The sequence below is a fragment of the Sturnira hondurensis genome, unplaced genomic scaffold (assembly GCF_014824575.4).
Source record: "Sturnira hondurensis isolate 20B ecotype Veracruz unplaced genomic scaffold, ASM1482457v3 Scaffold0021143, whole genome shotgun sequence".
NCBI classification, from domain to species: Eukaryota; Metazoa; Chordata; class Mammalia; order Chiroptera; family Phyllostomidae; genus Sturnira; species Sturnira hondurensis.
The window spans coordinates 30,427,770-30,499,858 of record NW_028093774.1 but is presented as its reverse complement, the minus strand read 5'-3'; the positions used below and the strand labels follow the sequence as shown (position 1 = coordinate 30,499,858).

At 38.2% G+C, this 72,089-nt stretch overlaps 1 protein-coding gene, 1 long non-coding RNA gene and 1 other non-coding gene across 4 annotated transcripts; 2 read left to right on the top strand and 1 right to left on the bottom strand.

Annotated features, from left to right (window-relative positions):
- Positions 1-12,778: 12,778 nt before the first annotated feature.
- On the top strand, positions 12,779-59,083 carry HIF1A (hypoxia inducible factor 1 subunit alpha). Its single transcript, XM_037031774.1, has 15 exons — positions 12,779-13,173; positions 34,511-34,701; positions 35,314-35,459; positions 35,543-35,627; positions 39,591-39,703; positions 40,781-40,983; positions 48,643-48,749; positions 49,813-49,960; positions 51,052-51,272; positions 51,934-52,220; positions 53,177-53,299; positions 53,414-53,838; positions 56,316-56,424; positions 56,989-57,115; positions 57,792-59,083. Exons 1-15 carry the CDS (start codon positions 13,139-13,141, stop codon positions 57,941-57,943), a joined length of 2,472 nt encoding a protein of 823 aa, XP_036887669.1. The 5' UTR covers positions 12,779-13,138; the 3' UTR covers positions 57,944-59,083.
- Positions 34,598-62,637, bottom strand: LOC118976967 (uncharacterized). 2 transcript variants are annotated; one of them, XR_005064393.1, is made up of 3 exons: positions 61,846-62,637; positions 35,031-35,180; positions 34,598-34,730 (listed from the first exon to the last, which is right to left on the bottom strand). It is a non-coding gene; the product is annotated as an uncharacterized LOC118976967 (long non-coding RNA). The 2 variants fall into 2 exon arrangements; XR_005064394.1 differs by lacking the exon at positions 35,031-35,180.
- On the top strand, positions 35,023-35,186 carry LOC118977015 (U1 spliceosomal RNA). The gene has a single exon (XR_005064423.1). It is a non-coding gene; the product is annotated as a U1 spliceosomal RNA (small nuclear RNA).
- Positions 62,638-72,089: the final 9,452 nt, after the last annotated feature.

The window sequence follows — 72,089 nt, the reverse complement described above, 5'->3', positions numbered from 1 at the left end:
AAAAAGAACATACAAGCAAATGACAATGGATTGATCAGGTCTTATAAAATTGCAGAAATCATTGCAAAATCTGGTAGTGCTCATACAGTTGCTAAGACTACTATGTGAACACAGAGAATGCAATTTCAATGATGTAGCAAGATCCAGTAAAAGAACTGCCATTGCGCAATAATTTATTTCAAAGATGTAACAAAGCATTGTCAGTTAACATTGAAAAACAGTTAACTGATATACTGAAACAAAGAAAAACTTCTATTCAGACTGATGACACTGAGTTACTAACAGTAAGGCCCTTCCAATGGCAACTATTTCTTATCTTTATGATGATTGTAATTATAAGAAGGGATGTTTGTAGCCCTGGCTGGTGTGGCCCAGTGGATTGAGCGTGGGCCTGTGAACTAGAGGATCAAGGTTCAATTCCCAGTCAGGGCACATGCCTGGGTCGCAGGCCAGTTCCCAGCGGGGGACCTGTGAGAGGCAACCGTGCATTGATGTTTCTCTCTCTCTCCTTCCCTTCCCCTCTAAAGATAAATAAATAAAGTCTTTAAAAAATACACTATTAAAAAAAAAGAAGGGATGTTTGTAAATTCTTCAGGAACTGACTATACTAGAGTGTCTATTTTTGATCCTGTAAAATTTTGGTTTCCTGAAACATAAGTAATACTGGAGAATTAGGTATCCTGTTCTTCTGACAGAGCAAAATGCACAGTTAGAAGACATAAAGACGTATAGACATGCCTTTGGGTGGGACACACTTGTCCTGAAGTTCTTGCAATAAACTGCATTGCACACCAACATCAAATGGTTGCAAAAAGAAAAAAAAAACACACGCAAGTGAGGGCAGTTCTTTATTTCACCATTATAATTAGAATCATGAATAAGACAAAGTCACATAGCAAATATGATGACCTTTTCAGAAAATTTCACATTGATAAGGGGCAATATGTGAGGCTTCTTCTACAAACAGAAGTGAGTTGGCTCTCTGAAGGAAACTGTTGAACAAAAATTGTAAACCTTTTGACATGAAAAATCATTTTTCAGAAGGTAAAGGAGACAGATTCAGTAAAGGAGATCAGCACACACAAAAAAAACAGCTTATATACTACGATTCATGTTTTTCAGACATAATGAAATATGATTTGAACTTCAAATAAAATTATAATAAATATATACATTTAGCAAATTTCACTGAAAAACTGAAGAAATTTCAAATGAATTTAATGAGAAAACAATTTCATGGCATGTGAGAGTTAAATAAGATGAATGGATTACTCACTGAGAATGAGCTTGACAATTTTCCATAGTTTATGAAGTCAAACTTCCAACCAGAAAGCAACCTAGAGCTGCATGGTTTGAGAGCCAAAATTCAGGGGAAAAATTTTTCTTGTCTTGAAATCCTGCACAACTTTTTTGTTAGCAGGAGATCCCACCCGTTTAGATAGAAATTCTAATTCCCCAAAGTATTTCTGAGAGTGGCAGAGGAGTATCTCATATGCATTAGCTAATTAATTCAGGTCATTCACGGCCTCTGCCCTGCTGGGGCTCTGCTGTGATTAAATGCCAGTTGGAGATCTGCTTAAACGCTGTGGCTCGCTTCCGCATGTTGGTGTTCTTTACGTGAGGTTCAGATCCTTGCCAAACACTGGCTACCAGTGCTCTCAACCCTTGCTGAGCATAATAGTACAGCAGCAGTGAGCTGCAACGTGAGGACAGAAACAACTGTCTCCCCCTGTCCTGGACTGTTAGAGGGTCTCACAGCAACACCTTAAATGCTAATGTGTTTTTCAAAAAATCCAGGACTACTCTCTTTGATCCCTTAGTTTATGTTGCTAAACCAAATCCACATCAGACTTTCTCCCTATGGGATGAAATGTCTGAGAGTCAGCTGCCCTTTTACTGTAGTTTGCCCCCCCTGGGTTTGTTGCAATCTGTAGGTGCTTATTATACATGCTTGAAATCCAGTCATTGACACTACCCCAATTATTACCCCCAAAGCCTTTATCAACACCTGTAGAAATCAAATCAAATAGAATAGGTGTGGGTAGAAAGGGAGTTGCCTGTCTCTGCCCGTGGCTGTATTAGAATCTCAGTTTTGGCCAAGCTAGGAAGGATGTCCTATTACATTCTTTTTAAAAAACAAAGTAAGATTTTGCTAGATAACTTAAATATATATATGCAAACTATTACAATGAGAATTTTGAAATTTTGGATTCTAGTCTTATGTCTGTTACTGACACAGACTCCACTGCCCATGGTGTCCACGGCATTATGTCTGAGACGAGACAAATTTACAAGGACTACTGAGTCCTGTGGAGGAAAAGGGATGGCACAGCTACTCTCTCAAGGGGAGAGCACCTCAGAGCCCTCAGTCACTTTCTCAAGAGAGAGCCCCAACCCGTGCCTTGACAAGCTTCTATTGGATTCAGTTTGCACGGGAATACAGGGTATATACGTAAAGCTCATCAATCATTGTCAAACAGTACCAATCAAACAATAGATAACATTGGAAGAACTACGGGGGCTTATTTAGAGTCAGGGTCAGATAGTTAAAGGGCCATAAAACTTTGGGAAAGCAAACTCATTTCATACTTGGACCCTTATCATTTAAATTGAGGGCATTCTTAGAAAAGTGAGTTTCACAGGATTTTATGCATTCTTCCTTAGGCCCGATCACCCTGGGGAACCTGCTGTTTCTAGCACAGGGCCCCACCCACCTCTGGCATTGTTTCAGGCTTAGGTAGAGCAGGGGAAGTAAGGCAGCCAAGAGATTAGGAGACTTCTTGCAGACAGAATGAGGACTCAGGCTATGTCAAAGCCAAGGAGTGAGCGTCCATCACTCGCTTTCTCCACAGCCCCCCAAGTCCTTCCCTGAGGGCCCCCTCATGACCAGGCCTGTTTTAAATCATTCCTCCCTTGAGGAATCTTAGATATCCTTGGCTAACCAGTCATCCACCTGGGGCCAAGCAGGGTGAAGTAAAGTAGGCAGAGGCGATGCTTCTGCCAGGGGGATAAGCTTTGTCTCTCTAGTGGCTTATGGTCCCAAAGTCCTTTACTCAGCCTTAGCCATGGGGGGACTACAGCTTCTGAAACCAGGCAGGGCGGTTCCCAACATGTTACTAGTTTTCTGTGTGAACTCATGCCATGAACCTATTTTTTAATACACTAGGTTAGTGTGTCACAAGGTGGCTTTGAATATCAAATGGGGTGGTAGATGTGAATGTGCTTTGAAAATATCAAGTGTACTGTTCAAATATGGAAGATTCTTATTTTATGTTTAATTAAAATTTTGGTCTTTGACTTTAATTGTTCCCCTACTAAGGTATGACATTCTTTCTGTTTCTCAGTCTTATTTCTTTTTTTTTTAAATTTTTTATTTATTTATCTTTAGAGGGGAAGGAGAGAGGGAGAGAAACATCAATGTATGGTTGCCTTTCCTGCGTCCCCTGCTGGAAGTTGGCCTGCAGGGAACCAGCCTGCAACCCAGGCATGTGCCCTGACTGGGAATCGAACTGCGATCGTCTGGTTCGCAGGCCTGTGCTCAATCCACTGAGCTACACCAGCCAGGGCAACTCAGTCTTATTTCTTTAAAGGCTATGTGAGATCATTATTTTGGAGATTGCCATATTTTTTTATAGCTGGAAGGGACTTTTTTAAAGACTATATAGCTCAAATCTCTCAGTTTTCAGATGAGGCCATTGCATCTCGAAGAAGGGTGGGTTATTGAGATTGTGGATGGTGTAAAAGGCCAGGAACCAAAGATCCTGATCCATACACAGTACTCATTTCACCACATTGTGGAAGAGTGATCTCAAGGACGTTACGTCTCCCTTCTTATAGATTATTCAACATGAACAGTTGTCCACTGTGCTTATTCACTGGGCCCCCAAGTAAGCTATGTGATATTTACTCACACCATTCCTTATTTCCAGAGCTTTCACAAACCTAGTGTTTATAGGGCCCAGTTTTTAGGAGATCAACAAAATTGAATTTATTGGGTTGCTTTTCTGTGCTGGGCACTATTCAAGGCACTGAAGATATAGCTTTTAATAAGACAGACCTATCATTGCCACAATAGAGCTTATATTCTACTGAAATACTAGACATAAAAGCAATACATGTGTTAAAAGGAAAGTAACCTGTTCTCTCAATCTTATAGGACAAACAGCTAATACTCTCTTTGGCAGTGTACTTCTTTAGTTGGAAGGCTTTTTTGGAACATTCCTTCTCCATATTGAACCAATATTTAAGTTTCAATCTTGTTTGCGGTGGTTTCCAAGTTCTTAGGCCATATAGGAATATATCTATGGAAGCCCACATGCAATATGAGAACCATTTTGTGTCTCATATATTTGCCTTGTTCTCAATGACACATGTATTTTGCTAGTACTCTGGGTTGCTTTCATCCCCTAAACATAGAGTAATTCTTCGCTGAGCAAGAAGGAGCAAAGAGCCAGCTTTTACATCTGTATTGAGCCATTTCATTTTCATTCCACATTTTGGAGCAGAGGGAATTCATTCAGCTATTTTGTCTTTCTGAATTTTTCTCCTGTACACCAGCTGACATTTAGCTGCTGCACATATTCTTCTAGTTGCTATAGTGAGAACAGGGTGTGTAAGGCTCTGAAAAATGAAGCTGGGAGTCAGGAGCCAAGGGGCCATAGACAGAGCCAATATGAGCAACCAAAGGCTGAGTTCTTAACAGCATAGACAGTTGAAATGTAGCCTGGTGGGAATGATACTAACAAAAAGGTTAGAAATTAGAAGGTGGTCAGCCTCTTTACAATAGTGTCATTTCTAATCAACTTCACTCAGGTATAATTTGCATACAATAAAACAAACCCGTTTCATGTGAATTCAATGTGTTTTAAAATATGTATATGCTTGTATACCTACCACCACACTGATATCATTGTATTTTGGATTGAACTACTGTTTTCCCACCACATAAACTTCTCAGCTATTCCTTTCTGCAGGTCCTAGGTTATCTAAGCTCTGGGATTTACCTTTGCTCCAGTGGAAATTATCAGTGAAGTACCAGTAGCAACAAGACCTTGAGATAAACGCCTCCCTCAATCTAATTGCTACAGATCTTGCTAACAGGGTCTGTGAAAGGCTTGGAGAACATCCACACAGCAAGAATCATGGATGTTCTGCTGCCTGGCCACATGGTGACTGTAGAGGGAGCAATTCATAGGTCCAGACACTTATCTGTTCACATACAAAAACTTTTAACAACTCACTAAAGTATCTTTCTTTTATCCCTCATAATCCCAAAAGAGAGGACAGGAAGTGGGGAGTGGAGGTGAGGGTCAAGACTAGAAGATGTTGGTTGAAGTAATGATAGGCAATGTCTGTAATTCCCAAGATTCACCCCAACCCTTGGCACACAGTGCACATTTAATATCACGAGCCCTGATAATAAGATAATGCTGTGAAGCTTTGGCTTGCTTGATATTGCCATGAAATCCACACTCACACAGGAGAGTCACTAACCTGTCTTTGCAAGTCCAGGTCTAAAATTAATCAGCTTCTGTGACTGCATCTGGTTCTTCATAGACAAGTTCCAACACACTTAACCAAAGGAGATTTTTTTACATTTTCCAATATAAGAGCCAAACAGCTAATGTTTCTGTACTCTCCACCAAAAAAATCAAAGGGAAAACATTACCTACCCTAAATTTGGAAAATATGAGTTGCCGGTTGCTTGGTGCACAAGGAAAGAAAACCAGGCTAGGATAAATATTAAGCGATGTCAGGAGCTTCTTTTCTTTCTGCTTTAAATTTTTTATCACAGTGTTTCATTTAAAAATTGTTATTTTAAAATTACTGAATAAAAAAGACACAACTTATAGTAGAAATTAACAGCTAGAGGAAACTACCTTTTGAATGCCACATTCACTGGAATTTTTAATGTTCTGGTGTTTTGTTTTGCTTTGTTTGTTTGTTTACTGATAGAAACCACAATTGTTTTGGAGAGAATGACTATTTCACACAAACAGTTTATAAAAGTAAACACTTCAGTTCTAAGATTTATTTTGAGATTCTCTCACCTACCCTCCATCATCTGACTGCCTGGATTGTAATATGAAAAAATATATTTTCCTTGTAGCATTGAAACACATTTGGATGGCGATGCACAGTGAGCTGCTGCACATATTCTTCTCGTTGGAAGAGCAAGAGCTTACCTTCTAGCAGGGTTTGGGCTGAGGTCCAGCAGACTGTAGATAGAACTTGAAGATGTGTCTCCTCTACAGACATACAAATGAATCTGAATTTTGGCTCTAAATAAAAAATAATTATATAATATTAATTCATATCATAGCCATAAATGCTCAAAATCTAGCAAGAAAAGTCTTAAAACTCCTACTATAGAATTCTTAGATTCATAGCGTACTTTTCACTCCTCACTTTCACAGAAATCAGACGAAGATAAGCTGGCTTGAACTGCATTTTGAAATTGTTATTTACCACAAAGATGTGTCCTTGTATCTGAAAAAATGATGCATGCTATGCAAAATTAGAAACATGCAAAATCATTCGTTCTAAAGGTAGTAAGGACAAAAGAAAGACAAAATAATGTTTAACTGGTTAGGATAGTGAATATAGGTAGAAAGCAATATTCTCTATTTGTAATACATTTAATGTTGGTAGATTTCACAAACATAAGAAAATTGACATGGTAGGGTTTTCCCAAAGCAAACTATTATATATTATTATTTTTTTTTTTAAATATTTTGTTTATTTATCTTTAGAGGGGAAGGGAAGGAGAGAGGAAGGAAACATCAATGTATGGTTGCTTCTGGTGCATCCCCTGCAGGGAACTGACCCCTGCCGGAAACTGGCCTGCAACCCAAGCATGTGCCCTGACTGGGAATCGAACCGCGATCGTCTGGTTCGCAGGCCTGCGCTCAATCCACTGAGCTACACCAGCCAGGGCAAACTATTATATATTATAAAAGTTTGTTTTTCTAGCTCTTGTCTCTGTGATAACCTGCCTACAGAAACACAATTTTATATACAATCAAATTGAAAAGATCTTTGTTCATAGATATTAATATTACATTAATCTTATTAAAATTATTTATGATTGTACATTTTACTTCACTGTATATCTGTTTATTATAAATATTGAAAATATTAGATACATATGAACTGATTAAGAGATAATCTCCAAACAACATTGTTATATGAAATAAATTCAACAAGTAGACAAAGCAAAGTGTATGATAATGTATCATTTGTACAAAACAAAAAGGTCTTTTGATTTTCTAATTGAATATCTCTGGACAGACAGACAAATAATTGGTCACAGTAGTTCCCTCTACAGCGAAGGAAGAAGCAAAGGAGGCCAAGGGCACTTCTCACATTTGCTCATTTGCTGTATTGAATTTATTGTAGTAAAATGCGTAACATACCCATAAACACACACATAGTTATACATTACTCAATTTTTCCTCATTCTAAAATGGATACTCTAGGGAAGATGAACTGTGTTTTTGTCCTCCCTACATACACCTTTTATATCCTTGAGCATTTCCTGACACACAGACATCCCAGTTTGAGTGAGATAATAGAGTGGCGTGGTTTATAATACTGCTCCCACTGATTCCTAGTTTTGTGACTTTTATTTTTACCTCTTTGACTTTTAACTTACTAATCCACAATAGGATCACCGCAGTTCTTACCTCACAGGGCTGTCATAGTGCTTAAATGAAAGCATATCTATAAATGCTTAGCATCATGTTTATAATGTGGCTGGTGCTCAAGAGATTACTTGTTCCTTGTGTGCTCAGCGCCATCCTAAATTCTGAGGCTGCTGAGATAAAAGTGTTTCGATCCATAAGGAAATCACACTCTACAATGGCACACAAACCTACAGATTAAACAAACCTACAGGTTAAAAGGGTTAGTTTTCCTCTTAAAAGCCATATGTCTGGTCCATGACAGATTGGACACAATATATGTTGAATTAATGAATAATACAATAGTATACTCTAAGTATACCAGCATACTGGTATAGCCAGAGATGGGGAATAGAAAGTGGGCAAGGCAGATTCTTTTTCTTCTTATTTCTTTTAAAGTTGTTTCTTTTAAAAAAATGTATTTTATTGCATATGCTATTACAGTTGTCCCATTTCCCCCCTTCACTCCCCTCCACCCTGCACACCCTCTCCCACCAACATTCCCCCCCTTTAGTTTATGCCCATGGGTCATACATACAAGTTCTTTAGCTTCTACATTTTCTACACTATTGTTACCCTCCACCTGTCTATTTTCTACCTACCATCTATGCTCCTTATATAGTTTTGAATCATCCAAATAGTTTCCATGGAGGAATGTAAAGTTTGATGTAGATTTTTTGCTCTATTTGCTCAGTCATTTTGAATGTGACAGCCACACAGTACACATGCTGAGTCAACAGCATCTACTACTTTCACTGACTACTAGAGTCAAGTTGTCATTATTCACACATGTGCATTCCAGTCCACTCTCCTTGGATCCAAGGTTTCATTGATGTCATTTACCTCTCTTTCATTAACAATGGCTGGACCTTTTCCAGACAGATCTTGTACATTTATGGCCAATCCAAGTCCACTTTCAAATAACATTATATTACTTCACCAGTAATGCAAACACTTCTTAGGATAAGTTTCCCAATTCCATGCTGTCCCTTTTAACATCACTATCATTCATTTCACTTATCTCTAAAGTGTAATCATAGACTATATTTTTACTGTTATTTTTCTGAACAAAGTGTTATTTGCTAAATCAACTAAGAATATGAAAGAAATTTAATTTATATTGCCTTTATTTATTCTTTCTATAGTGCTCTTTCTTTTATTGTGTAGATTCAAGATTCTAACCTGTAGTATTTTTCTTTGCTCTGAAAAACTTCTTTTAACATTTCTTACAAAGCAGGTCTACTGGCAACAAATTTCCTCAATTTTATTTCTTCATATTTGAAGAATAATTTTGCAGGATACAGAATTCCAGGTTGGTGTGTTATTTTTTCTTTCAACACTTTAAATATGTCACTCCACTCTCTTTTTGCTTGTGTGGTCCCTGAAGAAAAGTCCAATGTAATTCTCATCCTTGTCCTCTATAGGTAAGGTATTTTTCACCATTTCCTTCCACACTGCACTTCCATCTGGCTTCCTTCAAAATTCTCTCTTTTATTTTCTGCAGTTTGAATATGATATATTTATGAGTTTTTTTGTGGAGGCAGAGGGGGAGGTATTTATCCTGCTTGGTGTTCTCTGAGCTTCCTGGATCTGTGGTTTGGTGTCTGGGATTAATTTTGGAAAATTGTCAGCCACCATTTCTTCAAACATTTCTTATGTTCCTCTCTCTCTTCCCTTTCTGGTATTCCCATTACAGTTTTATAATTGTCCCACAGTTCTTGGATATGTCCCACAGTTCTGTTGTATCTTTATTAACTTTTTTCTTTACACTTTAGTTCTAGAAGTTTGTATTGATGTATCTTCAGCATCATTCATTCTTTCCTCAGCTGTGTCCAGTCTACTGAAAAGCCTATCAAAATCATTTTTCATTTCTGTCACACTGATTTTCATTTCCAGCATTTTCTTTTAATTCTTTCTTATAGTTTCCATATCTTACATTACTCATCTGGTCTTATATGCTGTTCACTTTTTCCATTTGAGCCTTTAGCATATAAATCATTATTCACTATTTTAAATTTAGGTGTGATAATTCCAAACTCTCTGCCATATCTAAGTCCAGTTTTGATGTTTTGTTTATCTTTCCAGACTTTTTGTTGTTGTTGTTGTTGTTGCTCTTCTGTTTTTTGCTTTTTAGCGTGTCTTGTAATTTTTTGGTTGAAAGGCAAATATATTGTATCAGGTAAAAGGAACTTAGGTAGACAGGCCTTTAATATAGTCTTAAGTGTATCCAGCTAGGAGTTAGGCTGTGTTTTTGTTTACTGCAGCTGTGGTGTCTGAAGCTGAAGTTTACTCTAGTGGCCTTGTTTTTGCTCCTCTTGTCTTTGGATGTCCCCAGTGACTCTTTCAATAGGGTCTGATGCTTACAGTTCTTTTAGCTATAATCCCTGTTATTACAAAAAAAACCCCTACTGTTGTGGTGTTATGAAAAGGTGTGGGAGGAGGGACAGCATTCTAGCGTCCTATGATTAGGTCTTATTCTTTCAGTGAGCCTGAGTTGAGTATTTCCCTCCTCCCATGCTGAAGGCTCCAGAGGGCTGGAATTGGGTGTTTCCCTTCCCCTCTGATAAAACAGTTTCCCTTGAGGGAAGAACAGATGGCTCTGGGCATATTTCAAAGGGTTAGTTTTCCCCTCCTCCTAAAAAAAAGGAAGAGGGGTTTTTTTTGGTTTTGTTTTTTCTCAGATTTTCACAGTGACACTCTGTTACAGTTCCTGGAGGTAAAACTCAGAAAACCTGTGGGGACCCTCTAAGGCTGAGCCCCCTTGCAGTTTTTAACTCAGGCTAACACAGAACCTCCAGCAGTGCCTCAGTTACAGTTTAAAGTGTTCCAACAGATACTGGCTCCCCGCAAGTACAGTTTAAAGTGACCATGGTGTCAGCAGCTGACTCCCACTCCTGGTAAATTGTGATCCCCCAGTAAGCTGCGGTTCTCCATTTCTCCAGTTTCAGGGCAGGAGTTTTCCCTGTCACCTCAATGCTCTCTGATGATCTAAGGAGAGTTGTTGCTGTTAGGTTTGTTTAGTGTTTTTTTTTCTTTTTGTGATAATGGGAGCTCCCAAACTCTTTACATTTTGGACCAGAAAACAAAAATCCCTTTGTATTTCTTTGTAAATTTATGCTTAAAATGTCTGTCATAATTATAAAGTACTAGTGCCAAATTTTGAGTCTATTCTTATTCTCTATAAACTCAGATACATATTTATTTTGTTTCAATCATTGAAAAAAAGGATTTTTAACATCTTATTCTTTCATTATCTTCTAAGCAGTTTCCATCTAGGTGATATACACTCCGTTGTTGTTCTTGAACTAGAATAGGACAAAGGGAGGGGAGTGAAAACTAAGGGTGATAATACCCCCCAAATCATTTACTGACCACTAGGATTTCTTACATAGTTTGATAACATTCTAAATTATCTGAATCTGTTGTGTTTCAGTCTTTAAAAAACTCGGTGGCCTATATCATATAGTAGTAATCCAAATTTCAAGTTTAACTTGCCTCCTCTTGAGTCACTGCCCATAACCAATTGACCCTTGGCCTGTATTCCTACTAAATATGGGTTAAGAGTCAATTGAGTCATCTGCACATAATCTTTCAGTCTACTTAGTTCTGCAAAGTGGGTTAGAGTAAAATTTGAACACTTACAAAGACTTGAAAGTGATTGAATTAGGCTGTTTAAGTTTTATTTACATTGTAGCAACCTAAATACATTTATTAACAGTTGATTTAAAGAGGATGATTTAAAAATTTTCCCATAGAAAATTTTGCCTTTTAGTTTTTTAAACAGATCGATTCAGTTTGGGAATACTATTTGCCTCCTTTGTAATTATGTGAAAGCAAGTTGGTTGAATATTACTGCTTTTCATGTCCATGTGTGTATGTATGTATATACATACACACATAAGTACCATTTTTAATATATTTTTGAAAAGGCAAATGGAACTATGGGGCAAATTTAATGAATGTTCAGAAATATCTTTTGCTGATTGAACTATTCTGCTTTAAACTTTTGAAATGCTTAAAAAATCTAAATGGCTTAGATTTGCTATTACAAAATGCTCAGTTTTTTTGATGTACTAAGTATTGCACACTTATGCTATACTCAGTGGTCAGAGAATTTCTTACAAGTGTAATGAGAAAGGAAATGATTAAATATGTCTGCAACCATGCTTTTATGAGGGTGAGAGTAATGTGGGCAGTTCTGAAATAGAGAATAGCAACAAAAAAGTAAAATAAAAGTCTACCTAAAGCTACTTTTACTACTCTGTCCCTGAAATTCTGGTTTATGCTATTTAATAAAGGCCACTTACATCTGTTTGTAAGTGCTTAAAATAATTTCAGATTAGAAGATTCCCCTGCTACCTTAACTATTTCCTTAATACTTCCTTCCTATATGAGGGGTTTACACATAGAGGAATTTATATATATATATATATAATATCTATATCTATATATATTATAAAAATATATATATATTTGCTTTCGCTCAGTAATCAAACTTCACCACAAAAACTTGGTGGACAAGGAGAGTACCCTTGTATTCTCTCTGGCAGAGTGTGGTCGGTGACCTGACCCGTACCTGGCCAGAAAGACCCCATTGTAAAACATCTGAACAAAGAGATCAATGAGTTTGCTGCCATGACTCGAGAAGTCTGCGGTTTTGAACTGGGACTGGATAGAGCCGGAGGCAAACATGCACAGCACAGCCTCCGAAGAGAAAGAGAGCGGGACACTTGCTCTACCGAGAGCAGGAAATGTGATGCAAACTTCGGACCCACAAACTGAAATCCCTTCTCAGCAGCGCCTCCCACTCAGCCACTGCCTTCCCAGAGGAGAGTCCCCAAACCAGGTTGGCCACACCCCTGATCTTTTCTCTTTTCTCCGCAGCTGCACACAGATGAGCACGTGAGCTCGGTAGCTCGTCCCAGCTGTGCCTCAGCTGACCGGCTCCTGATTGGCGGAGATAGACACGGGCTGGGGTGGGGCCTGGTCTCCTGTGTCCCTCGCCATTGGCTTTCAGGGAACCCGCCTCCCCCTCAGGTGAGGAGGGTTTTCGGGAGCGCGCGCAGCGCTCCGCGGGCGGGCGCGCCCCCGACACTCTCCTCCCTGCTGGCCTGCGCGCCCCCGAGCGCGCCTCCGCTCCTGCCCGCCCCCTGCCGCTGCCTCTGCTCCACAGTGCACAGAGCCGCCTAGTCTGAGGGGACGCGAGGATCGCCTTCGTCGTTGCTTGAGCCAGTCGTCGGGCCGGGCCTTGACAAGCAGCCCGAGGGAAGGCTCTTCTGAGCCCAGCCTGGAGTCCTGCGATTGCCGCCTGCTTCTCTCGCTTCAGATCTGAAGAGGGGTTTCGCACCTCTGGACGTGCCTCCTCTTCTCTCCCCGCGTGTGGAGGGAGCCAGCGCTTAGGCCGGAGAGAGCCTGGGGGGCGACGACCGTGAAGGCATCGCAGTGACCGACTCGCCATGGAGGGCGCCGGAGGCGCGAACGACAAGAAAAAGTAAGCCCTTGCCCTCCGCCGGCTCACCGTGTGCCCGCCACCCCGGGCTCGAGGGCCGGCCTCGGCGCTCCGGGGGGCCGTCTTTTTGTGTCTGCCTCTTCTCCCCTCCCCTCCCCTCTCTCTCCCCCAACCTCGCGGGCCGGGTTCCCCCTCTGTCCACGTCGCCATCTTGTTGTGGGGGGCGGGAGACGCATCAAAAGCGCTTTCTGGGGCCTCGGGCTGGACGCGGCTCACTCTCCCCGGCCGCCGGGACCTCGCACCGCCCTTCTCGTCGTGCTCAAAAAGCCAGCGCGCCCTGTGCCCCCGTTCGGGTGGACTCCCCCTAGCCTGAAACCCCGGGAGAAAAAGGAGCCGCAGCTCGAACATCGCGGTTTGCAGCGAGCTTCCGCTCCTTCCCGCCCCCGTTTCTCCGGTTCCGTAGAAAACTCGGCCGGGCGGACCCTGCTCGCAGGTCCTGGCTTCCCGTGGGCTCGCGGCCCTGGGTTCCCGACCGGGGAGCTCGCGTGGTGCGATGCGATCCTGCCCTGAGCAGTCCAGCCGCGGCGGGTGTCTGCCTTTGTGCACTGGAGATTTGCCGCGATGGCCTGAAGATGCTAACTTTTTAGTTTGCACGTGCAGGTTTTGGTTTGTTTTAATCGCCTTGAAAAAGTTGCCGAGACTGAGTCGGAGTAACGGGAATTTGGAGAAATAGTAACATTTTAAAGAGGACATCAGAATTGGGTACTTGTGTTGTCTCTCACCTGTCATGAGAGCCAAGACGTTACAAATGAACTTGTGCCTCATTCTGGGAAGTATTTTAGTGAAAATGTAGCGGTTTTTTCTATTTAGGCGAACATTTTTAATGAGATTGAAAAAAGTATGTGATCAAAGCAGTATGTGATCAGTGCATTACTAAAATTTTTAGAGTCTCATTTTCCTGATGTTGAAGTATATTAAAAGAAAACCTTCACAGTATATCCGAAGAAAATAATCATTGTTAGAACTTAACGTAAGTTAAAAAAAAACAAACCTGGAAGGTCTAAGTGGTATATCACAAGATTAAGAATCATTAGTTGGACGGGTGGAATCGAGTGGCCCTGCACTCCACGTACACAGTTTGATACACTTTGGTATTTTAGCCTTTGAGGAAATCATTTTAAGGAATTGAAGACTTACAGTAAGAGTTATGGTTAGTACAGTAGATTGGCTTTACTGTTAAGTCTTTCTGCTCTTCAAGGAGAGATTAATGTTCCTAATCAGTATCAGAAGATAAACCTCTTTATGTTCTTGCTATTTTGTAGGTCCCTTTTTGGTCCTTATTCAGTAGAGTGGTGAATTCTCAGTTTGTGTACACCAGGGAAGAAAGCATTTATAAAATTCAAAAAGTGACTAAACAGGTTTAGACTTAATTCCAAGAGTTACCAGTAATAAATTGCAATTAATTTTGCAGAAATGATTACAGTGCTTTTGATGAAATGATGTGGCTGTGATATTGTAAACCTAAGGCAGATTACCTTTGTATGGTGCCAATTTTCTGTCCTTTTTATATGCTGAATCATACATAATACTGTATATCAAGTTATGCACCAATCACTTCCTTTTTGTAGGCAGTATTGTACTCATTTCTCCTTTGCAATTCGTCAGCTGAGAATGTCATAAGCAGCTTTAATATAAATGAATTAATTAGGTACTGTACATCACCCCAAGTGTAAACTAGTTCTTAGATTTTCCTCAGTCCCATCTGTTAGTTCAAAATTTTTGTCATTTGAAAATTTAGCAAATTTGGGTCAGTTGAATCATATTTCTTAATATAGAGGTTCTTAAAACTGAAAAATTAAGCTAGACATTTAAATGGTGGCTGTTCAATTCTTGGATGCTGTTAAAGATTTTGGGGATTTGTCCTTTTCTAAGCAGTAATTTTTAAATTTTTTGTAAAGATAACAGATTGTGGGGCAGGGGTTTTCTTTTTCCTTACATTTTAAATGAGACACCAGAATTTGGGCAAGGGACACAAAATTGTCTTTTTTAATGAAAGTCTGCCACTTTGGCTGGTGTGCCTCAGTGGATTGAGCACTGTCCTATGAACCAAAAGGTCGCTGGTTCGATTCCCAGTTTTGGCACATGCCTGGGTTGCAGGCCAGATCCCCAGTTGGGGGTGTACAAGACGCAGCTTACTGATGTTTCTCTCCATCACATTGATGTTTCTCTCCCTCTCTTCTCATCTCTGCAAATAAATAAAATCTTTTTAAAAATGATTTTAAAAAAGAAAACACTAAAGAAAGTCTAGGAAACTTATAGCTGAAGGATTGGAAGAAATCACAACAGAGGATGGGGAGGGGTGGTTAGAGTAGATGTAATATAGAGCCTTGGATGTTGATTCCTTAGGGATAGGGGCTGGCTTTAAGAGCACACTGATACAGATTTTTAGATTTCAGAGAAATGTCAAAAGGTCCCCTGTTTGGTTTCAGGTTTCAGACGATACTTTTTCAGACTTTCTAAAACAGTTAATGGGTCATTAAAGTAAAATCTCTGAGAATGAATATTTCTTAAGTTCCTCTTTAACTTAGGTCATTAAAAGTCAAGAAGCTCTCTATCTAGTTTATTAGTAATTGTTTTCTTGTTAGATTTTTACTTTTTAAAATAACTTATTTATTTTTAAAAGATTTTACTTATTTATCTTTAGAAGGGAAGGGAAGGAGAGAAGGAGAGAAATATCAATGTATGGTTGCCTCTCACGCGTCCCCTGCTGGGAACTGGCCTGCAACCCAGGCGTGTGCCCTGACTGGGAATCGAACTGCGATTCTCTGGTTCGTAGGCCCGCGCTCAAGATTTTTACCTTTATTTCTACTTGTTTGAAGACCTGCATGCCTGGTGGGTAAGAGCATAGGATCTTGAGCCAGACACTTCTGAGTTAGAGTCCAGTCTTTTCACTTTGTTAGCTTTGTGAGCTTGGGCAAATTACTGAATGCCTCTGAGTCTGTGTCCTCTTTTTGAAATGATGATAATAACAGCAGCCAAATTAACAGTTATTGTGAAGATTAAATGAATGAAGATTATGCCCAGTGCCTGGTTTAGGAGTCTTGGTAACTTTTGAAAATGAGCGTTTAAACTAGAACCTGTTAAAGTTCTAGTTTAAACTTCCACTTAAAACTCTTTTCGCAAGTCCTTCCAAGCATTTCTTTGTTTTAATTCTTCTCATCACCTCATCCATCTTTTTTATACCTCCTGAAAATGAAAAGACCAACATTGGATCCAGATCTTTAGAAGGAGTTCTGTCTGGTTAAAACAGTACATTCCTAGGTTATGTTGGCATCTAGCATCAGTTATTCTTTTTGAGCATGTGATCTGCTGTCTATTTTTGGTTCCCCTTTTCACAGTTTCTTACCCCTTATTTCCTCCCCAAATAGGTCACTTTGAATTTCTTCTGGAGTTTAGAGACTAGAGTCATAAACACATTCTAGTCATATAGATCATTTTAGCAAGGTATTGTGCAAGGCACTGTTGTCTTGGGACTGGTGGTAACTTAAACCATTTTTTGTCTTACTGCTGCAGTTTAGACAATTTTATCAATATCAGTTTTTGCTAAACATGCGTTGATAAAGTATTCCCAATAAGGCATATGGACCTACATGGTAGAAAAACTATCCTTTGCTTTTGAATTTCTGCAGAGTTAAGACCATTGACTTCCACCTCAAGGCAAAGCTTCAAACATGTATTGTTAGTCTAATTTTGGGGCTTGATTTGTATGAAATCTCCATTACTCTTCTACATATATGTGTTTACGGATGTATGTTGTTTTAGATTGATTAAAGTGTGGTAGTTGATTTCTGTGGTCCACTGTAAAACATTTTGTGCATTTTGGAGAATGTTCAGTTTTAATATTCATGTTGACTTCCATTGTCTTTGCAGCTCTACCTGAGATTAAGCTCAAGGTTAAGATTTTTGTGGTTATGTTTTATTGTTTTATGTTAGGAATGGTGCGTAGGAGGTCCAAGGGGATTGCTCTCTTGACTGATTTTTTAAAATTTATTTTCTGAAGAGCTTGTAATAATTTATTGTGTTTGGTGGTGAGATTAAAAACTATTATACATAGATTATCTATATACATAGATCTATTATACATAGATGTTACAGAGTTGGGTTAGATTACTGTGCTTGTTCATAGATGTGTCTTAAATATAATTTCAAAATTTGAGGTACTTTAAAAGATTAAAATCTTACCTAAAATTGTTAATATGTCTTTCTCAGTTAAGAGAAATAATCTAAGTTAAATGTGTTGTTGGTTTACTTTTCTACTAAATTCACCTTAATTATTAAAAAGAAGTCTCTTTTTTTCTTTTTGTTTCTTTTTTTACTTTTTTTTTATGTGTTGGGGCTGTAACTGTATCTAGTTGATGGATTTTACCTAGCCTTCTGCTACTTGGGTATGTTTTCTGCTTATCTAGAGGGTTGGAAAGGGAATTGAAACTAAGGTAAGCCAGACTTTTTGTTGCTCAGTATGTTTGGTACAAGTAGGATGAGGATTTTTAAATTAACTATAGGTATTGGAATTTTAAAAATAATTGTATCTTTCTGTGTTAGAGCATGAAGAATTAACTATTTTTGTTTGTGCATTGATATTAATATTAAAATTTGTGTTTTCTGCAATAAAAATACATAAAACCATACCTATTTGCTAGACATGACCCTTTTTGAAAAATATGTAAAGTCTAAATTTAATTGTGGTAAAAAGAAAAGCCCATAAAATTTCCCATCTTAATCATTTCTTAGTACAGTTAAGTATATTCACATTGAAGTAACCAATCTCCAGAACTTTTCCATTTTGTAAAACTGAAATTCTATAACCATAACAACTACACTTGATTTACTCTCCTCTTCGTCTCTGGCAACCATCATTCTGCCTTCTGTTCTTATGAATTAGACTACTAAATACTGCCTATAAGTAGAATCATACAGCTTTTGTGACTGGTTTATTTCACTTAGCATAATGTTCTCAAAGGTTAATCTGTGCTGTGGCATTTGTAAGAATTTCCTTCCTTTTGAGACTTCCTTACTTCAGTTGTATACCACATTTTGTTTATCCATTCATCTTTCTATGAACAGTTAGGTTGCTTCCACCTGTTGGCTATTGTGAATAATGCTGCTATGAACATGAATTTACAAACATTTAAGATCTTGATTTTAATTATTTTGAATATATCCCCAAAAGTGGTGTTGCTGAATCACATGGTAACTATTTTTAGTTTTTGAGGGAACCACCATACTGTTTTCCTTAGTGGCTGTATCATTTTACTTTTCCACCAACAGTGCACAAGGATTCCTAGTTCTCCACTTCCTCCTCAACACTTGTTCTTTTCTGGGGTATTTTGGTTGTAGCCCTCCTAATGGATGTGTTGAAGTGATTGTGTTTTTTTTATCGGTTTGTTTGTTAACAAACTTAAAGCTAACAACAGAGAACAGTTGCCAAGGGAAGTTTTATCAGTAGTAAAGTTAAGCACCTCTAAAGTAAGAATTATGTTTTCCTAATGACTTAGATTTGTTTTGCCAGTACTGTTTCAGAAAGTTACTATTTAAAATGTTCTATATCTATTCTATTGTGGTAAAGCCCCATTTAACTAGTAACTTTGTTTTAAAAGATTTATAAAATAATTGAAATTATTTAACTTTAAGCAAACTGTCCCCAGAATGTTACCTTTTAGTTATTTCGGTAATCTCAACTGTCAGTTTATGAGTGTGTCTTCATTTAAAAATTTCACTTGGTTGAAACTATTAAACATAAAAATCATTTTAAAGTATGATTTTCAAAATTTATTGTTTTATAAATGGGACAAAAATAGTGATGGAACATAATTTACTACAGTTCTTCACCCAATTGTTTTGAAAGTAAAACTATATTTAGACAAATTAGAAGTGTTTACTAGTTAATGTTGCAATTTTCATTCATTCCTGACCGTTCTCTCTGCATTTCCCTTTTTCCTAATAGTTTGTGAGAATTTGTTTTTTCAGCTGAAAAATAATATGGTAAAAATAAACATAAGGTTTAATGGTAGAAGGTTTAGCCTTGACTGGCATGACTCAGTTGGACATTGTTGTGGGAAGCAAAAGGGCGCCAGTTCGATCCTTGGTTGTGGCGGCTAGGAGAGGCAAATGATAGATGTTATTCTCTCTCACATTGATGTTTCTCTTCTTCTCTCCCTTCTAAAAATAAATAACTAAAATCTTTTTTAAAAGGTAGAAAATTTAAGTTTTTAAGAATTAAGAGTGTATGTATGTCTGTTTTTGTAGGCCTTTCCTTATAATTCAGATGTTAAGTAAATTTCTTTAACCTGACCTCCTCCCCCCTTTTCAATTATAAAACATGTTTCACTGGGCAACAGCACAAATAGACTGAATTTGAAACTTGTGATATGAAAGAGAATACTGGCACACAGTGAGTTCGTAATAAGTATTTGAGCAAAATGAAGCAATAAAAGAATAATTGAATGAACAAAGAGAAAGATTTTAAGATTTTTAAAAGGTTTTTCAGAAGTCATTGTTCTCTTCTATGTCCTACTTTTCATAGGATTTTTTTTTAATGTTTAGGAATCTCTTATGTTACTTTGAGACTTTCTTGAATCTTGAATTTTAATTTTTGTCATTAAAAATATTTATAGTATTTTTTAGAACCAGGCTAGTAAACATTTTGTTAATAAATACATCTGTGTAATCTGTACTTGGCATTGAAAGTAACTCAGTACCCTACTTCAAGGTATGTTAAAAGTTAGTGCCTGCCAATCTACAATATATACGAGAACACTGAGTAAAAAGTTTGCTAAAAGAGGCATATGACTATGCAGAAAATCAGTCAGGTAAATGTGTGGAAAGTATCATTGCCCTTAATTTATTTTCAGAAAACTTTCTCAACTGTACTGCAAATGTCCAGAAAGTTTGGGCCAGTTTGTATTGCAGCAGTATAAGAGAATGCCATTTTCTTCTACTTTATCATCATTAAGTCTGTTTTTAAATTAAAACATTGCCCATTTGATAAGTGTGCTAGGATTCTTTTTATTTCAAGTGATAAAACACAACTCAAACTATTTTAAGGGAGGAGGGGAATAAGGCCATAAGCTCACACAATTTAGTTTTGGTTTAGGGCACAGTTAGATCCAGGGTCTTAGGTGCCATACTCAGTATCATCCCTGATTTTCTCTTGAAAATTATGAGGTTTACAAGCCTTTGCTCTATTTGCACGTTGGTCTCATTCTGCCACTTACAGGCTATCTATATGATATGAAAGATGACCCACTAGCATTTCTGCGCCTGTACCCATACAATTTTTGAAAATAAAAATTAAAAGAATCTTTTTTATATTATCCATCTATATCAGTTTTCTGGATAAATGTCAGTTTACCCTGCTTAGGCTGTTTATTTTTCACTATACCGGTGGGATTCCCTGATTTCATGAGCTGAATGTCTTATTGTAGATTATTTGATTGTCTTGTTGGAGATTATTATCTCCTTACATGGTACTTTTGATGAGTGCTGGTATTACAATGAATGAATTATAGGTTTTTATTGCAAATCACCTGAATTCATATTCTACAGAGTTTCTGCCAAGCATAAGTTATTCTGTAATTGCTCTTCCTTTGCCTCTTGGGAAGCTCAGAGTCCTCTTCTACCATGAACTAGGGTTTTTGTTTTATTTCCTTAAGAAAGAGGTACTGATGACTAAGGGCTGAGTTCAGGCTCTAGAGATTGGCTGGTTACTTTGCCATTTACTAACTATGATCTTGCACAAGTTGTTTTATGTCTTTCTACTTCTCATCTTCTTCATTTGAAAAGTAGGAGGATAAGAATAATTGCCTTATTATAGGATTCTTGTGAGGATAAAAGAAATATTAACCCATGTGAGACATTCAAAACATTTCCTGCCATAAGGTAAAGACTTAATGAATTAGGAACTATATATTATTATATTCATATTATTATATTTATTAAGATGTTTTCAGAAGAGTTTTATTCCCTGGATGTCTCAAGATGTTGCTTAGAATCATTCAAACCTTTGAGACAATCTGAGAAAGGCTAATGTAGTCCTTTGGTCCTAACTATCAATGAATTTAGAAAGTTAGTACCACTTTTCCTTCATATCAATGTTTTTTCTCGTGAGTATCTGGCCTTTGCAAATTAAATGAAATTTGTTTGTTTTGTACATACATGTTATTCTAAAATAATAATTTTACATATTGATAGTAAAAGAAGAAATATATTCTAAAAGGTGTTTATCTGACTGTCAGAAGATGAGAACCTTACTTTTCTGTGCTCTTTTGGTATTAGTTCATTAAATGTCTTATTTAATGTGTTGGCAGAAAAAAAGTTGGAAATTGCAGCCTCTGCAGAGAATGTAGTTAAAATGTTTAAATGGGATAGATGTCAAACAGGTCAAAGCATTTGCTGTGAATGGAGGAAGGGGTATATCTTGGTAATGTAAATAAGTTGATTATTTCCATGGTTTAAAATTTTTGTCAACCATTGACCTAACCTATTAGGTCAACCTAATCTAGCACCTGACCACTCTAACCTATAATGGATTATTGTGCATTCATTTATTCAACCAATATTTGTGCCTCTAATTTGTCAAGCAAAGCATCGAATTGTTGATGGCTCAGACCACAGCTGAATATTCAGTTTCCAGTGTTAAGTAATTCATCCATAACATACGCCATTTTTTATTTTTTAGTGCAGCGTGATTTCAAGCATATAGAGATTCTTACAAAATCCTGAGTTAAGGATTTCAAGTTTTTCAAAATTTAATAAAAACCATCACAGGAGCATCTTCTGTAGTTGTTTTTACTACTTTAGCCATTCTGCTTTAAGAATTTTCTGAGACACAAAAATTCTTTCAAAAGACAAGTCTAATTTTTTCAGCAACTGTAAATATCAGAACTTTCTTTATTCCAGTATTTCTCAACCCTGACTAATGTTTAGATCTCTTTCAGAGCAAAGGAATCTTTATAATCCTTTGAGATGTGCCTAGTGACCTCAGTCTGATACCACATTAAAAAATGTAGCCCTGTTCATTTGATACCAATTTCATCACATATAAATGCAACTTTAAGCACAGAAGAAGCTTATGGGAAGAATATAGATCTATATAGAGATCGTATAGATGATCCAGAATATGGTTTTTCTTTTCACGTGACCAACAAAATGAGAACACACTTTTTAAATTCTCATAGTTTACCTTCAGTACTACTTTAACTCTATTGAGCAAAGCCCTGCCGTGTGGTAAGTCCCACTGGTTAATCACTGGAGTGGCATAAATCACCAAACCTGTCTTCCATTTGACATCTTTTTCAAATATCTGAAGATATCATGTCTCATTTTTCTATTCCTAAGTAAAAATGCTCCAAATTTTCTTTAATCTTTAAATTAAAAATTATATGTGGAGCATGTGGTCTGTAGATAAACATGGCCTATATTAAATATGGGGAATTCAGTCTCAGGTGGGATCTGAGACCTGTCACTTACGGATGGCCATTTACCATAGTGCCATTTACCTCCTTTTTATAGACAAGGAAACAGGACCAGATGATTATTTAGGAAAATTTATTTGGTAGCATTGTATAAGATAGATGGATATAGGTAGAGAACCAAGACTTGTGCCTCAGGAGAGCTGCTCCTTTGTCATTGTTTCCAGAATGTTCATCATGGTGAGGGTTTTAAACTAAATAGGAGAAGTCTTCAGGGTATGATTTCTGTGTGTATACATTTATTCTGATAAATATCATTTCTTATTATATAAGTACTTGATTATTGTAATTTAAGTATTTCCTATTATATTTAAGTAATTAGGGACACATTCTTCTCAAAACACACATACACAGAACACAAAGTTGAGTGTCACTGACCCCTTAAGTTCCAGTTCCAGTTCTGTTAATATCAGAAAGCATATAACAAAAATGGAGATCTCCGCCAAGATGGAGGCATAGGTGGAAACACTGTGCCTTCTCCCACAACCAAATTTGAATACAACAAAGGTTTAGTAAACAAAGACACAGCCAAAGAACAGAAAATTGAACTGTGTGGAAGTCTGACCACAACGAACTATTCAACTGGGACCGGTAAGAGGGGCGGAGCCAGCAGCGGAGCAGGGTCAGGCAGGAAAGATCCCCCGACCCAGGCACACAGGCAGCACGACCGGCTAGGGTTCGGGGCAGACTGACCGCGATCGCACATTCACGCACAATGAGACGGACCGTGCAGGCCCCGGTGGCGGTGGCGGTGGCAGTGGCAGCGGCAGCTACAGCGGAGGCGGTAGACGGGACCGGTAGACGGGACCGCCATTGCTCCTCTCTGACCCCACCCCCACATACAGCATCACAACCCAGCAACCTGGGTTGCCCCGCCCTGGTGAACACCTAGGGCTCTGCTTCTCATATGTAACAGGCACAAACAGTCCAAAATATGGCTCAAGAAGAACTCAAAGTCCCAGAGCCAATGACCAGGAAATAGCGAACCTCTCAGATGCACAATTCAAGACACTGGTGATCAGGGTGCTCACAGAACTGTTTGATTTTAGCCACAAATTAGAGGAACATATGAAGCCTAAACTAATTGAAATGAAGGGAAATGCACAGGAAACCAATAGTGATGGAAAGGAAACTGGGACTCAAATCAAGGGAGTGGACCAGAAGGAAGAACGAAACATCCAACCAGAAAAGAATGAAGAAACAAGAATTCAAAAAAATGAGGAGAGGCTTAGGAACCTCCAGGACATCTTTAAACATTCCAACATCCGAATTATAGGGGTACCCGAAGGGGAAAAGAAACAGCCACGAGTGGAAAACATATTTGAACAAATAATAAAGGAGAACTTCCCCAATCTGGCAAAGGAGATAGACTTCCAGGAAATCCAGGAAGCTCAGAGAGTCCCAAAGAAGTTGGACCTAAGAAGGAACACACCAAGGCATATCATAATTACATTAGCCAAGATTAAAATGAAGGAGAGAATCCTAGAAGCAGCAAGAGATAAGGGGACAGACACCTACAAAGGAGTACCCATCAGACTGTCAGCGGATTTCTCAAAAGAGACCTTCCAGGCAAGAAGGGGCTGGAAAGAAGTATTCCAAGTCATGAAATCCAAAGACCTACAGCCAAGATTGCTTTATCCAGCAAAGCTTTCATTTAGAATGGAAGGACAGATAAAGTGCTTCTCAGATAAGGTCAAGTTCAAGGAGTTCATCATCACCAAGCCCTTATTATATGAAATGCTAAAAGGACTTATATAAGAAAAAGAAGATAAAAAATATGAACAGTGAAAGGACAGCAAACTCACAGTCATTAACAACCACACCTAAAACAAAAGCAAACCAAGAGGACAGCTAGATCAGGAGTGGAACTATAGAAATGAAGAACACATGGAGGGTTAGCAACAGGGGAGTGGGAGGAGGAGAAGGGGGGACAAGGTACAGAAAATAGCATAGACAGTAGGTAGAAAATAGATAGGGGGAGGGCAAGAATAGTAGGGGGAATATAGACTCTAAAGAACTTGAAACACATAAACAAGGGGGGAGAACGGCGGGGAGGGAGCGTGTGGGTGGAGGGGAATGAAGGGGTGAATAGAACAACTGTAATGGTATAATCAATAAAATATATATATTAAAAACATAAAACAAAAATGCAAAGAAAAGCATTTGCCAGCTGAGAGGGAGAGGTAATGGAAAGGGAAGAAGAGTGATAGAGTAAGTGGTATCATTTTTGGAAAGCCATTAACACAGCTGTTACTCAGGGACATTTCATTTTTAGGGCATTCATAAAGGCAATAAAATAATACTGTTTTTAAAAAGTATTTCAAAGAATTGCAAAAACTATCCCACAGTTACCACATTTTTCATTTGGTCATCTTTGAATCCTAATCTTGGTCTTATATTTTTGAGGCCAAGTTACTAGATTTTATTAAGCACACACTTTATTACTGGCCTGTCCTTGAATTGTACCTTTAGCTTCTTATTCTCAGCAATTGTACCTTGCTCTCTGTAGTATTGCCCAACCCACTCAATTCAGTTTCTGCCTGACATAGTTGTCATATTATACATATGTGGTTGCAGGTAAAAGTAAATTTTTCTTTTTCATAATTTGCTAGTTAACCTGTTAAATCTCTGCTATAAGATCTGCTAATGGTTCTGAAACTTGTGTTGCTTAAGAATCACTTGGGAGTTTAGTTAATATAAGGAGTCGCAGATACCCACCCCCAGAGATTCACATTTGGCAATTTTCAGATGGGACTCAGGAATCTGTAAATTTTACAAGCACCCAAAGATGAAACACAAACCTGGAACAGATGAGAGTGCTCATCAGAATCATCTTTGAAACTTTTTCAAACAGACATGCCAAATCTACAATTTCAGTTTCCAGGGTTGTGATCTAGGCATGTTTGGGAGGTAAAAGTTCTGTTGGTAATTGTGATGTTTGCCACAAGTCAACCAGTGACTAATTTAAGTTCTTCGTGTATTTTTATAGTTACTGAGTTCTAAGTATGTGGAAATGTAAATGTTTTAGAGGTTGCTCATGTTTCCTGTATTTGTAAAGCATTTGGGCGGGATTTTAAAGAGAAAGTTTTAACAATCCATTTTTGAGTAGGAATGAGCAATCTTTTACTTTTTTGGGCATTTTTGAAGGACACATACAAAAGTATTTTCTTAGAGCAGAGCGGCTCAAAATGTTCTCCAGACAAGCATCATTGAGACCACCCACTAACTTGTTAGAAATGAAGATCTTCGGGTACTGTCCTCCTGAATTACAGATTACAGGGAGAGCCCAGTAATCTGTGTTTTGAGAATCCTCCAGGAGATTGTAATGCAAGCTAAATGTTGAGAATCTCCATCTTAGACTAAGAGTTTCATATACACATTTTTGGTTTTATTTATCTGGTACTATACATAGTAGGGGATCAAAGATTTTTTTGTGAGGCTCATTACCAATTTTGAACCAGGAGAGAGTTGACTGAAATCACTATTTAGGAATAATTATAAAACAAAAGCATATTCTTTTCATAAACAACATAGATACACATTAATGTAAACACATGTCAATCTATTAGTTAATTAATACATTTAATTAAGGTATAAGTAGAACATTTACCCATTAGTGCTACTTCAGATGTGATACAGATTTCATTTTCAGAATGTACCCCCTAATTTAAAACAGTGATTCTTTTTTCTCCATTTATTTTTCTGCAACATCAGAATATCAAGTATTTATTTTTTAAAGTTTTTATTTTATTTATTTTAAAGAGAGGGAGAGAAACATCAGTGTGTGGTTGCCTGCAGAGCACCTGCTACTGGGAACCTGGTCTGCAGCACAGGCATGTGCTCTGACTAGGAATCAAGCCCATGACCCTTTGGTTCACAAGTGGGCACTCAGTCCACTGAGCCACACCAGCCAGGGCAGATTTTATTTATTTTCAAAGAGAAGAGAGGGAGAGAGGGAGAGAAAAACATCAATCGATTGGTTGCCCCCAGTCAAGGACCTGGCCTACAACCCATGCACGTGCCCTGACCAAAAATTGAACTAAGACCTTTCATTTTGAGGGAGAATGCCTAACTCGCTGAGCCACACCTGTCAGGGCCCCAAGTTTCATTTTAAAGTATATTGATAATGATTAGAACTCAGAAGACATTTTCCTGGAGAAAATCATTATAAATAAGAGAGAGTTAGCTGTGTTGAAAATGTAATCTATATTTAATTTGATATGTCAAATTTAATTTTTGCTGTTTTTTCAAGTACAGATTTTAAGTTACCTGTTTGAAGTACTCTGGTTTTGCAGCAATCCTCAGATGGAAAGTATAGCAATAAATTTTATTAGTAATAATACTTGCAATAATAAATATAAAATAAAATGCATGTCTAAGAGTAACACCCCCCCTCCTTGCAGGTAAAAGCCACTAGAATTAGAAACCAACTTAATGAAAAACTTGCATGTCTTAATGATGGAAATTTCAACACTTTCTTGAAAAAGACTGTAGAAAACAAAATGCCTCAACTTTCGTTTCCATCTGGGCTAGGAGGACATTTATAAAAGTGTTAAAGATGTTGATTGTAAATTTGTTAACAACATTAACTACAACTGATGTATTTTCCTGACCACATTAGCTTAGGACAAAATAGTAAAAGAAATTATAGATGGTAGTGATGAGGGAGTAATCTTAAACTTTGAACCTGATTTTGGCAGATTGGTATCCTGCATTCTTAGCTCCCTCCCTGTGTCTAAATCTCCTCTGGGCAACATCACTTACTTAACTCTCCTTGCTGATGATACTGGTCTCTTCACTGTAACACTGTTTGGTGGACTTTTTTTAACTGAGTCCTGTGGAGGAAAAGGGATGGCATGGCCACTCTCTCAAAGGGAGAGTGCCTGGGAGCACCTCAGCCACTCTCAAGAGGAGAGCACCCAACCATTGCCCTGACGGGCTTTTATTGGGTTCAGTTTGCACAGAAATACAGGGTATATACATAAAGTTCATCAATCATTGTCAGGCAGAAATGATTAAACAACAGGTAACATTCAAAGGACTCTGAGGGCTTATTCTGAGGCAGGGTCAGATAGTTAAAGGGCCATAAAACTTTGGGAAACAAACTCACTTCATGCTTGGACCCTTAGCAAAGCAGGTTTCATAGGATTTTATGCATTATTTCTTAGGCCTGATCGTCCTAGGGAACCTGCCCTTTCCAGTACAGGGCCGCACCCACCTCCAGCTTTGTTTCAGGCTTAAAGCATTGTTTCAGGCTTAAGTGAGGCAGGGGAAGTAAGGCAGCCCCCAAGAGATTAGGAGACTTATTGCAGACAGAATGAGGACTCAGGCTATGTCAAAGCCAAGGGGTGAGGGTCCATCACCCCCTTTTTCTAGAGCCCCCCAAGTCCTCCCCTGAGAGCCTCCTTGTGACCATGCCTGTCTTAGGTTGTCCCTCTGAGGAATCTTGCCCTTCATTAGCTAACCAGTAATCCGCCAGGGGCCAAGCAGGGTGAAGTGAAAGGGGGCACAGGTGGTGCCCCTACAAGGAAGATAAGCTTGGTCTCCTAAGTGGCCTATGGTCCCAAGGTCTTTTACTCAGCCATAGCCACAGGGGATTATAGCTTCTGAGACTACCCAGGGCTGTTCCCTAAAGTCCTGGCATTGTTAGGCTGTTTAATTATTATTGTAATCTATAGGATTTCAGGAGCACTGATGAAGTGCCAATTCCTGGATCTCAAAAAGAATGTTGAAGACAGTCACCCTTCCATGGGCAAACAGCAGATTTGGGCCAGTACTAAAGCCAAGTAGAATTTAGGCACATCCCTTCTGAAAATACAAAGGCAAATGAGGCAGTTTCCTGTCTCCAAGAAGCTTTAAGGATTGTTGAGAAAGGTAAAAAATAGCAAAGTAGCCAAAATGGTAAGATCTAGGAGGGGGAAGAGTTTTAGAAGACAAAACAAACAAAGTGATGCTGGTGTTAAAACTTAAAAGTTTCTCACAAAAATTTACCAGGTTATATATTCAAAAGGGTACTCCAGGCAGAGAGTGTGTGGTGAGTAAACCAGAAAGAATGAAATCTTATGTTTTTGATTAACTGCAGCAGGGCTGAAGAATCTGGGACATAACAAGGATGGGGCAAAGAACTAGGTAAGGATGGGTTTCATTGAAAAATGATACTTTGTCTTGTGTACTTTTGATGAGATGGTAAGGAGGACATAATATCAGATTTCTTATTTTGGAAGGATCATCGTGGTAGTAATTTGAGGGAGGAATTAAAGTGAAATAAGGGAAGGATGAGTTTAGTCAGTGGTTCCCAAATTTCACTATACATATACACTTTTGCAGTTTTTAAAAACCCAGATTTGGGGGCCCTGCTTCAGATTACTGAATCAGAGTTTTAAAAGTTGGAGCCCAGAAATTTGAAATGTTGGCCAGTGTCCCTAAGTGATTATGATGCAACTAAGTGACTAATATTTACTAAGTGACTATTTCTTGAATGAGTAAGTTATTCAAAGGTTCAGGAAGGCTACTTCCCACCTCGTATTTTGGTACTCTCTAGAGTTATGATTGCTAAATGAGCTAATATATGAAAACACTTAACACAGTGCCTGGTGCCATAGTAGTACTCAATAAATGTTAGAAGAAGGAAATTCTCTGTGTTTTTTTCTTTCATGGTATTTTGTATGATTAAGTACCTTAATTAGGCTTATGCCCAGTCAGATCTCTTGAAGTGAGTAGGCAGATTGCTCTTATTTTGGGAATCCAGATATTGAGCAAATAAAACACCAACAATAGTGAGCTAAGATGTTCAAATAGTTTCTCTGCGCAAATTAAAAATATAGTGGGAGTATATGAGGTAGACTGTCCTCTAATTCTCTCCCCTTTGTGGTTGGCAATACCCATTAAAGACTGCCTTGCTTTGAAGAACTGGTAGACAGTGAAGCAGAGCGCATTGCCATTGTAGATGCCTTTCAATTAGGATTTTGGATTACTGACAGACTCCAGGAGAGGGCCTGACCATGACTCCCTCCAAATAACTTAGGGTCAAATCCTATAACTTTTGTTTTGGCCTTTAGAGATGTGAAGAAAACACATTTTGAACTTTATAATAATGACTTATGAATACTTAACTTGGTAATTAGAGTGCGTTTCTGAGAAGCAGCATAGACTATTGATAATAGTATGGTTTTTAGAGCCAGACTGCTCGAATTTGAGTATAGGGTTTACCATTTAGTAACTCTTTGATCTTGGGTAAGCTATTTAACCAGGTGCCTTACCTGTAACATGGTTATGATAATAAAGATTAAATAAATTAATTGATAAAATGTTTAGAATACCACTGTGTACATGCAGTGCACCACGTATAAATGTTTGAATTTAAAGCTGTAGGCCAAAATGCCAACTAAGAAACATGAAAATTTCCTTGGAATTCCCTTTGGCCTGAGACTTTAAAAGTGCAGGGCAGTTAAAGTAATGAGGTACAATTTTCACCTATCAGCTTGGCAAAAGTAAAGAGATATAAAGGATCTATAAGTTATATTACTACAGAGTGCATGGGGAAATGTTTACACACATTCATGAATTGGCAGAGACATAATAAATTGGGTATAGAACTTTTTGGAAAGGAACATCTAAATACCACATTATTTTTTAAAATATTTTATTTATTTTCTTAGAGGGGAAGGGAGGAAGAAAGGGAGAGAAATGTTGATGTGCAAGAGGAACATCAATCAGTTACATTTCCATGCCCCAAACCAAGGACCTGGCCCATAATCTATTCCCTGTACCCTGACAGGGAGTAGAACTGGCGAGCATTTGGTTTGCAGGCCGTGCCCAACCCACTGAGCCACACCAGACGGTAAAATGCTACATCCTTTAGATCATGGAATTTCACTTCACAATGGCTGTCCAATAGAAATGCTGATTTAGGAAGTACAAATCAATAACATACCTTCATGGCCCAGAAAGAGTTTAAAATCACCAAGTATAAAAGAGTTGAGGGTTTTACAATTTCACATTTTTATTAGAAATAACTGTGATCATCTTAACATCTTGAATGATTATGATCTACCTTCAGTTCTTAAAGTCATATTTACAAGTAGGAATACTCACAGGCCTTTCTTTTGGAGTCAGTAGGCAACACGGATGGATGCCTTCATATATCTGTGATTATTTTGTGTTCTTGTTAATCTGAAGAATAATAGGCATTCTCTGTCAAATGGCTATTGCTTATTCATGAACTCTGTACACAAAAAGCTCAGTAAGATAGTGGCTCTAAATTATCTTAAGTATATTTCTTATACAAAATAATTTCAATATAAAATTGTTAGTTTCTTGTCCGGTAGTGTAAGTTAAATAATAATAAAATACGTAAGTGTGTAATAACTATAGTACCATGAATATTAAGAGTGAGCTGTTTTGCTAGTTTACTCATTGTTCTAGGACAGTCATGGAATTGGGTAAGCAAACTATTCAAAAGGCAGAATTTTTACTGTACTTCTAATTGATTTCCAGTATGACTAGCAGTCTGTGCAATAGCACCTTATGCAGATATATAAGTAGCAGAAAATTACTTGATCTGTACTCAGTAAAATAAAAACCTAGATAATTGATGATTTTGAGGAATACAGTGAGCATATTTTCATGCTGAAAGTCTGCCAGTCTACAAACCTTTTAATGTACAATCTTAAGTAGTAAGTAAACAAATAGTACAGGATTCATCTCTTCATTCATCACATGGTCTAACAAATAATTCTTGGTCAACACTGTAATTCTGTGGGGTATGACCTGATAAAGAGAGCCTTCCTGTGAGTACACAAGAAGCTGGGCAGTGCAGATGCTGACACTCATAAGAACTTCGGAATCTTTAAGCCAGAAATGATTTAAGAGTTCCCGTGTCACATATGAAGAACATCAGATCAGTTTCTTCATTAAATTTTTATTACGGGCCTCCTAATTGCTTTATGTCCAGATTGATTATGTAGTAGAGGACCTACTGATTTTCATCGCCTTCTTCATCTAATTTAGGTTTGTTAACTCCTGAAGTGTATATTATATTAGTTGTTTTATTGAGGCTTTTTTCTCTCCCAAAATCCTGGCACATGCTCAAATTCTTATTCTTACAGACTTCACTGGTTTGAATATACTATCCTTTAAATGTTTTATCCATTTGTCTAATGGATTTGTTTTATAAATTTAATTGCCACATCTTGGACAATCGTAATCTTCAAAGTTCTGGACAATACAAGTATTTTTAAAGGTATGGAGATAATCCATCACCATGGTTAGCTTGATCAGATACAGGTAATAAAAGGATTTAAATGTTTCATAAAATGTTTCATTTGTTAGTAGCTTAGATTTGGTTGAGTAATTAAGAGAAAGAGGGATAGTAAGTCTGAAAGGTGCTGATAAAATTTCTGGTCCTCGACTGATTGTGGCATTTGAACTAATAATATTCGAGTTCATCATGAGATCATTGATCAGCACTCTTTTTGTTGGTTTTACCTGAACCAGATAGGACTGTTTCCCACTGCCATCACTGCCTCTCACTTGCCAGTTCAAGAGGGGAAAAAGCGAGGGAAACAGTATGGCAAATGCTAGGGCCAATGGGGGACACACTTGACCTGTCCCCCAAACCCCACCCGCAGGAACTCTAGTATATGTATAAAATAGATTTTTAATTCCTTTAATATTACACGTTTTTATTTGTAAATTCAAATTTAAAACATTTCCTTAAAGTCAGTGAGAACAATGAGGCAGTTCTAATGCACATAAAAAACGAAGTTCCAGATTATTGTTGTATTTTCATGATAAGCTCCATATCTAATTTATTTTCATGTTTTTATATAAACTGTACAGTATTGAGAAAACCCTGGTTCACATAGATGAGTAGTTCCAAGTAGTAGTAGTTTTTAGTAGCTTACCTTAAATCTGAGGATACTCAATCTAGATGCTTGAGTTGAAATTTTTGTATTGAAGTTTAGTTCTAACATGAAATGTTGATATTCCTTATTAAAGTATAAGGGTTAGATAAGCACATGAAATTGAGTAAGTGGTAAAAACTATATTATTGCTAATGTCGCAGTATAACTGGAGCATGTGCTGAGAGCCCTGCCTGTTTCTTGAGAATGTTGCTTCTACGATTGAACCTTGCAGCTCTGCAGATCATTTGGAGGGGGGAGAGATTTGAGGTGAAGACAACTATGTATGTTCATTCATAGAACAGAAAGGAGGATTAAGTGAAATGATGTTGTCAAAGTCCTTAGTATATTGCTAAGTCCTCAATGAATGGTAATGGCTATCTTCAACATTTAATAAATAATTGACTTAACAGGATTAATTGTGGTAGAAGCAGCCTTCTCCATAAGAAGATAAAACATTGCAGAGGAGCAAAGACTTTGGAGGAAAACAAAAACACCTGGGTTCAAAATCTTGTCTGCTAATTAATGGCTCTTTTTAACCAACTGCATCCCAGTTTCCCCATGTATAAAATAGGGATGATATTTAACCTATATATACCATATTTTTAGGACTATAAGGTGCACCAAACCATAAGACGCGCCTAGGTTTTAGAGGAGGAAAATGGGGGCGGGGGCTGAAGCAAAAAATGTGGTAAAATATTTAATAACCTGTGACCCTGCTCCACCACCGCTGCCCCCCTTCAGAGAGCCAGGTAACCTACATTCCAACTATAAGGTGCACCCCCTCTTTCCTCCCAAATTTCAGGGGGGGGATGCATCTTATAGTCCAAAAAATTTCGGTGGGTTAAGAGAGAACTAGGCACCTAGTACAGGGCAGTGTTCGGCACATAGTAGGTTTTAATAGGTGTCTATTAAAAAAGAAGGTAAGGACAGAGTCCAGTTTAGTTTTGTTTACCTTCATTTGGGTCAAGAGGAGTAGATGTTGCTATGCAGTTAAGCAGAGAATGTCAATTCTGCTTGGTCTGACTTAAGAAAATCTTTTTGACTGACTTTGTTCTTGGAATACTTCTCCAAAGATACATCACTGTATTGACACCTTTATTAATCTTTGTTAACCCATTCCTTTAAATTCTTAGTATTGTGCTATGTTTCTTTTTCTCCCATCACTCTGCATTTATCACCTATTGTGCTAGTGTAGATGAGGGGCTGTTAAGGCAGTAAGCAACCTGAAAGCAGTAGCTTATTATATCTGCTACTATAAATTCCTATACCTTACAGTTAGTATTGCCCATACACTAAAGTGAAAGGTAGGAGAGTACTGGAGTCAAAAGAAACTTGAGTCAAAAATCAGTTCGTAGCTATTACTGTTCCATGTGCTTAGGATTGGCCAAAGATCATATATGCATAATCCATAAACACAGACAACACTGTGGTGATGACCAGAGTGAAAGGGGGTTGGGAATTGGTTGCAAATGGGCAAAGTGGAGGGGATGGGGACATCTGTAACAGTGTCAACAATTTTTTAAAAAACACCTGTGTTCAAGTTACTGTGCACAACTTCTGTTTCTCTACATTTAGTTATGATTTCTCTATGTTGAGACTTTTTGAATGGCAACGAAGGTGCAGCCTTCATATATAGGCCATGTTTCAGATTTGGGCTAAACAAAAACATCTCTTTAAATTTGACATGCCAGGGAGGAAACACCTGCTTCAGACAGGTTTAAAGCTTCATCTTGGACTTTTTATGAGACTTGCTTGAGTCTCAAGAATCCAAAAATTTGTATAAGCGCTCCATTAAAAATACTTTCATGTAGTAGACAAATCTATAATTATATAGCATCTTCTGATCTTTCTGTGGTAAGCAGAAAGTAAAATATGGTCAAGCAAAGGCAAACTAACATAAATTTTCCATCTGTTTTCCCCACCCCTTTCTTTTTTGTTAAATAGGATAAGTTCTGAACGTCGAAAAGAAAAGTCTAGAGATGCAGCCAGATCTCGGCGAAGTAAAGAGTCTGAAGTTTTTTATGAGCTCGCTCATCAGTTGCCACTTCCCCATAACGTGAGTTCGCATCTTGATAAGGCTTCTGTTATGAGGCTTACCATCAGCTATTTGCGTGTGAGGAAACTTCTCGATGCTGGTGAGTTGTTTTACAAGGATATAATAGGCCTAAAATTAGAAATTAAAAGTAATTTAGAAATTATATTTAGAGGATGGTCTATCTTCCTTAATACTACAGCTTTTTTATTACCTGCTTTTAAAGCTTCTGGTCTTTTGCTTCTCTTTATTTCCTGCCCCACCTACCTATCTACCTGTCTACCTGTCTTCTAATAACATGGCCCTTCTTTCTCTTTTTAATTGTTTGCCTTTCAGTATTACTTTACATAATTATTAAAAGCAGCTGGCAAATCTAATTTGAGTTTTCTTGTCCTCTGGCCTTCACTGTTATGTGTTTAAAAGTATACTTACTTGGCAAGAGAGATACGATGATCATGAAGGTGGTTTTCCCAGGGCGAGGCTTATCCATTGCACTCCGGATGTGCTGACCCCTGCAGTTTCCCCAAATGTGGGAAACTTGACTGCATAATTTGTGGTAGTGGGGGACTGTGTCTGCGCTTTCTGCTTAAAAAAAAAGAGTGATGGAAAAAATATAGGTTATGAATATTAAATAAAGTGGGGAAAACTATTAAAACATCTAAATATTATGTATAACTTTTAAATGAATTTTTTCTCTTTTTTGCCTTATTTTTAGGTGATTTGGATATTGAAGATGAAATGAAGGCACAAATGAATTGCTTTTATTTGAAAGCCCTGGATGGTTTTGTTATGGTTCTCACAGATGATGGTGATATGATTTACATTTCTGATAATGTGAACAAATATATGGGATTAACTCAGGTAAATACCCATATATTCAAAGTCCTTATTTATATTTTGATAATTTTATGATACAGATCTAATTTTTGAAAATATGTTTGCAGTTTGAACTAACTGGACACAGTGTGTTTGATTTTACTCATCCGTGTGACCATGAGGAAATGAGGGAAATGCTTACACACAGAAATGGTGAGAAGAAAAGTCTATTGTTTAATTTAATGTGGCAGGTGGTGTTACCTGATCAGATTCTGTTACCAGTTTTTAAAGTCTGTTATTGTAGTAATTTAAGGCAAAACATCATTTTGTGTTTAATAAAATGTTACTCTGTTCTTTGTTAAGTCTATTATTCTGTTTTTTTAGGAATTTAATTGAAATATGTAAAAAAAATTTAAAGCCCACATAATGCATACGTGCTATGTGTGTGGGGGGTAGTAGATGAAATGGAAGAATAAATAAAAACAAGAACCAAAGAAGTTATAAATGAAGTACAACTTTAAGTCAAGGAGAAGTCATAATACAAAAAGCAGACAATAGAATTTTTAAATTTATTTTTATTCTTTTAAAGATTTTATTATTTTGGTGGGGAGGGCAGGAGAAAGAGAGGGAGAGAAACTTGTTGCCTCTTCACCTCCCCTGAACTGGGGACCTGGCCTGCAACCCAGGCATGTGCTGTGACTAGGAATCTAAACGGTGACCTTTTGGTTTGCAGGCTGGCACTCAATGCACTGAGCCACACTAGCCAAGGCAGACAACAGGATTTTAGACTTACTGAAATTGAGGTGCATGTTTGGATTTAAGCTTTCTAAAGGCCCAAGGGGAAAAAAAAGAGAAGGTTCACCAGATTTTAAAGAACATAATAATTGCTTATTTGACCTTTCATGATGTTTACAATAACCTGAGAGTTATATTGCAAAGTATTACATTATGGATACCCCCACATTAATAGCAACAAAAGAAGACCTCTAACTCTATGGAAGATATTGTTAAAAATAATCAAATGTTCCAAGATTTTGGGGAAGGGTCTCTTTTCTTGCAATTTAGAGCATGAATTGTTTATTTCTGGAATTTTCCATTTTTTATTTCTGAACCTGATGTTGACCATGTGATTGAAACTTCAGAAAACAGAACCACAGATAAGGGGGGGACTGCTGTACTCCCAGAGCACCCTCTGTCACTGCCTCCTACTTATTCTATGACGTGTAAAGAAAGTCTTTTTGTATCTGTGCCCTCTTAGACAGAGTGTCCTGATCATAATTTGTAAATTTTCATTGAATCATTCATGACTAAAATTTACAGTGAAAATTTGTCATTATGCTCTGTAGTTGCTCTTTGTAGCTCTCTAATGTAAGTATACATTTGTTTACTTCTGTATTAACCTCAAATTTAGAGTACTTTTGAATAGTTTTTTATGGTTTCTTTTTCATCTCATCTCATTTACAATAATAGTTAACCTCTATTGAGAGAGTATGCTGTGCCCGGACACTGTTCTCTGCATTTATGTGTTTTAACTCCTTTATTCCTCACAACCCTGTGAAGTTACTGTTGTTATTTCTGTTTTCCTGAGGAAACCAAGGCACAGAGTTACTGAGTGGCTTGCCAAAGATGACTGGGTTAGTAGGTGGCAGAGCATGGGTTAAACTTGGGTGGACTGGCTCTAAAGTCCACACTTGTTAGCACTTTGAGAGTTCTTTTCATGTTCACCAACTCGCACTACATTTTACTGCCATTTTTCACCTTGTTAGCAGGAGCCCTCTGCTGTTTTTAAATTTCCTAGTGTGTGTTTACTGTGAACTTGGAAAGCAAATGCATACTGTATAAAGGAGGAGTAAATGCATTCTGAGCAAGGACCTAAGTAGGTTGTCAATGAATTTAATATGAGTTCAGGTGGTTAGACTTGAGGGTTTGTATTGGCTGCTCAGTGCTTCCTTTATGCTAGACTATAAGTGGATAGATACTAGGGAGTCTCGATTTGGTAATGATGTTAATGAATTATTCTAAATCATCTAAGTTGGATATAGTCTGCTTAATATAATTTAAATGTATGTTTTTAACCAAATTTTTAAGCTCATGAACTTTTTTTGAAGTCATTTCTAATGCAATTAATACATTATTTTTTGGAGAAATAAAAATGCAGATCTTCACTTACAAAGGCTGCTACATACAGTACATTACATTTTAATGATACACTAGGAGCCACAGGTGTATTTACACAACATAGTCCTATTATTCTTTCAATAATGTTAAAAAAGATGATTTATTTTTAGGAGGCTGAATATTTATTTATTCAAAACGTTTTTACCATTAGGAAAATACTAGTACTTCTCCACTACCTTAGTATTAGAATTTATGTTTATGTCCCAGTTCAGTAGCTTTGTATTTTCAAAGATTGGTCCAATTCAAGCTTAGATTATGAAGTACTGAAAATAGCCCAGTTTACATGTGGATCACTGCTGCCATTCCCACCAGTACCACTTCCCCATCCCCCAAACACACACCCTTATACTATCACCAAGACCAGTGTGATACTGTTGCATCTTTTTGCAATCCAGTGTCAGACGCTTCTCAAGAGGGCAAATTCAGTCCTTATTTTTGTAAACCCGAGTAACTTGTATCAGCACCAAGACTGCCCTAACTTGCCTAGTTCCATTATTGTAAGTTTGAACTCTAGCTCCTTCCATGAGTCCAGCCAGCATTTCCAGCTAACTAGGCCTATACTTAAATTTACCTTGAATCATTTTTTACTTGACACCTTTCTTTCTGAATACTATCCTTAAAAATCTACGATCGTAAAAATTTTCTCCTACCTTATTTTCATCAGTTTTTAAGTTAATAGGTTCTACTTCTTCATTTATGTTTTGTCATCCTTTTTACTTCTACTGGTCAGGCCCTCATTCATTACCATGATGTATTCTAATTCTAACACATCTTATATGCTGCTGCCAGATTGATGTTCTTTAAGTTCCTGATTGTGTTTCTCACTTCAGAATCTTTTAGAAGCTCCGTGTTGTATATTTAAGGCTGAGTTATGGCTCTAACTTTCTCTTATAACTTTGTCTCATTATTACTCTTCTGTGTGTACTTTATATTGTGGCCAAAGTGAACTATCTACTACTGTTCCCCAAATGTGCTATTTTTCCACCTATGTGCTTTTCCTTCTCTTCCTTCTGCCTAGCATACCCTTCTAACCATCTCTACTTAGTGAAATTCTAATGTCTTTCTCTAAGAACAACTTCTTGATTTCTCCATTATTAGAGGTTATTTTCTAAGCTCTCTCTGTACTTGGTTAAAGTGTTCTTGTAAGTCTTGGGCACCGACTCTGCATTGAATTGTTAATTGGCTTGCCTGCATTTGCTAAATGTTTGACTTCTTCAGGACAGGCAGTGTGTCTTACTCATCTTTGTATTGCCTGCAACATCTAGTCTAGGTCCCGAATAGTGAATACTGAATGAGACTGATCAATGAAACTAAGAAATCAGGTTGCTATTTGCTTAGTCACCTAAGTGTTGTAATCTCATTTCTTCAGTTATATTAGGTTTGGAATTATGAGTAAATAGACCTGAATTGATTTGATTCTAACTTTTCTTTGAAAAAGAAAGTTTACTTCTTTTCACTTAATAATAGAAATAATTTCTTACCTGCCTTTATAGGGAGATTTAAGGGAAAAATCAGATATAAAAATTGCTTATTTACTATTAAAAATAAAATTTATATTTTAAAAGTTCTATAAATAAATGGAGTGATTATTATAAATTGAACTAACATATTTAGTAAAGGTTTGGAAGAGTTCGCTAAAGTTCCTTCTTTGGGTGTGTGATTATACACTGATAGGACATGTATAGGACAAATTTATACCATATTTATATTTCTTTGCAATTTGTCCAACTTTACTGGCTTGAATGTGCAGTGATTAACTGTTACCCAACTGGATTCTCTTCCTATCAACTGAGACAATCACTGCTGTTGAGAACCTGTTATTGACCGAAGGGTTAGGTTACTGGATGTGTTGGAGTGGGCAGAGTGAGTGTGTTTCCCTTTGTTTGTGCTGGGATGTTGAATTGAACAGCTCCCAGTTGCTGAGGACTGTGCTACTCTTACTGTAATAAATTTGCATATTTAGTTATATTTTTAAACTTTATTTCATGCTTTCCTTAGGCCTTGTAAAAAAAGGAAAAGAGCAAAATACACAGCGAAGCTTTTTTCTCAGAATGAAGTGTACCCTAACTAGCCGGGGGAGAACTATGAACATCAAGTCTGCAACATGGAAGGTAAGGAAAAATGATCTGTGAGTGCTGATGCATGCATAGATAATTTCATGCATCTCGAATTGACATTGCTAGTATTAAGGTAGCTTTAGAACTGTAAAGGAAAACTTAGAGTTGTCCTTTGGCATGTGCAGGTTTAACATCCAAACAGTATAATTAATTTGCCAGTTTAAGACATGGACTTAAATTATGTGAATTATGACAACTGGCTTACTGAGCTAACAGTCTGTTGGCTTTGCCAGCCATCCAGTGTTTGAATCTTGATAGAACTTAATTTTCTATTCATTGTTGTATTTTTTTTTTTGCTCAGTTTTAAAAGTTATTACAGTAAGAAATAACCATCAAACAGCTATGATAACCAGATGAAAGAAAATTTCAGCCCAGGTTTATATGAAGATTTTTTAATGTTTTTCTTTTTTTTTGCATTTATTGGGGTGGCATTGGTTAATAAAATTATATAGATTTCAGCTGTACAATTCTATAATATGTCACCTGTATATTGTATTGTGTGTTCACCACTCCAAGTCAAATTTCATTTCATCACCATTTATTCCCCTTGTACCCCACAGCCACCATACTGTTGTATGTGTCTGAGGTTCGGTTTTTTTTTGGTCACTATTTTTGCTTAATCCCTTCACCTTTTTCACCCAGCCCTGCAACTCTCCCTCCTCTCTGACAGCTGTCACTCTGTTCTCTATCTATAGAGTCTGCTTCTATTTTGTTAGTTTATTTTGTTCATTAGATTCCATGTATGAATGAAATAAATGATATGGTCCTTGTCTCTTTCTGACTGGCTTGTTTCACTTAGCATAGAACTCTCTGTGTCTATCCATGCTGTTACAAAGGGTAAGATTTCCTTCTTTTTCTTTAAAAGAAATAATTTTATGGTACCTGAGGGGTAGGTCAAGGGTAGTTTTGTAGGGAAAATATTTGTTGATTTCCAGAAATATAGTTAATCTACTAAGGGCAGTGTATTTTCTCAAAGTTCACTTTCCGTATCAGACTCAACTACTTATCTCTGAATATTTTTTCTAGCATTGTGTATATACATTTTTTAAAACTGCTTTTCTTTATACACAGGTGCTTCATTGCACAGGACATATTCATGTGTATGATACCAATGGTAACCAGTCTCAATGTGGGTATAAGAAACCTCCTATGACCTGCTTGGTGCTCATTTGTGAACCCATTCCTCATCCATCAAATATTGAAATTCCATTAGATAGCAAGACTTTCCTCAGTCGTCACAGTCTGGATATGAAATTTTCTTATTGTGATGAAAGGTAAATGAGATAAAATATAACTTGAAACTTTAAATTAATCCACAACTTTTAAAAAGCTATTTACTATATATAAAGACTACTTCCACTAAGCTGAATACAATACCGTGATACATCTTAGAACTCTGTAATATATTAACTTTGATGATCAGTTCAGCCATATTGGACATTCAGTATGTGCCATGAATACTTGCCCCACCAGGTGCTTTTCAGAGATTATTAAGATGAGGTCTTTTTCCTTTAGGGACTCTAAACAGAAAATAAGTGTATTTCAAAGATACAATACGTAATTTGAGGAAGGTCAATTACTTTGGTTATAGAATAAAATGAAAGTCCTTGGTCATCTTCTTATCTATGTGTTTCCCCTGAACAGCTTTATCATCTATTGGTTTCTATTGCCATTTCCTAGTTTATATTCCTAACTATTTCTATGTAATTGCTGATTTGATTATTTTTTTCCTGGATAGATAGATACTCATGTATATTGTAAACAAAATATTTCTGTAACTGAACTGTACCACTGCTGCCCCAAACAAAAACTTCAAAAACTGGTTTTCCTCCTATAATGTCTACCGTGGTTAAACATACCACTATAGACAGATGATTCCAGCAAAAATTTGGAAGTCATCCTTAACTTTTTCTTTACCCTCATTATCTACACTTAGTTGAGCTTTACATTTTATAAATTTACTATCTACTTGTATCTCTTGATCCATTCCCTCCTTTTCACCTTTGTTCTCCTGACATTGAATTTTTCACCTCATTACCTTTGGCTTGAGCTGTTGATGTAATCTCTTAGCTGTCTCTCTACCAACAGACTTGTGCCTGTTTACTCTCTCAACCAGGTTTTAAAAGGTGGACTTTCTAATGTGAAAATCAGATCATTCTCTGTTGAAAATGCCTCAGTGTTCTTCATCTTCACACACAAAAACTTATGTTTATAGAATTTTTAGCCCTGGCTGGTGTGCCTCAGTGCATTGAGCACCAGCCCGTGAACCCAGAGGTCACCAGTTTGATTCCCAGTCAGGGCACATGGCCTGGGTTGCAGGCCAGGTTCCCAGTTGGGGCTGTATAAGAGGCAACCCATCGATGTATTTCTCACACATCCATGTTTCTCTCCCTCTCTTTCTTCCTGCCCCTCTCTCTCTAAAAACATAAATAATAAAAATTTTAAAACCTTTAAAAATTTTTAGAGGAGGGCAGGAGAGTTTTACTTATCAAAAGAAGACACGCATTTTTAAAAGCCAAAAGAAAAATAGACTACAATATGATCTAAACTTCTTAGCATGGCAAATAAGTGTATTTACAATCTGGCCCTTACCTACTTCTCCAGACTAATCAGTAGGATGGGGGGACCCCTTTTGATGTGTCTCCTAAAGCCAGAGAGCTCCGTGTGCTATTTTGTTGTCTTAGTACCTTGCGCGTACTCTCCCATTCTGTGGTGATGTTTTCTCCAACTCCTAACTTGTACTTAACCTTCCGAGGGCCTCCTACAGTAGTTGTTCTTTGTGGACTTTTCCATGTTCCCTAAAATTAAACTCTTTCTATATATTTCTGCCATAGCATTTATTCGACTGTTGTAATTATTTGCCACCTTGTCCCTTTTTTTTTTTATTGTAAGGCTATATAACATAGTGGCTAAAGGCATAAATTCTGTGGCCAGACTACTAAATCCTGACTTTCCTGCCTTATTTTGAAATGATCTTGGACTCATTAGTTCTTCTTTTTGAATATCAGTTTTTTTATATTTAGTAAACACCTACTTTGTAGGGGTTATCTCAAAGATATATGAGAAAAATGCTTTTAAGCACTTTGTCATAATATAGATAAGAATGCCCCACCCCATTGGACAAGGAAATTTATAGAGTGCTTTGGAACAGTACAATCCTGGATTCAGCCCTGGCTTGCAGCTATGGTATTGACAGTGTGGCCTTGGTCTTAGAACTTAACTGTTCCAAATTTCATATTCCTTGCCTAAAATAAGGATCCTATTTCAAAAGCCTGTTCCAAAATTAAAAGAGTTTGTTGAGTGGTTGCTGTGTAGTGAATGTTTCACCTCTGGTGTCAACTTTAAGAAAAATGAAGATAGAAAGCTAAGAAGTATGTTATGGCATTTACTGCCCTGTTCATGTGAATGTATAATAGAACAGAAATGTCCATCCTTTTTTGAGGAATTATTTTTTATTTTTACAACTTAGTACCAAAGTATAGGGAAAAAGGAAAGTGATGGAGCTAGAGAGAGAAAGGAGATTGGCAAAACGATTATGACGGAGGAGTAAAGACAACCAGTTTAGAGATCAGCAAAGTAAGGTTTTGAGTTTTAGGACTTATTTCAATCATTCTACACATTTATTTGAACACTTACTGTGTGTGTCGAAGTATAACATGCCAAAGTAGAAATGAAGATTAATAGTCCCTCGCCTCAAGACATGTAAAATGAATGATACATTGCATGGTAGCTTTATTTTTTCATTAATTTTTTTCTTTTTTCAAATTATATTTTATTATGTTATTACAGTTGTCCTGTTTTTTCTTTGTCCCCCTCAGGCAATACCCCCACCATTGCTCAGGTCCATGGGTCATGCATATAAGCTCTGTGGCTACTCCATTTCCTATCCTGTACTTTACATCCCCCTGGCTGTTCTGTAACTGCCTGTTTGTACTTCTTAATCCCCGCACCTCTCACTGATTCTTCCACACCCCCTCCCATCTGGCAACTGTCAAAACATTCTCCATATCCATGAATCTGTCTCTGTTCTTGTTTGCTTGGTTTGTTTTTTAGATTTAATTATTGTTAGATACTTATTTATTGCCATTTTATTCATAGTTTTGATCTTTTCCTTAAATAAGTCTCTTTAACATTTCATACAATAATGGTTTGGTGATGATGAACTCCTTTAGATTTTTCTTGTCTAGGAAGCTCTTTATCTGCCCTTTCATTCTAAATGATAGCTTTGCTGGGTAGAGCAGTCTTGGACTTAGGTCCCTGCTTTTCATGACTTTGAATATTTTTTTCCAAATCCCTCGTAGTCTTACAAAGTTTCTTTTGAGAAATAAGTGGACAGCCTTACGGGAATTCTGCCATAGGTAACTAACTTCTTTTCTCTTGCTGCTTTTCAGATTCTTTCTTTATCTTTTAACCTTTGAAATTTTAATTATAGTGTGTCTTGGTGTGGGCCTCTTTGTGTCCATCTTGTTTGGGACTCTGTGCTTCCTGGACTTGCATGTCTGTGTCCTTCACCAAATTAGGGAAGTTTTCTTTCATTATTTTTTCAAATAGATTTCCAATTTCTTGCTCCTTCTCTTTTCCTCTGGCATCCCTATAATGTGAATGTTGGACCTCTTGAAGTTTCCCCAAAGGATGCATATACTAACTTAATTTGGGGGGGGGTGTCTTTTTTCTTATTATCTGATTGGTTTTTTGCTTCCCTATGTTCCATATCTTTGATATGATTCTTGTATTCATCTTCTCTACTGTTGTTTCCCTGGTTTCCCTGTAAATGGTTCTTTATTTCAATTAGTGTATCCTTTGTTTCCGACTAGGTCTTTTTTTATGCTGCTGAGGTCCTTACTGAGTTTCTTGGAGCATCCTTATAACCAGTGTTTTGAATTCTGCATCCGATAGATTTTGCTTATCTCCATTTTGTTTAGTTCTTTTTCTAGAGTTTTGATCTGTTCTTTCATTTGGGCCATGTTTATTTGTCTCCTTGTTTTGGCAGCCTCTCTATGTTTATTTCTAAGTACTAAGTAGAGCTGCTTTGACATTGTGTCTTGGTAGTGTGGCATGATGTAGTTAGTGTCCTGTAGGGTCCAGTGACACAGCCTTCCCCATCTCCCAAGCTGGGTACTTGAGGTGTGCCTTTCATGTAGGCTGAGCACTTCCTCCTCTTGTAGTTGAGCCTTCATTGCTGTTGGCAGATCATTGGGAGGGACTTACCAGGCCAGTCAGCTACAAGAATTAGCTTGTGACCACCGACCACCACCCTCTGCTGTTCATGGAGGATCAGCTGTGCAGGAGCAGGGTGGTGGTGCTCGACATGGTCCGTAGTTAGCTGTCCATTGGGTGTGCTGGCCCTGGGGTTTCCCTGGTGGTGCAGGCCAAGGTCAGCCCCCACCAGTGTTTTGCTGGGAGCCACCCTTCCTGAGCTATAAGGCAATCTGAGATGGCTACTTGTGCTGGGCTTGGAGACTCCCAGGCAAAGCCAGATTATGGAACGAGGCTGGCTGCTGCCCAGGGCTGGGCCTGGGACTCACTGAAGCCAGCTCTTGCTTAAGAGGACTTAGTAAATATGCAGTAAGAGCTGAGACCAGCCATTGGTATTGAAAAGCACCTTGAGTGGGCTAGTAAATTGGGTGTGGCATAGCCTCTGGGGATCTCCAAGGTGGGTCAGACAGTGTTAGCCAAGTTGATGGAGTCTCAGATATGGCGCCAGCCTACTGGCTCTTGGGAAGGAGGGTTTAGAAAAGGGATTATGGCCTCTGGTCACCTTGATACCAGGCATTTCAGTTTCTCCCTGTATGCCACTTACGCCTTTCAAGCTGCTGCCCTAATGTTGGAGCTCAGAGAGAGTAAATCTGAGTAGGTGAGTCCATGTGTTTGTTCTTTAACAGGAACTGCTTGAGGCTCTAGTATTTACTTCCACCAACTCAACCGCAGCTGAGTTTTGCAGCCAGAAGTTTTGCAGACTTATTTCCCTGGCACTGGAACTCTGGGCTGAAGGGCCTGGTACTTCTCGCTTTCAAGATACCCCTCCTGAATTTTTATCTACCACACATGGGTGTGGGACATGCCTGTTCCAACTCTAGGCCCTCCTACCAGTGGATGGGTGTAGTTTCTGTAATTCCATAGTTATCAGACTTCCATTGAACTGGATTTCTGATCCTTCTGAGAGGGAGTAATTCTTTATTTTATTTGTAATTTTGATGTGGTTGTACGAAGAAGCGACCCATGTGTGCCTGTGTGGCCGTCTTGACTGGAAGTCTGCAGAGTTGCTTTAGATCACAGGTTTCCTAGTCCACTTAAAATACTTTTTGATCAAATTTTCTGGATCACTTCTTTCTTTTTTGGTACAGAATATAAGGTGTAAATTCTCTAAAGTTAAATTAACTTTTTACCTTTATTCTTCCAGTATGAATAAAATTGACCTTTTAGGAAAGTATGTGCTATTTATGTTTTTGACATCTTGCATCCCTTAGTGGTAGATTTACCTCAACTCAGTTTGAGAAGTACTGATTGACAACTGATTAAATCACAAATTCTTTTTTTTTAAGATTTTATTTATTTATTTATCTTTAGAGGGGAAGGAGAGAGGGAGAGAAACATCAATGTATGGTTGCCTTTTGTGCGTCCCCTGCTGGGAGTTGGCCTGCAGGGACTGGCCTGCAACCCCGGCATGTGCCCTGACTGGGAATCGAACCTCGATCCTCTGGTTCCCAGGCCTGTGCTCAATCCACTGAGCTACACCAGCCAGGGCTAAATCACAAATTCTTAATATGATACACAAGGCCCTCATTAATCTGATCCTCCTGCCTACTTTTCCAATGTCATCTCTTTCTGCTTGCCCCCACTGACCACATCAGAGGGATTTGTTGCCTGTGCAACATCAAGCATTTTCTCAACTCTGTCTGATTTTGGTGTATCTTCTTCCTGAAATGGTTTTGCTCTGTCTTTGGTTTTCTTCTATATTCAACTCATAAATCTCCTATAGGAACTGTCCTTTATCCCAATATTCCTTTTTTAAAAAACTATATCAGACAAATAGACTTCTTTTTTCTTTTTCTTTTTTTTTTGGTGCCAATTTTTATCTTTATTGTTTATTTCTACAGTACCTTTTAGTCTCCTTATATCCCCCTCCCCCCAGCAATCACCACACTGTTGTCTATGTCCATGAGTCCTTTTTCCTTTTTGCTCAATCCCTCCACCCCCTAACCCCCTGTCCCCATCAGCATTCTTTCTTATGGGTAGCGGTGTTGCCTCTGATTCCTGCAGCAGGTTCTTATCACTGTGCTTACCATATTATTTAATAAGTAGTATGGTAAGTGTATTGAACATTAGCCACACGTTTTTCTTTACATTTCACATCTAGAACAGTGCCAGGCATGCATAGGTATATAGTTTTAAATAATGAAAAATTAATTTAATGATAATATTATTTAAATATATAACCTACATATGACCAATTAAAATTACTTTTAAAGTATAATTTAAAGAAAGCTGGTTTTTAAAAATAAGTTGTCTTTGAAATACTGCCACCTAGTGTAGATGTATTTAGGGAGGTCCCTTTGAAAAGAATCTTGATTTTGGCTTGGTGTTATTTGTTTCTAACAAATTGGCTTTCTGTGTATGTATTTATTTTGAAATAAACTGGCAGATCTTGCCCTAAGTGTGACAACACAACCATATTGTTTTTACGTTTCTTAAGAGAAGGATATCTCCTCTGTGTGCTTTCTGAAATAATTAATTGGGCTTTGATTTGAGGGAGCGGGCGGGGCATGACTTTTGCATGCGCCTCAGGAGGTTCTTTGCAATCCAAAGTCTGAAAAATCAAAGCTTAACTCATGTTTTGCTTCCAGAAAAAAGAGAACATTTCTCTTCTGTGAAGTGCTAAAAAACAGCTTTCTCTTTCCCACGAAAGGGGCTCCATTTCAGTCTGTGGTTATAGAGAATAGTAAGGTTTAGTCTGTCCTAAAGCAACTGCCAGAGAATCAGAAAGGGTAACTGGATTAGATTACATTTGAGTCCACTTTCAATTTGATATCATTGTTTCATCTGAAATGAATTTTTATAGTTTTATGTATTAATGAAGTACGAGAGCATCTTCCAAAACCAGCATAATAGGTATTCCTTTATTCCCATTTAGTGTGGATACTCTTTGGTTAATGATATTGAAATTTTGTAGTTGATATTGACCTCACAAAGTGAAGCCCTTGCCTAGGGGACCTGTCATATAAAGAACCTGGTTTTTATACACACAAAAGCATTTCATTTTATGGTAAAATAATGCTAAGGATTTAAACTAACTATGTTTTTAATTAAATGTCAGTGACTACCTTTATAACATCATTTAATTTTACAGTATATTGTAGTAACTTATTGGTACCCTGTCTTGTTACCAAAAGTATGTACAGTAAAATGTGATAAAAACAGGCAGTAAGTTTGAGTGAAGGGGATTAAAGGGTCGAATAATAGGATGAATCCAGAGGACTTAAAGAAATGGATAGTGCTGTATTTATTAACTACAGAGTTAGTAAAGGTGAGATGTAAATTCAGCAAAGAAAAATGTTCTTTATTTCTATCCTCACCCAAGGACTTTTTCTTATTGCTCTTTTAGAGATAGGAAGGGATAGAGAGAAACTTCAGTGTGGGAAACACCAGTTGGTTGCCTCCCATACATACCTGGACTGGGGATCGTGAACACCCAGACCAGGGATCGAACCCACAACCTAGATCTGTGCCCTGACTGGGAATTGAACCCACAACCTTCTGGTTACTGGGTAATGCTCCAACCAACTGAGCTAACTGGCCAGGGCAGATGTGCTTTTCTTCTCCTCCCCCAGAAAATTTACTTGTTCCTAAGATTAATGTATATTTGTTTATCTAGAGAAGCAATATTTTTCATTCTCATTTAGTTTCTCTTTTTCCTTACATTTTTCACTTAACAGAATTACCGAATTGATGGGGTATGAGCCAGAAGAACTTTTGGGCCGCTCAATTTATGAATATTATCATGCTTTGGACTCTGATCATCTGACCAAAACTCATCATGATAGTAAGTACAGTGGAGGTACTCATGGGTGTTTTATTTAAGTCTTGCTGTCTCTTTAATTTTTGGTCATACATCTCTAATTTTTGGTTAATATTAATAAGTCTTTCTGTATTAAATATCTTAACAAAACTCTTCTTAAGGGACCTTGACCAATAAATCTGTTTTGTATTTGTTATAAGCAATACCAGTTAAAGCAAAATCATTTGTTATCTAAAACTTCCCTGGTGTTTTAAATGTTCTCATAATTCATACCTTAAGTATTCGGAACAGTGGTTTGCACATAGAAGCCACTCAGAAAATAATTGTTCAGTGAAGTGAGGGTGATCAACAGCATGCACTAGTGGTTATAAGTCCTCTGGACTTAGATGTTTCTCAGTTTTACTCGAATGTTATTTGAAGATCCCATGGTAAGTAAAACTTTGGAATTTCTCACTTGTCTCTTGAATCTGTACCTAAACGTGACTTCCCAATGTGATTGGGACTGCTCGACTGTCACTGAGTTAGTGTCTTTGAACTACGTAATGGGCCCCCATACTCATAATATCATCTTTGTATTTATCTAGTACTTCCTCCCAAATCAGCGGTCAGGATTGCCTAAAATGACATGATGTCAGTGAGATTCAAATACACTAGCACAGCTCTTTGAAGCATCTTTGGTTATCAGGAAGCATAGCAGGGATTTATAGAAATGATAGCAGTACTTCTTTCTTGAACATTCTCTGTGAAATGAAGATTATTCATTCTCTACTCTTTCGGATGCTTTCAACATATAAGTCATTCAAGGAATTTTATAGTCACTGTTGTCCCTCATTCCTAGCTTACATTTTATTTAAAGTGAAGATTGGCAGGACAGGAGTTTATTTGCAGGGTTAGAAAAATGAAATTGGGTGCATTTTCAGCTGTGCTGGATCTTTTCCTCTCACTTCCAATTTAAACAATTACAACTGATTCCATTAATATAAACGTTTCTTTTTCTGAAACAGCAATCAACATTTAGCATCCATTCATTTGATTAACAATTCAAAGTTATTTTCTCTGCATGACATTTTTTCCATTTTACTCCTAGTGTTTACTAAAGGACAAGTCACCACAGGACAGTACCGGATGCTTGCCAAAAGAGGTGGATATGTCTGGGTTGAAACTCAAGCAACTGTCATATATAACACTAAGAACTCTCAACCACAATGCATCGTATGTGTAAATTATGTTGTGAGGTAAGCTTGGGAAATAAATAATTTAGGGAACAAGTAATAACCCTTTTTTGCATGAACCAGGGCATCTATGCTACTTTTAAAAGACCTTGAAAAAAAACACCAGATCTATGGATTAATTTGTTCTTGTCATACAGCTGTCAGCATATATTATCTCAAGACAGCTACAATATTTTAGGAGGAACAATACTGGGCTATAAACTTGAGGACAAGGGTTAGATATTTTAATTTTTGTAACAGTTCACTTTACATAGTAGATACTTAATATTTATTGATTAAAGGAGCAATAAAATTTATATTTAAGCCAAATAAATATGTAGCTGTTTATCAACCCTAACTCTGTCCATATAGATGATATAACCGTTACCATTTTTCTACCACCACAGAAAATATGGCGTCCCTTTTAGAAAGACCTTGGTCATTTATCTACATATCTTTATATTCTAGGATGATCCTTAGTGCCAAAGAGTTTACGTGCCAATTTCATTATATGTGAGTCAGCACAAACATTGGAAAGGTCTATTTATGTCTTCCGTATAGTTGACTGTTACATATCTTTGTCACTACCACTCTTCCCAAAGGGCTAGCTGAAGTTTCTTTTTTTTTTTTTTAAGATTTTTATTTATTTATCTTTAGAGGGGAAAGGAAGGAACGAGGGAGAGAAACATCAATGTATGGTTGCTTCTCATGCATCCCCCACTGGGAACTGGCTTGCAACCTAGGCATGTGCCCTGACCGGGAATCAAACTACGATCCTTTGGTTTGCAGGCCCACACTCAATCCACTGAGCCACACCAGCCAGAGCTGAAGTTTCTTAATTAAAAGGAGTCAGATATTTGAATTATCTTACACTGTGAGGTGTTTTTTTTTTTTTTAAATACTGTGAGTTTTATTAGGTGTTTATTTCAGGTTGGTATTTTAAACCCTGAATGAATGTGACCAAGTATGCATGAGATTAGGTCAAAGCATCTTAAAGTGTTCTTTTTCATAAAGTAGAATTTCTTGAGGAGACAAGGTCCTTTCAGAGTCCCCTTCCCTCTATCTCCATTGTGTTAAATACTCATTTAAAAATTACTCCTCTCTCTTTTTGACAGTGGTATTATTCAGCACGACTTGATCTTCTCCCTTCAACAAACAGAATGTGTCCTGAAACCAGTTGAATCTTCAGATATGAAAATGACTCAGCTGTTCACCAAAGTTGAATCAGAAGATACAAGTAGCCTCTTTGATAAACTTAAGAAGGAGCCTGATGCTTTAACTTTGCTGGCCCCAGCTGCTGGAGACACAATCATATCTTTAGATTTTGGCAGCAATGGTGGGTCTTTAGTTATTTTGTTAATTGCCTGAACTGTCTGCTCGTGCAAGCCCATTTTAACTGAACTCCATGGTGGCGTTTTTTGTTGGTAATCATTTGGATAGTATGGTCTTGGATATGTTTTGTTTTTCATAGTCTTCTTGAAAGTATTTCCTTAAATATTTTGCCCCTCTAATTTCTTAGCATTCCTTCTTTTATTATGTGGGAAATTGTGCTTCATAGTGTCCTTAAGGTACTTCTTCCCACTTTAAATTTCTCAGCTACACTGTATTTCTGTATCCTACTGGTATATTTCCTCCATACTTTAGCAAAGTTATATTGCAACAGGTATAGTCACATTAAAGTCAGCAGTCGTACCATAATACTAAACACAAAAAATGAACACTATAATTTCAAACTAGGTGAAATTTTAATGATGAGAAGATTGGAATTGCTGGAGGGGTTTGTGCCCTGTAGATTATAGGAGTTATCAGTAGTGGTTTGGAAAGATAACTTGGACTTGATGGTTATACCACAGTATCTATAAACTTTCTGATTAAGGAAAATTTGGTGACATTTTTAATATTTTAGTGAACTAGACAAACCTTTGATAAAAAGGGTATCTGCTTCTGTATGCTAAAATCTAGATATTCTCTAAATTGACTAATTTGTTTCCTTACAGACACAGAAACTGATGACCAACAACTTGAGGAAGTTCCATTATATAATGATGTAATGCTCCCCTCATCTAATGAAAGATTACAGAATATAAACTTGGCAATGTCCCCATTACCTGCCTCTGAAACTCCAGAGCCACTTCGAAGTAGTGCTGACCCTGCACTCAATCAGGAAGTTGCATTAAAATTAGAACCAAATCCAGAGTCATTGGAACTTTCTTTTACTATGCCCCAGATTCAAGATCAGCCAGCTAGTCCTTCTGATGGAAGCACTAGACAAAGTTCACCTGAGGTAAGTGTCATGATATAATAAGAAAAGGATAAATGCAGGCTGTGCAGTAATTGTCATATTGTTTATCCCTTACTTGCTTGCAGTAAATGACTTAGTGTCACTTGTTTGCGGGGATCCCTTGCTGAAGTCTTCATGTGGGCTCAGTGCTTTGTGGCACAACTCATCGGCATCGATTGGAACCTGTTTTCTATTTTCATCTTCCACCCATGAATTTAATGCCTTTTCCATATTAACTAAGCACTGTCGTTTACTGTGCCTGTAACTTTTCTAGTTTAAGATGGATAGCAAAACTAGCACAAATTTCTTTTTCCTTCTTAGCAATCTCAGCATATGGGTTTTGTTTTTTTCTTTCCTTATTAAGTCAAGAACTTTTACAATTTAACTTAAAGGAAGAACTCTCCAGCTTCCCTTTAGGCATATCCAGATTGCCAGCATCACTACTTTTATACTTTAAGCCATTAAGTAAAATAAGGGTTACTGTGAATGTAAACACTGGGATACTGTCACAATTGATCTGGTAACCAAGATGGCTACTAAATGACTAATGGGTGGGTAGAATATACAGTGTGGGTACGCTGGACAAAGGTATGATTCATGTCTGTGGCAGGATGGAGTGGGACAGTGCAAGACTTCATCACATTACTCAGAACAATGCAAATTTTTTAAAACTTACAGATTGCTTACTTCTGGAATTTCCTAGTATTTTCAGACCTCAGTTGACCACGGGTAACTGAAATTGCAGCAAATGAAACCCCAGATAAGGGGGAAACTACTATATTAGCAAAATCAGATAAAAATCTAAGTTGAAAAATTTGACTTCTCACTAGTTAGATAAAATTTGATAAAACAGATGAACTTTATTATGTATTCTCTGAGATCTGGTTGGAGAATTCTGACAACTAGCAAAACACGCAGGTATCTTCTGGGAGAGTAAACACATTTAATTCCTTTTATAGCCTACCAGTCCCAGTGAATATTGTTTTGATGTGGATAGTGATATGGTCAATGAATTCAAGTTGGAATTGGTAGAGAAACTTTTTGCTGAAGACACAGAAGCAAAGAATCCATTTTCCACTCAGGTATATGAATTCATTTATTATACTTTATATTAAACCTTACTAATCTCTGGTCTGACGTGACTTTGGGTATAAGATGCAGCCATTGTAAAAACTCCTAAATTTATTGTTTTATAGGACACCGACTTAGACTTGGAGATGTTAGCTCCTTATATCCCAATGGATGATGACTTCCAGTTACGTTCGTTTGATCAGTTGTCACCATTGGAAAGCAGTTCTACAAGCCCCCAAAGTACAAGCACAATCACAGGATTCCAGCCAACTCAAATGCAAGAACCAACTCTTAGCACCACCGCTACCACCACCACCACTGATGAATTAAAAACACTTGCAAAAGATGGTATGGAAGACATTAAAATACTGATAGCATCTCCATCTCCTACCCACATACCTAAAGAAACTGCTAGTGCTACAACATCACCATATAGTGATACTCAAAGTCGGACAGCCTCGCCAAACAGAGCAGGAAAAGGAGTTACAGAACAGGCAGAAAAATCTCATCCAGGAAGCTCTAACGTGTTATCTATCACTTTGAGTCCAAGGTATTTATTTATATGTAACATTAAATTCATACTTTATTTTTTAGAAGATGAGTGTGGTGATAAATTATTTCTAAATGTAGCAGACTTTCTGATGTGTATGCTTTAAGGAGCATAGAATTGATACACAAATTCTGAACTTAACTCCCAAAACTGCTTCTACATTAGCTTGTGTGTTTATTTTCTCTAAAATAACCTTATCAACTGTCTGAATGTAGGTTGGTCTTCTAATACCTCTAAAAATAAAATCTAACCAATAAGTTCTATAAGTGCACAAAAACTGACCCAGCTTCTTCTGGTTGTTTAAATCAGGCTCGTTAACATATTGTCACTGCTTATGTTTCATGGAGCTGATTTTAAGCTTGCCTGAAAAAAAGCCCTTCTGACTTAAGGGTATTTGCACTTTTCCATTCCACGTTGAGCCTGATGGTCTTTAGTCCTCAGTATAGATATTTACAAGACTTTTTTTTAAGGTTTATGTGTAGTTATGTTACAGTAGCTTTTACTTTTCATTGCATGTTTATAGAACATTATTTATTATAGGTTAAATAGATTTTTAAGAGCTGCAACAGGAATCTAAGCCTGATTTTGTTACATTGCTTCTGTGGAATGAATTTCAGCAACTATCTGGACATCAACCAAATTTTAAATTATAATTTCTGTATATAATTTATAATGAGATTTAACATATTTTAAATTTGTGGCTATAATCATTGGAAATAATTTTAGTTAGTCATTGGGTCAGTGTGTTGAAGAGAGAAATGATTCCTTTTCTGCTTTGCCTAGACTGATCCAGATATATATCAGTAGCAGTAGGAAAAAGCACTGCTATAGCCAGAGCTTATGGTTCGTTTCTCCTGCCTTGCATTACTATGTTGACCTACAGTGCTGGGAGAGGCTTTTTCCTAGAGCTGAGAAGTGATCTTGGGGTTTTATTCTTTTTTTTTTTAGTTTAGATTTTATTTATTTATCTTTAAAGGAGAAGGGAAGGAGAGAGGGAGAGAAATACCAGTATATGGTTGCCTCTTGTGCATTTCCTGCTGGGAACTTGCCTGCAACCCAGGCATGTGCCCTGACTGGGAATCAAACCGCGATCCTTTGGTTTGCAGGCCCGAGCTCAGTCCACTGAGCTACACCAGCCAGGGCTGATCTTGGGGTTTTAGATGAACAAAGAAGAATCATTTTGCATTACGTTATAAATTACTGTGTCATCAGTTGACTTTAGACTTTGAGTTCCTGTAGGGCAATGACAGTGTCTTGGACATTTTAATGGTATTAATACTTAACTCTGTACCTAACATGTAGTAGTTGCTCAATAAGTGATTACTGGATGGACAGATGAATGAAAATAGCAGTATAAATAATGAAGATGATGGTGGCCTGTAATTTACAGTTTACTGTTCACTATAAGAGATTATGGAATATTCAGTTTTCAATATTCTAGTTATATTACCAATTTTTTACATCAATTCCTCTATAGTATGTGCTAAATATTTTAAGAGATGAATCTTATGAATTATATGTAAGCTTTTTCATTACTGTTTGTCTAGGTAATTACTTGCAAAATCAGAGTGCTATATTAAGCCGGACAACTTACAGCTTTGTAACAAAAATTAAAGATAACCATTAAAAGTACTACATAATGATAATATAGTTACATAAGGGTTTAAAAACCTGCCTGTTTATATATATATACTAGAGACAAAACTGCATGTAGGAAGGCAGAATAATAGATCACCTACTCATATACATTCTCAACTATATGGAACAGCAAGGAGCCATTTATGATTATGTATGGATAGGAGAGCTCTTCAGCTATGACAAAATTGATGTATTTAAGCTATAAAACAGTTCTTCGCTATTTAACATTAATTTTAGATACATGCAGGTTTGATAACAAGATCCATATGGGAAGCAAAAAAATGGCTTAGTAGGAAGATCACTGAGAGGGCCATGGGTATAAAGAGACCCAGAATGAGCTTCCCTATCTCCAGTTAATTAGAAATAGGACTTTGAGATAGTTAACTCACAGGCCTCAGATTTCTCATTTGTACAGTGAGTATTATATACCTGCCTTTGGGATTAGAGTGAGACTAAACTGAACTAATAAACATGAAATGTTTTATGAACTGAAAATGCTATACAAATGTGAAATTAATTTTGTATTGCAGTATTCCCAAGAATATCTATATTAGGCAAAATGAAAGGGCAATATTTAAGTTACAAAAATACCAGTCTAGTTCCGTTCACTTTTATTAATAGGAAAATGTAAATTTTAGGATATTTTGTTTTAAAAATTGAGCTTTGGCTTTTAAAATGATAAACTTTAGTAATCAAGAAAAGTTCTCATATGTAACAGTATATTCTGTAATTGGAAAACAAACATATTTTCTGGGGAAAAGCTATTTGGATTTTTTAAATAAAAAGGTTATTTTTATTTAAAATTTTAAATTAAGACAATATTTAAATTTTTTTTTCAGAACTACTGTTCCTGAGGAAGAACTAAATCCAAAGATACTAGCTTTGCAGAATGCTCAAAGAAAACGAAAAATAGAACATGATGGTTCACTTTTTCAAGCAGTAGGAATTGTAAGTGTGAAGAGTATGTGTTTGCTTTTCTAGCTAATGTGTTATTTATAAGTTATACATATAGGTAATTCTGGTTTCTTCTAACTGCTATAGTTGTATTTCTTAGAATTTATACATGGTTTTTCACTGTGTATATACTATTTCTTTAAAACACTTAATATATTCTCAGTATAAAACTTTCAGATAACACAGATATATTTTAGGTAAAAACTGATGTTCTCCCTGTATTGCACCCAATACCAGCAGCAGTCTTGTTCTTTTACCCTTAAAGTTACTTTCTTTTTCTTACCCCCAAAACACAGTAGGTATGTTGTCAGTTTTCATGTAATCCAGGGATATTTTCAGTTTAACCAGGTTCACTGGAAAGAATTTACAGACAGCCCTGATGTGTGACAGATAAATGTCTTTATCATAGTAGTGGTAAGAGGAAGAATTAAAGCAATCTGGGGCAGTATTGGATTTAAGAAGCCTGCCTACTCTGTGTTACTAAACTTATAGTGATATCAAAGTTTTCTGTTTAAAAAAAAAGACATAGTAAAATTAAAATAACTTTACTGTTTTTAGGGAACACTATTACAGCAGCCAGATGATCGTGCAACTACTACATCACTTTCTTGGAAACGCGTAAAAGGATGCAGATCTGGTGAACAGAATGGAATGGAGCAAAAGACTATTATTCTAATACCCTCTGGTTAGTTTATTCTTTTTGCCCTGAATATCACAAAGAGAAGTATATGATTTTTTATTTAGGAGCTTCTCTCCAAGTGAGAGTAATTTTCATTCCTTAGCAAGATTAAAAAGGAAGGTAGCATTTTCTCTAATGGCTGTAACATAGAAATAGCTATTTCAAAAAGGAATTTGAATTTTTTAGAATTGTCTTTGATAATCTCTGTGTACTATTAATATTGAATAGAAGCTAAACTTTGTGAGTTTTTATGCCTTTCTCTAAATGCATTTATCACTCCTTTGTGCCTTCATTGTATCCTGTAAAACCAGGGTGTCAAACTCATTTTCACCAGGGGCCACATCAGCCTCACAGTGGCCTTCAAAGGGTCAAAATAATTTTAGGACTGTGTAAATGTAACTACTCCTTAACTGTTACGGAGTTGAAATTGTATTCGGCCCTTTGAAGGTCACTGTGAGGCTGATGTGGGCCCCAGTGAAAATGGGTCTGACACCCTTGCCATAAACATTTCTGACACAGCACTTGATTGCACTTGTTTCCGTAGCTATTGTTTTGCACCATAGAGTGGAAAACCCAGAAAGAGCTTACTAGCTTTGTTTTCCCAATACCTAACACATAGTGGATGTTTAATAATAATCATTGACTACATGAATGCATACTTTGGTATCTCCTTGTTTTTCAGATTTAGCGTGTAGACTGTTGGGGCAATCGATGGATGAGAGTGGATTACCACAGCTGACCAGTTACGATTGTGAAGTTAACGCTCCTATCCAAGGCAGCAGAAACCTACTGCAGGGTGAAGAATTACTCAGAGCGTTGGATCAAGTTAACTGAGCTTTTTCATAATTTCATTCCTTTTCTTGGACACTGGTGGCTCATTACCTAAAGCAGTCTATTTATATTTTCTATATCTAATTTTAGAAGCCTGGCTACAATACTGCACAGACTCTGTTAGTTCAATTTTGATCCCCTTCTACTTAATTTACATTAATGCCAGATCACAGGTAGCACATTCTCACAGTTCTTTGGTATTTAAACCATTGCATTGCAGTAGCATCATTTTTAGAATGCACCTTTTTATTTATTTATTTTGGGCTAGGGAGTTTGTCTCCTATGGAATTATTTTTAATAAGATGCCAACGTAATCTTTTTAAGAAGGCAGTAACCTTTCATCATGATCAGTTTGAAAATTTTTTACTCAGTTTTTTTCACATTTTATGTAAACAATAATGATTTGCCGGCAGTACATGGTAGCCACAATTGCACAATATATTTTCTTAAAAAAAGACCAGCAGTTACTCATGCAATATATTCTGCATTTATAAAAATAGTTTTTAAGAAGATTTTTTTTGGCCTATGAAATTGTTAACCCTGAAACATGACATTGTTAATCATATAATGATTCTTAAGTGCTTGTGTGGTTTATTAAATGGGTAAAGCCATTTACATGATATAGAAAGATATGCATATATCTGGAAGGTATGTGGCAATTTTATTTCGATAAAATTCTCAATTCAGAGAAATGAACTTGATGTTTCTATAGTCATTTTGCCAGCTCGAAAGAAAACACCTTACATGTAGTTGTGGAAGTTTATGCTAATAATGTGTAATTGATACCTAAATGTTCTGCCCACCCTGTTGGTATAAAGATGTTTTGAGCAGATAGTGAACAAAAATCATGCTTTGTTAGCAGAATTGCCTAGTATGTTAATTTGCTGAAAATTCGATGTTTCATTTTATGCACTTTGTCACCATTAACATCCTTTTGTTTTCATATAGATTTCAATAATTGAGTGATTTTAGAAGTATTATTTTAGAAATATATAGTTGTCACAGTAAACATCTTGTTTTTTCTATGTGCATTGTACAAATTTTTCATTCCTTTTGCTCTTTGTGGTTGGATCTAACACTAACTGTATTGTTTTGTTACTTCAAATAAACATCTTCTGTGGACCAGGCCCTCCTTTGATCCGCTTTTATGTTGATGTTTATTTCAGTACCTCCAACTCCTAAAATTGTTTGCCAGCAGTTTAAGAATTTTATGAACATTACATTGGTGCAGCATTATTTCTCCATTTATCTTTTGCTATCACCTTAATGTACATTGTGTCTTTAAATGTCATGTTAAATAACAAACCATAATGTCCCACTGTAAATAGTATGCTTTTAGAAAAGAAATCTGTTTATAAGTTTATGATCTTATTAAAACAATGTTTATGTTTTAATATGAATGGGATGGGTGAAACAGATCATGAATATTATAGTCACGCAATGTTGGAAGGCTAGAAGGTCTTCCAAAAATTGGAAGACCCTGTTGTCAGGTAGAGAATTTGATTAGAGAATATTGTCCCAATAAGCTAGGGTTGTGGGTTCAATGCATAAATAAGTGGAACAACAAATCAATGACTTTCTGTCAAATCAATAAATTTTTTTAAATTTAAGAAATAATAAAGATTTCTAATTAAGATTTCCTATTCGCAGATGAAGAAATTTAGACCTCAGATGCTACACAATTACACGATTTGTCTAAGTCCTAAAGTAATGCCAGACTAGAGACTTACTAAACTTAGGTTTTCTGACTCTAACACGGAACAGAACTAACCTTGTTTTGTTTTAATGATACTGCATATTTAAATTTTTTAAAAATAGCTTTGTTTTATCTCATTGCTATGAAATTGCTGTATTTTCTAATGATAAAAGCAATACATTCTCTTTTTTAAGAACACAAAACAATATAAAAAAGAAATAGAAAAGTCACTGTAAATCCCCACACCTAGAGGTAACTGCATATTATTTTTATGGACAAATTACATAGTGCCAGAGTCTTAGGTACTACAGCCTGACATTAGAGGAACAAAAGATACTGAACAAAATAAGCCATGGATCTTGAGGATCTTGAGCTGTTTTTACTGTAGAGTGAATAAAATGTGGAACATTTGCATTAATTTGGGAACAAAGTTTACAATACTAAAATTCGATGCCAGATTTTGGAGTACATGTATACTTCAATATAAATACTGTGGTCCAAACTGCTTGTGTGGTTAGCTAATTACAAATAGTACTAGAGGTGGTATTTTAGAATAAAGTAATTTTTTAATATTCTCAGGTCAAAATATCAAAAATGTTGCTTATTCTGATAGCAAATTACCTTCAGTTGAAAACTAGATGTTTACAGTTTTCAGATATTAGTCAATGGTCAGATTGTGTAATGTCTGGGAAAAGGACTGGTTAGAGCTGTGATTGAGAGGAGAAAGCCACTTTAAAGAACCGTAAAGCTGAAAGAACAAGTACCCACCTCTGGGTCATTAAAAAACAAACCCCCTGGGGTGCTTGAAATTGAAATAGCAGAACCAGCCTGTCCTTCCCAGCGTTGTGTTGTCTGACACCACTGCAAGCTTTTTAAATAATATTTTTATCCAGAAAGTAAAACCCTACCCTAACAATTACAATTTTATAACAGCTCTTCTCCCTTAATATTCCTGCCCCTCCCTTCTCTGGTGCTGCTATGAATAAATGACCATTTTATTATTTTCACACTTGAAAGTATGGTAAAGGAGCTTAGTGTCTCTTTGTTCATTTGTTCTAAGCCTCACTATTAACCTTGGAACTGGAAATCGTTTCTCAAGCAGTCTCCCAGTGCTAGGTGAAATGACAAAGATTAGGAATTAAAATAAATCTGACATCTCTCGCATACTATATGCTAGCTTTGTGCTAAGCATTTTGCATATTATCAGACAATCTTACCCAAAAACCTATGAATTAGTACTTGTATCTCCTGTAGATGAGAAAATAGCTTGGACAGGTCACCTAAGGTTCAGAGTACTTGCGCAGGTCATCAGTAACTCCATAAGCCAGTGGTGCTAACCACTTTGCAGGGCTAGCCAGTCCAGTAGAACATTTTCTTCCATTAACTATTTAAATAGCAAATGGGAAAGTGAGGGTAGAGAGAACTGAGAGTGGGTGTCTCTTGAAGATAATTAAATCATACAGGACATTCAGGACATCTGAGAGGAATGGCAAGACAAATGGAAACTAATAAAAAGTGATGTTTTGAAGTGCTATTTAGCTGGATTTTAGTAATAACTACAGATTTGAGTGGTGTGGACACATCAGGTAAATGAGGTGATGTATGAATAGAAGATAAACTAAAATGCCGTATGAATGTATGGTATGGTTCTCCCAGAGCTGTTTGACTTCATAGCACAGTAGACATGTTTATTTTCTCTTAAGTTTGTATAACCTCACAATTACCGTAATTTTCACTTTATTTGTTTCATTGCAAATCTTGATTTCCCCCTATAACCTTCAAAACACAGAAAAGATGAACTTAAAGTCACCGGCTTTGCAGAATCTAACAAAATTCTAAAAGTTCAAAGTTCCCATTACAGCAATATAAAAAACAAATTGCAAAGAACATGGAATTTTGTTTTAAACAATTGGATTTGGTTATTGACCTTTGCAAACATATTGGAACCAACAAAAATGTAAAGAAAATTGTTTTGCTCAGTTGTTTTTTTTGTCTGCCACTAAATCATTTTGCTCATACTTCACCCCTTTAAATAGCGTTGAACTTATTCTTCCAGATCATTTTACGGAGAATTAGTTCAATCTGTAGAATTGCTAAGAAATAGCCTACCTATAAAATAAAAGCTACGCCTTACCACAAATCTGAATGCCTTCTGGAGCTTTGTTGTGTTCACCCCTTTCAGAGGTTTGGGCATAACTTTTATTCTTACCTGTAGTGGACGGTTTTACCCAAGACGCTGCTCAGACACCCGATCTCCTTGCATTATTTTATGTCCTTGTCTTGGCTCCATTCCGGGAAGGAGAAGAAAGGCAGGTGCCTGAGAGCAGCAGCGATCAGACCCTCATCAGAGGAAATACCAAGGATGCGGAAGGCACCTGACACCCCTCTTGTTCCCGGTGCCGCTGGTGCTGCTTAAGGATGCGAAATTTAAGCCGCCAGGAGAAACCCGAGTCCCGCCCACCTCTCTGCAGGCCACGCCCCGATACGTGCTGCGCCGCAGCACCGCAGCCCCTGCCCGTCCTCTGCCCTTTGGGGCCGGCGCGAGTCTGCCGTGTCTGCTCCGGGTTCCCGTGTACTCCCGCGTACGTGTGAGATCGCATGTTATGAGGCAGGCCCCTCCCATCCTTTGGACGGGCCGGCTGTGCAACAGGGTCACCAGTTCCCTCTGCCTTCGGTGACTTGTCCAGTTCTGGTGCCTAGCCTTTCTCCAAACTTCTTTGGATGGGGGTCGGGGGAGGAGGTGGTGCTGAATGTTACTCCGTGTTGCTGGAGAACTGCCTCCGTATTTCCCAAGCTAATGCTTTGGGGTGTGAAGCTGTGGAGTAGAAAAAATACTTGAGGTCTTCTAACAGGTTGGACTTTGGTTACCTACATCGTTCTTTAAAAAAAAAAGATAGTTATCTACTAATCTGATCTGTTTAAATATATTCTCAAGGCACTCAAACATTTAGTTTTTTTTTTTTAATAAAACACTTAGAGGTGTCTCAGATTAAGTAAATGAAAACGTGAGCCGCCCCAGGTGTTTTTGTTTTGTTTTTTGAATTTGCTGAGTGCACCTTGTTAAGGCCAGCTATTGAGAGTCCTCTGAGAGAAGATAATCTTCCTGGGCAGAAGGGCGGTGGTGAGTCTATGGAATACGGAAAAACTTGGGGCTCTAAATTTAATCTGCTGTGATTAGTATGTTAAAATTGCGCAGTTTGTCGTAAAGTACAAAGGCAAGTGTTGTTTAGAATAAACAACCTCTTCTCTGCATATCCATAGCTGACTACAGTTTACATTTTATTGTAAATTATATTCTTCAGGAAAATTCATTGTTTACGATTTTTCAAATATTATTTCTTAGAAAATAATGGTCTATTTTTTAAGTGGTCAAGGTATTTGATTTATTTGTTTATTTTTTTTACTAATAAAACATCAGTAGCCTCAGTCATGGTGTGTTTGTTTTTAATTAGAAAGATGCCATTTAAGGAGAGTGTTACATCTTTCAGTCTAATGGATGCTTAATAAATCAATGGAAACTGGTGATTCACCATAGAAAACAGGCCGGGGTGGGGGTGGGGTGCAACGTTTATTACAAAGGGAATAATGCATTTTAAAACATTGAGAAAATATATGTAGCCTGGCAAGTAAACTAGACTCTGTTAAGTCAAATCTATTTTTAGAGATTTTTAAAAATATATATTTTATTGATTATACCATTACAGTTGTTCTATTCCTCCCTTCATTCCCCTCCACCCTACACACTCCCTCCCCCACCCTTCCCCCCTTTAGTTTATGCCCATATGTCTCAAGTTCTTGAGATTCTATATTTCCCATACTATTCTTGCCCTCCCCCTATCTATTTTTTACCTACCATCTATGCTACTTATTTTCTGTCTCTTCTCCCCACTTCTCCTCCTCCCATTCCCCTGTGTTCTTCATTTTTATGGTTCCACTCCTGATCTAGCTGTCCTCTTGGTTTGCTTTTGTTTTAGGTGTGGTTGTTAGTAACTGTGAGTTTGCTGTCCTTTCACTGTTCTTATTTTTTATCTTCTTTTTCTTAGATAAGTCCCTTTAACATTTCATATAATAAGGGCTTGGTGATGATGAACTCCTTGAACTTGACCTTATCTGAGAAGCACTTTATCTGTCCTTCCATTCTAAATGAAAGCTTTGCTGGGTAGAGCAGTCTTGGATGTAAGTCTTTGGATTTCATGACTTGGAATACTTCCTTCCAGCTCCTTCTTGCCTGGAAGGTCTCTTTTGAGAAATCTGCTGACAGTCTGATGGGAACTCCTTGGTAGGTGACTGTCCCCTTATCTCTTGCTGCTTCTAGGATTCTCTCCTTCATTTTAGTCTTGGCTAATGTAATTATGATGTACCTTGGTGTGTTCCTTCTTGGGTCCAACTTCTTTGGGACTCTCTGAGCTTCCTGGATTTCCTGGAAGTCTATTTCCTTTGCCAGATTGGGGAAGTTCTCCTTTATTATTTGTTCAAATAAATTTTCCACTCATGGCTGTTTCCTTTCCCCTTCTAGTACCCCTATAATTCGGTTGTTGGAATGTTTAAAGATGTCCCGGAGGTTCCTAAGCCTCTCCTCATTTTTTTGAATTCTCGTTTCTTCATTCTTTTCCGGTTGGATGTTTCATTCTTCCTTGTGGTCCATTCCATTGATTTGAGTCCCAGTTTCCTTTCCATCACTATTGGTTTCCTGTGTATTTCCCTTCATTTCAATTAGTTTAGGCTTCATGTGTTCCTCTAATTTGTGACTATAATCAATTAGTTCTGTGAGCATCCTGATAAACAGTGTCTTGAATTGTGCATCTGAGAGTTTCGCTATTTCCTGGTCACTTAGGGTTATTGGCTCTGGGGCTTTGAGTTCTTCTTGAGCCATATTTTGGATTGTTCATGCCTGTTACGTATGAGGAACAGAGCCCTAGGTGTTCACCAGGGCCGGGTGACCCAGTCACTGGGTTGTGATGCTGTATGTGGGGGCGGAGCCAAAGGAAGGCGATGGCAAGCACCCTCCACTTCCTCCCACCACCACCGAGGGCCACTTGATTCACCCCACTGCGCACGAATGGGCCGCGAGACCTGTCCCACTGAGCGAGAGTGGGCCACGTGATTAATGTGTGACCTCGGTCAGCCGCTGCTGGGTTTGTTGCTGGGGGCTGCGCGGTCCGTCTCACTTCTCACTCCCGCCGCCCCAAGCCCTCACTGGGTCCGCCAGCGCTACCTCAGATGCTTGGGCACCTGGGGTGGGGGGATCCTTCCTGCCTGACCCTGCTCCACTGCTGGCTCCGCCCCTCTTACCCATTCGGTAGAACAGTTCATTGTTGTTGGACTTCCGTATAGTTCAATTTTCTGTTGTTTGGCTGCATCTTTGTTCTCCAAACCTTTGTTGTATTCAAACTTGGTTATGGGAGAAGGCACAGTGTTTCCACCTATGCCTCCGTCTTGGCGGACTATTTTTAGAGATTTTTGAAATATTAAAACGTTAAGCAATACTATTTTATGCAGAGATCCTTTCCAAATATTTCTGGATAATATTTATTTGAACTTTGAAACAGGTTTTAATGTTCCTACACTCTAATGACAAACTCTAATGGGAGCATTGCACAAGCTGTGGGGCGAGCCACTATGAAGTGTTGCCGTACTCCCTAGTCTGCTGGCAGAACAGTTAAAGCAAAAGCCCACCTAGAGTGAGCTACTAACACTGCAAATCAGAGAGGAGACAGCATACTGAATTTGCATTTTTTTCCTGCCAAATTCAACGGCAAATATTTGCCACCCCAGAGTACTTACATATCAGTTCACCTTTAGCTTTCTTCTCATTTTTTTTTTTTTTTACCTTCTATGATCGTGTATGTGTGTCTTATCTCCCTTACTAAACTCATGGACTCATGGTTCCTCCAGAGCATGACTCCCATCTGATTCACCCTTGACCGTTTTTAAAGCCTTCGCCTCTCTTTGCACAAGACCAACCCACACGTGACTGTGGTGGGAGAGGAATTCATGTGACCTGGGGACCAGAGAAGAATTATGATCAGAGTTGCAGAGTGGAAAAAACAGGACCATGTTAAACAAAAACCTTCACAGCCCAAAACTTGTGAAAGAAAGTTTATTGAGCCGTATGCCGTCCAGAAAAAGGGCCAGGTCTTGGGACAATACTGTTCAAACCACCTGCAGCCACAGGGCTCCTGTATACAATGTTTGGGGAAAGAAAATGGAAATTGTTTTGAAAGAATTTGCATTGACTGCAGAGAAGGCAGTGGGAAAAGACGAAGAAGGGGCAGTTCTGGGATAGTTGGCTAGGTTATAAGGAAGACACATTGACTACTTCTTGATTAGCTGTGGGCAAGAGTCGGAAAGTTCATGCACAAAGCAGGGTGCTCAAAGTTTCCATAAGCATCCAAGAGTGTGAATAGTTTTCAGACTTTTTATTGTTCCTCTATTACAGTTGTCCCAGTTTTCCCCTCTTTGCCCTCCTCTGCCCGTCCCATCGCCCACTCCCTCAGTCAATTCCCACCCTGTTGTCCATGTCCATGGGTGATTCATACATGTTCTTCATCTAGTCCCTTCCCCTTCTTTCCACCATAACCCCCCTCCTTCCTGGACAGCTGTTTGTTAGTTTTGGCCCACAGATGTTAACTGAGTGCCTTAGTTGTCTCTCCCCCTGCCACGCTTCAGCCCACTGTAACTTAATTTAGTCCATTGGAGAATTTCTCTCTTGCCAGCCATTTCCAGGCTCTCCCAATGAAATCCATTTATTCAATGAACAATTACTGAGGGTTTGGAGAAGTTCAAGATGTTTGCCTTGTTCTCCATGTCTGTGTCCCCTGAAATTCATATGTTGAAACCTAACGCCCAAGATGATTAGTAGTAGAAGGTAGGGACCTTTGGGAGGTGATTAGATCATGTGGATGGAGCCCTCCTGACTGGGACTCATCCCCTTACAAAAGAGACTCCAGAAAGTTCCATTGCCCCTTTGGCCATGTGAGGATACAGTCAGAAGTCAGCCATCTGCAATCGGGAGCAGGGCTCTCACTAGGACTTGACTTTGCTAACACTCTGAGCTTGGACCGCCAGCCTCTAGAACTGTGAGGAATAAATGATTGTTTATTAGCCACGAAGTCTGTGGTATTTTGCTGCAGCAGCTTGAACAGTCGAAAACAGTGTCATCCCAAGATGTAACATTAAGATATAAATATTCTAAAATATGGCACCTGCCATTGAGCATGTGGTTAATTCCCACTCTGTGAGGTAGTCACACATTCATCGGGCAAACAATCGAAGTCTAAAAAGAACTTTTATTAGCCATTTAAGTTGTTCTAAACCACCATTGCCCCCTCCTTTTCATGATGGTTTCTAAACCCTGATAATCTATATCCAGACCAGATGGCTCCCCAGATTTGGCACCTCAGATTTGGCCTCTCAACAACTAGCTCCAAAGGGGTCCTCCTCCTGCATCGTGAGTGGTACCTCCCAGTCTCCAAAATCCGCTCTGGAGTTCACTTGTCATGCCCTTATTCACCACATCCGGTCTGACTCAGCTCTTTTCTTTCTTTAAAGGTTCATTATGGACAGACAACATTATGCTAAGTAGAATAGGCCAGTCAGAGAAAGTCAAGTACCATACAATTTCACTCATACAAGGAATCTAATGAACAAACTGAACTAATAAGCAAAATAGAGACAGAGAGCAGGTGGACAGCTCTGGTGGGGAAGGCCTGGGGGTAGAGGTAGAGAGATTGAGCAGAACAGAGAGAGAAAGAGAGAACTCACCAACCAGACAACAATGTGGTGATTGCAGGAGGGGAAGGGGTGTGTGGAGGTGGAAGAGGGTATAGGTGGGATAAGGAGTGATGCAAAATCTCAACAAATTGAGAAAATGTTCCAGAGAATGGCAGTTTTGCAGCTTATTTTATACATTAAAGTCAAAGGAGAAGATGTAAGGAGGGTTAACTCTGTTAGTGGCAGATTAAGGGAACGGGAGAAAGCAAAGTGGGGAAGTGCCTGGGATTTGGGATAAAAAGTAAAACAGACATACTTTTTTTTTTTTACATCGGTGGGCACAGGATAATTAACATGTGCAGCACAGGAAACAAGATAACAATGATGGGTTCTGTGGTCTGGTGAGAGATTGTGCCTTCAGGGGTCTGGGAAAGGGGATTACTCTGACATTTCAGAAAGTACGTACTCTTAGAGGCAAAAAGACAGCAGGCAGGCCCACCAAAGGTAAAGACTGACCTTTGTCAAGGAACCTTCAGGCCCAGGATGTGACTACGTAGCCATGACCGCTGTGGTTAGGGATTTTTACAGTCAGTCCATCCCATGTGGTTGCTTGCAGTCCCTGAGCCTGTAAGACCGTCATGCTGGCCTCCTCTGAGCTTGTCTGGTTTAGGATGTGGCTTCTCTTTCGACCATAGCTCTTCTGTTTTTGTTTCTAGATTTTCTTCAGTCACCCCCTTCTCTACATGTCCACTGAATGCTGCCTCGGCAGTTCTTGCCTGAGCCTCCTCTACCGCCCCTGTTACCTGCCCCGTTCCTACCACACTGCCCTGTTGCCAAACAGGCCTTTCTGAAACAAAATGGTGATGATGTTATTTCCCTATTTAACATTCCCTCAGTGGGGATAGTGTAATAAATATTCTTAAAAAACAAAATTCAATCGAGGAAAGTTAGAGATCTAATTGGCTTCATTAGGTGATTCATGAAGTGGGCAACACCCCATTTAGCAGGTAGAAGGTTCTCTGAGGGGCTGCACAGGGTGGAAGGGTTTTAGAGGCACCAAGAAAGTGAGACTAAGTTGCGTGGAGTATTTCAGAGGAGGAGAAGGAGGGGCTCTTACCAGGCAGATGGCCTCACTAGCATGAATTGGGAATTCCAGACTGATTGGTTTAAAATTCCACTCCTCAGAGAGGCTGAATGTGGAATTAGGTGAGATATTAAGGGTGGGTCTGTGCCCTGGCTGGTGTGGCTCAGTGGTTTGAGTGCCGGCCTGTGAACTGAAAGGTCACCGGTTCAATTTCCATTCAGGGTAAGTACATGCCTGGGTTGCAGGCCAGCTCCCTTCTCTTTCTCCCTCCCTTCCTCCCTCTTTAAAAATAAAAATAAGCAAACAAGTAAAATCTTTAGGTTTGGTGTCATGAGCTTTTAGCACAAGTGGTACACTTTGGGGTTTTTCTTTTTGACAATGTCAAACAGCCATTGTCCTTGGGAGGTGGAGTGCCAAAGGATTTTTACTTCCGACATAAAACATTTCTGTATCTTTGTAATATCTTATAGGCAGTGTGATTGCTTTAATAGCATTTTAAAAAATTAGCTATTGATTGTCTTCAGATGAGAGTTCAACTGCTTTTATATTTGGTGTGAAGTCCAAAACTGTCAAGGGTCTACGATTTTTATATGTATACACACGGAAAGAAACACCAGACCTCTGGAACAGAGAACAGACCGTTTGTTACCCACAGAGCATATGAATGCTGGCTCCCCAGGCCTCCGCTCCCCAGAGGTTACACAGCGAGGGCCAGATACTGACCTGTAAGTGCAGCAGGGTTTGTACCACTGGAGAGGAAACCCCACATCATGAGACTTGGAGCTCAGAGACAGCAGCTGGCCCATCTGCACATCCTCCCTCACAAAACGTTGCTATGGAATGCAAACAGCTCTGCTCGGGAGGTGGGGAAAGGAAGGTCTTTGTCTTCTTTTCATCACCCCACAATGGCTGCAGGGAAGAGAATTCTCTAAATCCCTTCAGAGTGTTCTGTCTTCAGGATGTATATTCTGGCATCCTTTGCTCAGAAGATTCAGAATGTGCAGGAACACTGAGAAATCCAGGGAGAAATCTCCCAGCACAGAGCATGCCGGGCCTTGGAATTTCCAGCCTATTTCGTTCCCTTGCGCCTCCTGCTCAGTGACATATATAACCAACCACCTACCTTGAACTCTTACCCCTTTGTGCCTTTGCACTTTGCTTTTTTCTGTGTCTGTAGCACTCTTCCGATCTCATCTTCACCTCTCTAATTCTTTCCTTAATATTCACAAGTCTGTTGTACTTTAGAAAGCCTTTCCTTTTGGGGACTGGTTAGGAGTTCCTCCTAGGTGTTCCTGTGCGGCAGTGTGCTCCCCTCTCTCACGGTATTAATCACAGTAACGTTGTGATTATCTCCTCGAGGTGGGTTGTTCGATTAGATGGTGAGCAACTTGGGGGCAGCAGTTTGCCTTACAGCACATCCCCAGGAAGAGGACAGTATCAGGAGCTCCAGGGATTTACTTTTTCCCAATTAAACAACTGTAACTGGTAAAAAAAATTTTTTTTTAAACAATAATTTAAAGTGTCTTGAGATTTTCTAGAGGGAATACATCACATAAGGAAACATTTATTTGAGAAAATCTACTAGCTCTTGGTAGGAACAGCGAGAGTCAGTGGGACTTGAGCCATGACCTGCTGCCTCTCCTACCCTGCTCAGGGTATGAGAGTTCCATTCTGGGTGAATGTGGCCAAGACGATGGGGCGCCCTGTTCCCCCAGATCTCAGTAAAAGGCTAAGATATCTCCCTGGCAAGGCCAGGATGCCAGCACTTTTCATTCTCCTTAGCTTTATATTGCAAAGTCCAAACTTTATAGCTATAAAGTCCCTTTATAGCTAAAGGGCTATAAAACTTTGGGGAACAAACTCATTTCTTGTTCAGACTCTTATCAGAAAACTGAGGGCATTCTTAACAAAGTATGTTTCATGGGATTTTATGCATTCTTTCTTATGCCTGATCGACCTACAAAACCCTCCCTTTCCAGCACAGGACCACACCACCCTCTGTCTTTGTTTCAGGCTTAAATCAAGGAGGGGAAGTAAGGCAGCCAAAAGATTAGGAGACTTCTTGCAGACAGAATGATGACTCAGGCTATGTCAAAGCCAAGGGGTGAGGGTCTATCACTCCCTTTTTCTATAGCCCCCCAAGTTCTTCTCTGAGGGGCCCTTTCATGACCATGACTGTCTTAGGTTGCCCCTCCCTTGAGGAATCTTACCCATCTTTGGCTAACCGGTCAGGCTTTGGACCAAGCAGGGTGAAGTAAAGGGGGCAGAGGTAGTGCCCCTTCCAGGGAGATAAGCTTTGTCTCCTTAGTGGCTTAGGTCCCAAGGTCTCTCACTCAGTCTTAGTCACCAGGAATTACAGCTTCTGAAACCAGGTAGGGTGGTTCCCAACAGTGGGGAGCCTATGCCCTCAAGACCTGGCTCTGCAATGGCATGTATGTTACAGAATATATGGGGTGAAAGCACAAGGCAACACATGTTGGGGGCGGGTAGCGAGGTTGTGCTGGGAGCTGACCGATCATAGGTAAGGGTAAGAAATAATTTCTTCATGTCTCAAGGATGGTTCTGAGGTCTGCTCCGGTGTCCCTCTGTCTGGTCTCACAGGAAAGTAGCCAGGGGGTCCTTCCATTTCTTTGGCTCAGAATCAGAAGTTAGGTCAAGATGTTATCTTCAGCCTGCAAGAGGTTCACAGCTTGTGACCATGAGTCAGGTCCAGGCCATTGTCTTTCTGCCTCCCTGGGGAAAGGCTCTGAGGGGTGTGTTTAGAGAGAGATAAGATTTGAGAGCTAGGGTTTGCTTTTGATTAAAAGCGATTTAATCAAAATCATAAGGACCTTTGAAATGTAATAGAATTAGACTGGAGCGATTCATGCCCCAGGATATTGTCAAAGCAATAGAGCAGTCACCAAGCAGTTAGTGGAGCCTGCAGTAGCTGGCTGTGACAGTGGTGGAGGCAGACAGCTGGACAGAGAGATCGGGAGAGAGCTGGGGAGGTCCCTGCCCAAACCACTGCCATTCCAGGTGACTGGGGAGCCCGGGCTGTGCTGCGATTTCTCTCTCTCTTTTTAAAAGACTTATTTACTTTTAGAGAGCGAGGAAGGGAAGGAGAGATACGGAAGAAGAACAAGAGGGAAAGAGACATCCGTGTGTGTTGCCCCGTGTGCTCCCCTTACTGGGGATCTGGCCTGCAACCCAGGCATGTGCCTGACTGGGAACTGAACTGTGAACCTGGCCCTTGCTCAGTCCACTGAGCTACACCAGCCAGGCCTGGGCTGTGCTTTCTGAGAGCTACTTAACAGGCGGCACTCTCTAGGGGAAATAGACTTCACTAAAATAGTTCAGCCTCATCATTAAACAAATAAACAAGCAAACAACAAAGCAACAAGCCCCATGGGAAAGGGGAGCAATCAGCATTCAAAATTGAACAACAAATTGTCTAAAATGTTCAGTTTTTAACAAAAATATTAGGAGCCATGAAAAGAAACAAGAAAGTTTAGTTCATACATAATTAAGAAAAAAAAGCAGGCAATAAAAATTACATATCAGATGGTCCACATGGCAGACTTCACAGAAAAAGACTTAAAGCAGCCATTAGAAACCTGTTCAAAGAACCAAAAGAAACCAGGCTTGAAGATGTAAAGGACTGTATGATGACAACA

Coding starts and splice junctions, on each gene's coding strand:
- HIF1A (XM_037031774.1), top strand. CDS start 13,139: ATGGAGGGCGCCGGAGGCGCGAACGACAAGAAAAA. Junction 34,702..35,313: donor GAGGAAACTTCTCGATGCTG/GTGAGTTGTTTT, acceptor CCTTATTTTTAG/GTGATTTGGATATTGAAGAT. Junction 49,961..51,051: donor TGTGTAAATTATGTTGTGAG/GTAAGCTTGGGA, acceptor TCTTTTTGACAG/TGGTATTATTCAGCACGACT.